The following is a 69371-nucleotide window of genomic DNA, read 5'->3' as shown; positions in this document are numbered from 1 at the left end:
TGTCCTCAGGTTCTTCCCCAGACAGACTGGTGCAGTCTGACCGAATGCCTGCGAAACTGCATACGTTTAAAAAATAAATAAATAAAGGAGCCACATTTCCAGAATGTTCCGCAGAATTATTTTTTTTCATGCTTGTGAATGAAGCGTGTTTTTTTGAAGGGGTACAGCAGCGCTCGTTCAAAGCCAGTTTTTTTTTTTTTTAAACAATGAGCCGTCTGTCTAGACAGGGTGGTGTGAAATATTTTTGGATGTGGCACTGGGTCTGTTTTGTGCTGCCGCTTTTTTTTTTTTTTATTTGTTTTTTTTACGTTAGCCGTCGTCCTCGTTTTCGGGCGAGCTCCGTTCTCGAGGCGACAGCGTCTGCGCTTCTCTCGTTACGACCCCGTTAACCCCGTCCAGCCCCCCCACCCCGACGCTTTAAGGGCGCCAATTTTATCGAAAATGTCAAAATAAATTGTGCGCCCAAAATAAATTTTAAAATGCTAATAACGGAAGGACGCAGTGTGTCGTCGTAGCCGAACGGACTCGTGCCGAAACGTCTCCGTTTTTACCCAGCTGCGACCGGATCGTTCTGCACTCGATGACTTCTGCGGAGGTTCTGCAAGTGACGCCGTTAAAAAAAAAAAATTTTTTAAATCCGGCACGATGCTGATTGGCTGCCGATCGCCCGAGGGGGATAAATGACACGCCCCTCTCTTTTTTTTTCTCTTTTTCCCATGATTCCCAGGTGTCTCTGCAGAGGAGGAGGAGGAGGAGGAGGAGGAGGAGGGAGCGGGGGGGGGGGACCCTGTCGCATTTCCCCGGCAACAGGGAACATTCCGGAGAGCCTCAGGTGATGCGACTCGCCACTCACGTCACACACACAGCCTTCCGGAATCCTCTGTCCCCAGGGGCGGGCGGCTCGGGCTCTCTCCCGCTTTATTTAAGGCTCTGATTGGGCGAGGAGTTCAAACGCACCTCCTTATTGGCTGCAGATTTAGAGGAAACCGTGTAGACAGTGCAGCCCTCCAGCACTTACACACACTCACACACACACATGCACACAGGACGCACACACCCATACACACACACTCACAGGATGCACACACACACACACACACAGGACACACACACTCTCTCTCTCTCTCTCACACACACACACACACACACACAGGACACACACACACACACACACACACACACACAGGACACACACACACTCACACACACACACACGCTCACACACACACACACACTCACGCGCACACACACACTTACACACACACACACACACACACACACACATACGGAGGTAACACATACATTGTGGGGTCACATGGTCAGGATGCCCAAAGGGCAGTCTGTCCTAGCTGAGCAGGCAGGGGAGGTGGGCAGTGAGGCCCAGGCAGCAGAGCACAGCAGCAGCAGGCTGAGTTCTCCCTGTTTCCTCTCAGGAAAGGGGCGGGAGCTGGACCTCTGCTAGAGACCCTGTCAGCCCCACATGTTCACTGGGGTTTGCTTTCCTTTTTTATCACTTTTCTGTCTTTTTTTTTTTAAATGCATGATGTTTACTGGCCTCCATGAGGGCATGGATGTGTTCAAAAACACTGCCAGTGTGAGTAGCTGAGTGTTCTGAGTACTTCCTGCTCTCTCTCTCTCTCTGTCTCTCTCTTTCTCTTTCCTCTCTCTCTCCCTCTCTCTCGCTCTCTTTCTCTCTCTGTCTGTCTGTCTGTCTCTCTCTCTGTCTCTCACTCTCTCTCTCTCTCGCTCTCTCTCTGTCTCTCTTTCTCTTTATGTCTGTCTGTCTGTCTGTCTGTCTCTCTCTCTCTCTCTCACTCTCTCTCTCTTGCTCTCTCTGTCTCACACAAACATAGACACACACACCCACACTCACAGGACACACACTCACTCACACACACTTTCACACACTCTCATACACACAGTTTCGCACACACTCTCACACACTCATGCGCATATACACACACACTCTTGTACACAAGCACACACATGCACTCTCACATTCACACATGCGTACACACACACACACTTTCGCTCACACTCACATTCTCTCTCACACACTCTCATACACTCTCTCTCACACACACTCATGCGTACACACACACACTCTCTCACACACACACTCTCACACACTCTCATGCACACTCACACATACTCACACACTCTCACAAGCACTCACACACACTCATGCGTACATACACTCTCACACACACACACACACTCTGTCTCAGTAAAAACAACATCTGCCTCCCCCCTGTTTTAGTCATGTTGCCATGGAGACGTGCCCATATTAAATTACGGAGTTTGATCCTGGCGCGGAGGATGGCAGAGATAGCGGGAACATGCTCCGCCCCTTTTCATTTTGCTTTATTACTGTTGTTTTTCCCTTCAGTCTTTTCGGGTTACAGCGTGCAGGACGCATCTGGGACTGTTTTGGAAACCTGTCCCCAGACGCACCCCCACCAGCCCCAACCCTAACCCCCCCCCCCCCCCCCCCAAACCAGAATTGTTGTGTTCCTGTCCCCCTTGCTTAAGGGACACACTTTCCAGGAAGCACGCGATGAATCCCGTTCATTCACTTCCCTTTCTCTCAAATTCAAATTAAAATGAGCTTTATTGGCATGACGTATATAGGTAAATATTACCAAAGCATGAGTACAGCAAACAGAATAAACATATAAGCAGAATACAACTTGTGTGTGTGTATATGTGTGGGTGTGTGTGTGTGGTATTTCTCTCTCTCTCTCTCTCTCTATCAATATCTGTCTCTTTCTCTCTCTCATACACACACAGTTACACACACCATCATACACAGGCTCGCTGCTCTGTATCTGTGTCATGTTGTCTCATATGCACACACAGTTACACACACACACGCACACATGCACACGCAGCTCTCTCTGTCTCCCTGTCTAACTCTGACTTTATGAATTAACGTTTTATGATAATAGGCTGGCATTGTTTAACTTACACTTAGTGCCTTGTTGATGTTGCACTTCACTAAAGCAATAATATTGAAGAGTTGACTGCAAGGTCTAGTGAACATTGCTGTATGTATTTATGTATTTATGTTCTCTTTCATTGTTTATGATCAGACTGCCTGCTTCATGATTGGAACCATTTTCCTTTTGTGACATCACCCAACCTTCCAAGGATATTTTCCCTTTATGACATCACTGAACCTTGCTAGGGTATTTTCCCTTTATGACATCACTGAACCTTGCTAGGATATTTTCCCTTTATGACATCACTGAACCTTGCTAGGGTATTTTCCCTTTATGACATCACTGAACCTTGCTAGGATATTTTCCCTTTATGACATCACTGAACCTTGCGAGGATATTTTTCCCTTTATGACATCACACAACCTTTCTAAGCACATGAAAGGTGCAGAGCCTCGTCAGCCAGTTGCCAGGTGGGGTTCAAATCCAGGTGGAAAGAGGATTAGTGGTGTTGGTATTAGTATCAGATGTACTCTGGCACCGGGCACGTCCACCCAAACAGTGTTCGGGGAGGGCAGCCGAAGATGCCCTCTCCAAGCAGATTAGCGAGGCTCCGGGAATCGTGGGTAAACAGGCTGTGCTTCTCGGAACGGCTTCGTAGCGAATGCTCACGCCGGTCTAAAGTCATGCGTATTTAAATCGTGTTTGCGGCGTTCGAGATGCGGTCACCAATGACATCTGGCCTCACCGGTGAACAAAACAGGACCTCAAACTCACTGCCCAACTTTACGCATCGGTCCTGATGCCATCTCTTCCACCAGTACCCCCCCACCGCCTCACCCCCCTCCCCCCCACACACAGAAATATAACCCTCATCTACTTCCTCAATGAAAAAAAAAACACATTTTCAATTAGCTGGCAGTTGATACCCGGTTGTTTTTGCAGAAAGGTTTTCTTAGTTTTTTTTTTCAATGACATGACATGACACACGATATCTCGTTCTCTCGCCTACGTTTGCGTTCAGCGAGCGCAGCGGTGTCAAACTTCACAGCGCGTTTTAGCAAATAAAGCTCTTAATATGCCTCACTGAGATTGAAAGGAAGCCATAGAAACCAGCAGACGGGCCTGGAGATGACAGATCTCCACTTTAGAGCATACATTTAAACTCTGCGTTTAACATCCTGACGACTAAGGTAGAGTATTAATATCGATATTTCAGACAACGTGTGCGAGAGAGGAAACTTATGACAGAATGCTAGACGGCTGGTAAAAATGAGAAGGCTTAAAATCGATACGAAAGATTGTTTCTGTTTCTGTCGAAATTTCGACCCTCAGTACCGTGCTTGTCCACAAGATGGTGCTGCACACAGAGGCAGAAACTCAACTGGACCTGGGTCCTTAGTAAAAAAAAGTAGGTTGTAGCTGATTTACAACGAGTTTTGGCTCATATTGCGTGATCTGTGCATGTGGGCGCTGCAGTCTTCGTTCCAGAACAGTACTGAGAGACGCGTTGTGATATGCAGCTGGTCTGGGATCAGTTGTGTCCCTTCGGCTGATAATGGACATGGCTGGGACACGGACGGAGGAAGGCTGATCTGAGATCAGTGCTCTTCCTCTCTCAGGGAGGGGCCCTGAGGTGCGGCAGGTCCCCCCTGAAAGAGGCGGGTAGGCGTGGCTCTCGGGCCGGAGTGACATCACTGCTCCTGTCATTCACAGGTTCCGGTGAGGGGGGGGGGGGGGGGGCGGAGCTCTCCAGAGAGCGCCGGAACACTGAAGGTCAGTAAGGACTGTCCTGTGTGTGTGTGTGTGTGTGTGTGTGTGCGTGTGCGTGTGTGAGTGTGAATGTGTGTGTGTGCGTGTGTGTTTGTGTGTCTGTGTGTGTGTGTGTGTGCGTGTGTGTGTGTGAGTGTGAATGTGTGTGTGTGCGTGTGTGTTTGTGTGTCTGTGTGTGTGTGCGTGTGTGTGTGTGTGTGTGTGTGCGTGTGCATGTGCGCGTGTGTGTGCATGTCTTTGTTTTATGAGAGGTGGGGGGTGGATAAAGGTGGGCTGTGGGTTTGTAAATAGGGGGCTGGGATAGGTTTTAAGGTAGTTGTGGAAAATTCAGCGTTTCAATAAAGGAACATCAAAAGTCAAAGTCTCTCTCTTCTTTCTCTGTCTCTCTCTCTCTCTCTCTCTCTCTGTAGGTGTGCTGGGGTGAGTGGAGGATATGAGGATGAAGACTGAGCCCTGAGGTGTGGCAGTATGTCAGGTAAGGAAGCTCCGTTTCTCCGTCTGCCTGCCTGTCTGTCTGTCTGTCTGTCTGTCTCTCTGTCTGTCTGTCTGTCCATCAGTCTGCCTGCCTCCCTGCCTGTCTGCCTGTCTGTCGCCCTATCTGTCTGTCTGTCTGCCTCACACAGATGCCCTAGGCGCAGGGTAGTTGGATGCCGTACAGTAACGGGGCTGTAGGTGGGTGCAGTGGCCCTAGCAGGGCCCTGTACAGTTCTGTGTGTCTGTGACCACACACCACATCATCTGCTTGTTGCTTTGCCAGTTCCCAGTCTAATCTTCCTTATTCCTGTCTTCAGTTTGAAAAATAAACAAATTACGTTTTATTTTTGCACATCTGCATCCCTGCTATTCTGAAATTGCAAAAAATTTCAGAAATGTACAAGGTGCCAGAGAAGCATCCCTCTCCCATCTCTTTTCTACGCAAACGCTGAAGGAGAAAAATTGGGCTCCGTCTTTCTTACCAAAAAAGGACTTTGCCCTCTCAGTGTTTGTGAAAGCGGTACTGGAGTAGCTGGCTGCGGTCTGTCTCTTCATCGGAATGAAATGATCATTCCGACCGCGCGATTTGGATCGCCGTACGAGGAATAACAGAGGACCCCGTTTGCTTTAAAGTCTGGGATCAAAGCGGGGCTGGCGGTTCTGGAGTGTAATCCGTCTCTCGCCGACTGAGCCACGGGCGCGGCGTCTGGTCTCCGGGGAGACGAGCGGCGTCTCCGATCCGGCGAGATTCGGGCCGGACCGCTGCGCGTTCTTCCTCCTTCTGAAGGTCCCGGAACCGTGAGCTGTGACCTTTCACCCTGTCACAGCTCTGAACATGGGGTCATTCAGGGGTCAGGCGGGGGTCATATGGGGGGCGGAGCACAATGTGAGCACACATCACCACGATTCTGCTCTGATTACTGCTCCACACTGCTGATCTGACCACTGCTCCACACTGCTGCTCTGACCACTGCTCCACTGCTGCTCTGACCACTGCTCCACACTGCTGCTCTGACCACTGCTCCACACTGCTGCTCTGACCGCTGCTCTACACTGCTGCTCTGATCACTGCTCCACACTGCTGCAATCTGGGCTGAACACTCAGTGAGCTCAGCTGCCCCCCCCCCCACCCCCCCACCCCCCAAAAAAGGACATATTTAGATCAGAATCCAAAGGTAAATTTGTGGCAAGATGCCTAGCGACAGCAGGTGGTCTCCATAGCAACGCCGGACTGCGGAGGTTGTTATTTTTTTGTGACTAAATTTAAATGCTGTTACCAAGCTGTCCTTTCGGTCCAGGTCCCTGGTCCTAACCCCCCCCCCCCCTCATAATGAGGGTGCTGTGGCAGAGGGGCTGTAGTACAGAGGCTCCCAAACTTTCCTAGCCCAACCCCCCCCCCCCCCCTTCAATTTACCAACCATACACTTGGCCCACTACCCCCCCCTCCTTATTAAATGCTAACTAACCCGTGCCAAACCAGTTCCCTGAGCACTGTGCATGCCCCTGATGCAGTGTTCAGTGTGACGGTTGTGGGTCCTGAGTGCTGTGCAGGCCCCTGATGCAGTGTTCAGTGTGACGGTTGTGGGTCCTGAGTGCTGTGCGTGCCCCTGATGCAGTGTTCAGTGTGACGGTTGTGGGTCCTGAGTGCTGTGCAGGCCCCTGATGCAGTGTTCAGTGTGACGGTTGTGGGTCCTGAGTGCTGTGCAGGCCCCTGATGCAGTGTTCAGTGTGACGGTTGTGGGTCCTGAGCACTGTGCATGCCCCTGATGCAGTGTTCAGTGTGACGGTTGTGGGTCCTGAGCACTGTGCGTGCCCCTGATGCAGTGTTCAGTGTGACGGTTGTGGGTCCTGAGCGCTGTGCAGGCCCCTGATGCAGTGTTCAGTGTGACGGTTGTGGGTCCTGAGCGCTGTGCGTGCCCCTGATGCAGTGCTCAGTGTGACGGTTGTGGGTCCTGAGCACTGTGCATGCCCCTGATGCAGTGTTCAGTGTGACGGTTGTGGGTCCTGAGCACTGTGCGTGCCCCTGATGCAGTGTTCAGTGTGACGGTTGTGGGTCCTGAGCACTGTGCGTGCCCCTGATGCAGTGTTCAGTGTGACGGTTGTGGGTCCTGAGCGCTGTGCGTGCCCCTGATGCAGTGTTCAGTGTGACGGTTGTGGGTCCTGAGCACTGTGCGTGCCCCTGATGCAGTGTTCAGTGTGACGGTTGTGGGTCCTGAGCGCTGTGCGTGCCCCTGATGCGGTGTTCAGTGTGACGGTTGTGGGTCCTGAGCACTGTGCATGCCCCTGATGCAGTGTTCAGTGTGACGGTTGTGGGTCCTGAGCACTGTGCGTGCCCCTGATGCAGTGTTCAGTGTGACGGTTGTGGGTCCTGAGCGCTGTGCGTGCCCCTGATGCAGTGTTCAGTGTGACGGTTGTGGGTCCTGAGCACTGTGCGTGCCCCTGATGCAGTGTTCAGTGTGACGGTTGTGGGTCCTGAGCACTGTGCGTGCCCCTGATGCAGTGTTCAGTGTGACGGTTGTGGGTCCTGAGTGCTGTGCAGGCCCCTGATGCAGTGTTCAGTGTGACGGTTGTGGGTCCTGAGCGCTGTGCGTGCCCCTGATGCAGTGTTCAGTGTGACGGTTGTGGGTCCTGAGTGCTGTGCTGAGCGCTGTGCATGCCCCTGATGCAGTGTTCAGTGTGACGGTTGTGGGTCCTGAGTGCTGTGCGTGCCCCTGATGCAGTGTTCAGTGTGACGGTTGTGGGTCCTGAGCGCTGTGTCTGGTGTGCGTAATGCACAGGAAGCTCGTTTCTCACACCTGTCTCAGGGCCTGCAGTTTGACCCCGGCCCCCTGGTTCAGTCAGCAGAGAGCTGGGCGTGGTCACACGGTCACCTGTTAGGGCGCCGGGGGTTTGGCTTTTAATGAGGGACCCCACCTGTGATATCCACCTGTGATATCCACCTGCGTACCTGGGGGCTGTGCTGACTGCAGGCCTTGGGTGTGGTCGCTCTCAGAGTAGAGTGGGGTACACCTGGGTGTCCTGTTCTGCCCCCCAGCGGCACTTTGTAAGACTGACCTCAAATGGATTCTCAGTATCAGTGCAACACGAGTGTATTATATTGCCTTCTGCCATTTGGGTTGTTGCGTTTCTGTTTTTAATGGATGTTGGTTGTTGGTACGAAGAGAGTTGCCGTGAAAAACCGAGCAAGGTGCAAATTTGACTTTTACTCGCTACTGGTTGGACGGAAGGCCCAGCTCTTCAGCCTGTGTCTAGATGCCTGCCGTTGCCGTCTCTTCTGAAAGCTCCCGGTCGTGATCTTGGTCTCCTCCTGCAGAGCGTGTTTCTTAACTCCGGTGTGTCTGAACAAGCAGAGCAGCGCACGGGCGAACGAGCAGCGATGACGGGGTACCTCGTTATTATGATTATTGATTTGGGGGGCTTATGATATTGATTCGGGGGTCAGGGCTTGCCGAGCCGTGGGGTCAGGTGACAGAAGGGAGGCGGGGGCTCGATTCGTTTGGGGTCAGGGAAAAGGTCAGAGATTTTGGGGGTGGGGGGTGGGGACCGTCTGCAACGTTCTCAAACACCCCCCCCCCCCCCCCACATGTGTGCAGGTACCCCCTCAGCGATGTACTGTGTCACCCTTCAGTCCATTAGATTGGCCCTTAGTGGACGGGCTTGAGCCGAACCAGTACAAATTAAATTAATCCTCCCCCCTCCCCCCCCACTCCACATGTTGAGTAGCGTAGCTAATAGCTTTGAGTAACCCCCTCCACGAGTCGGTGCAGTGGTGACTGATGGGGGTCTGTCTGGGCACCTCCCAGCTGGGATTGGGGGGGGGGGATCTCTGCAGATCTGATTAGAAATAGGCGCTAATTTGATGGATTAATGGGTTGTGGCGGGAAGTGTGTGTGGGGGTGGGGGGGGGGGGGGGGGCGGTGATGCCGACTTTAGGCTGGGGGGGGGTCACACTTGCTGAGGCATCGGGACGGGGTGTGATTGTGGTGTAACAGGTGGCTGTGAGCGGGGGGGGGGAAGGATCTGGAGCTTACAGACAGATGACTCCCTGAGCAGCAGTTGCCCCCCCCCCCCCCCCATCCTCAGTGATTTTCACAAAGACACTTGCTACCCCCCCTCACCCCCCCACCCCTATTCCCACTGCAGGAGGTGCTAATTAGGTAACCCCCCATCCCCAAACTGCCCCCCCCCCCCAAACTGTGGTACAACAGCAGACCAAAGCAGTCAGACCATTAAAGGGCTAAAACCTGGAGCTGTTCTTCAACAAATAATAATAATTAAGACATTTTAAAAACTTTTAAATGATTAAAATGAATGTTACGAGAAATGCAGGTCTCATTAGAGGACTGGAATTTTCCTGGAATTGACTTTTTCGACTTTCGATTTAAATTCATGTGTATTAAATAATAGCGCAGTAAGGTACATTAGGGGCGCATTTATGTTTGACTTTAAATTACTCTTACTTTTAATTGTTATTTAAATCGCCATCAGGTGATTCATTTGTTGTTAACTAACCACCATCACAAATCAACTACTGAGTATTCTGGTAATTAAGCTCAGCTCTAAGGTTATTATGATTATGATTATTATTGTTGTTGTTGTTGTGGTTGTTATTGTTGTGGTTGTTATTATTATCATCATCATTATGGCCAAGATCTCTTATATTTTGAGAAACTTTAAAAAACGTGTTTTTTTATTTTTAAAACTTTTCTTTTTATTATTTATTTATTTTTTAAAAATGCATTTTTTTTTAACGTTTTCGGATCCTCAAAAAAAATGTCTGCCGGTCCCAGTCCTTCTAGGTGCCGCAGTGCAGCACAGAGCCCTGGAGCAATCGGCAATGATCACACCTCGATTAGCAGCCCAACCGATCCCAGCCAATTAGGCGCTCGTTAGCGAGGACCCACAATGCACGCGGGGCCGGAGGAAGGAGCGGGAACCGGAGCAGGGAACGATTCGCTCTTAATCGTAAAAAGCTAACGGCGCTAACTGACGCTAACGATCGATTCGCTTCATTAGCGCTCGGGGCTCGGACGAAACCGGCGTGCGGACGCAAACCTCCTCGTGCCGCAGAGTGAGACCAAACCCCCTCGTGCCGCAGAGTGAGACCAAACCTCCTCGTGCCGCAGAGTGAGACCAAACCTCCCCGTGCCGCAGAGTGAGACCAGTGATGCCGCACGTTCAGTTCCAGCAGACTGGGCTGGTTTTGACGAAAAGGCAGGGAGCGTGTGCGTCTTCAGGTACAGTGAACGTTGTGAGGACCAAGGTGGCGGGGACGTCCGGGGGCGAGGTACCAGATTTCGGGATGGGAAGGGATGGAGTGAGGAAAGGAGGGGTGGCGTGAGCGTTTGGGAGCCTCCGAAGAGTTAGGATGGGAGAGAGAGGGAAGGGGGGTGGGGCACACACAGATGAGTCCTAGAGGAGAGTGTCACCCTGAGGAATGCTGGGAAATGAAGTAAAAGTCATACAGGTCGAAGGGAGGGGTTGCCATGTTATTTTCGGAGTCCCGTCTAAAGTGATTTATTGCATGGACATAACCCTGCAGGTAAAATTTACAGCTTGTGACTTTACTTTGGTTGTGGATGGATGCTGCATCTCATATTTGAATGATAAAATCCAAGTAATGTTTATTTTTTCATTTAATCTTTTTTTTTTTTTTTTTTAAAGTAGCATGTTTGTATTTGCAGTATTTATATAAGTCAATATTTTACTTTCTCATTTGTGTTTTACCAATATGTTTTCATACCATAACAGAGAATGAATACAGTAACTATTAATACTGTTATTAAATTATTTGTTTTCACTATGAAGTATTCACTATGAGTGTCTGTGGGAATTTTTAGGAAATTCCGGAATATGCTGGTATGGTTAGGGTTAGGGTTAGACCCTGGGTAGGCCCTGGTGACTCTCTCATCTCTATTTACAAACAAAAAGCCACAGGAGGCCGGTTGCCTAGCGATGGCCAGTGACATGCTCTACGGCCTCATGTTCTGCAACGGGACCGTAAGTTCGTTCTGAATGTGAGTCTCAGGTCCTAAGCCAGCCCCCCTAACACCAGAACCAGGGGGATGTGAGCACCCCTAACACCAGAACCAGGGGGATGTGAACACCCCTAACATTCAGATGGGGGGACAGCAGAGAGGGATTTGGGCGGAGATGAGATCACAGTACAGAAAGGGTCACGGCAGGCCCCCCCCAGCTGCATTGGGGACCGGGGGGGTCGAATAGAAGCTTTAGAGAAGCTCTGAGAAGACTGTACAAACAATATATGATGCAAGAGCCATGTAACAGGGCAGTGAGGGGATGCTATAGACCGTTGTATTTGGGGCGATGTGGGGGGGGGGGGGGGGGGCGATGGGGGGCGCGGGGAGTCATGACTAATCCCCCTTTACCCTGGACTCACCCCGGTGTCGGAGCCTGTGAGGAAGGCGTCGCCACGGTGATCTCAGGTGAAGCTCCTGCGGTGTGGGGGGGGGGGGGGGGGGGGGGGCTGGTGCCCCCGCCGTGCCCCGGGTCAAACCGGGCCCTGTCCCGGAATCCCCCGGCTGACCGGCACTGAACCCCCCCCGACTGAGGAGCGGGGGCGTGGGGGGTGTGGGGGCGGAGGCTCAGCCGTCGCTGCGAGAGAGCTGGTGAGGCAGCTGGGGAGACGGGTTCGAGGACACGGGCGCGGAGAGATCGGTTTGGGGAGACGGGTTCGAGGACATGGGTTCGGAGAGATCGGTTTGGGGAGACGGGTTCGGGGTACAGAAATGTGTTTTAGCGCTGCTTCGAGATTTTGGTGTATGAGCGGAGGGTGCGTTTTTTGGGAGTTTTGGGGTATGGTTGAGGGTTTTTCGACAGAAAGGGATGACGGAGCATTGTGTAAAGATGCCCTCTCCCCCAAACTGTTACCCACAGGATTGAAATTTTGGGAATGTTCCGGAATTCTGCTGGATTTTGCTGGACATCGTAATTTTGGGAATGTGCTGGTGGGAAACCTCTCTGGGCCTGATGGTTTTCCACTGGAACAAGAAGTAAGGGACTCATCCCCTCCCCCCGCCCCCCTCCCCCAGGAGCCATCGCTCCCCCCCCCCCCAAACCCCCCCCCCCCGCCCCGCCACTCCCAGCTCACCATGTTTGGGTACTTTCGAACCCGTGAGGGGTAAATCCGGCTGGATGAGAAGAACTGTGGAGGGTACGGTCAGGCTCAAAGTGTGGCTCTGTGTCTGTGAGGAGAAGCAAGGGTGAGCCAAACTGCAGTCCAGCCTCTTTCAAAAAATAAATAATAACAATAATAATAATAATAATAATAATAATAATAATATCACCTAATCATATAAACGGTTTCTGTAGTGTAAGTGAATGGAGGCGACACGCGCGATACTTGGCATCATAGCAGTTTGCCGTCGGCAGTGAGCTGGAGGGCAGAGGAAGAGGATTTGCTCTTCGGGAAATGGCAGGAGGAACGGTCCCAGTTACGCCAAGCTTCTCTGAAGCCTGCGCACGGGGTTACAGGGGTTCAGGTGCACAGGCGCCATCCCAGGAAGTCCTGTCTCTAAACGCCGTCATTTACACGCGCGCACGTTCGTGTGTGTGTGTGTCGCCATGGAGACTCCGTCGTAACGACCCATTAAGCTATTAATCGACCGGCCGCCGTTCGTCTGGAACCCTTCCCGGTCTTTAACGAGGCCGTCTGTCTGCTTCCTGGTTCGTCATCTCTCTGCTTTTGTTTTCTGAAACGGACTTATTTCAAGAAAAATGTTTCTGGAGATTTTAAAAAGAACTTTTGAAAAAAAAGTCGGAAAGTGAGATGAAGTCATTTTCGTTTTTGTTTGTTTTTTGCTTATTCGTTTGTTTACATTCCTGTTTTGTTTGTTTATGTTTCGGTTGCTAACTAGCGATACGGACAAACACACAACAGATTGACGGCCTCCGCGCGTGAGAACGGATTCCCTCCGTTTGGGTTAAAGTCCCTTTAACATGGGGCGGAGATTAAGCCGGGGGGGGGGGGGGCGGGGGTGGTGCGGGGGGGGGGGGGGGGGCCATCACCTCAGGAAAAAGTTAAACTGGTCTCAGACTGGAAGGCGGGAGCAGATTGCCCTCGGAAGGCCCGTGATTAGCAGCTGTTCGGTGTGGATCAGGCCTGATCCACGACTCACCGAAGCCTAACGTTTTTCTGGGTCGGGTTCGGGGTCGAGTGAGTTAAATAACACACTGTCACATACGTGCAACATTATGTACGTGTTACAGTATATACGTGTTACAGTATATACGTGTTACAGTATGTACGTGTTACAGTATATACATTTTACGATATGGACAGAAGGTTCTCTAACGGATATTTATTATCTTCATTTTTGTAGTCGTATTTGCCAGTTTCTCCATTAAAATAAACTGCATGGTCACTGCGGCCAAGTTCAAGGTCCCAGCCATTGCTATGCTTTAATGGCACCAGCTCTGTACTGTGATCTAGGCTTGTAATTTCTTATTTTTGTGTGTTTTTATTAATTTTTTTCTAAGGAAGTCTAGACATTGAAAGCACCTTGTCCTGGTTTCGGGGTCCGTGCGAGCCCAATCGAGGCGTTCCCTTTGTTAACGACGGCCCTGGAGGAATTCGCTGGGTCGCGAGACGACGTCTTCCTGAAGTCGCTCAGACGCCGTGTCTGTAATCTGCTCCGACAGGAGGACAAACAGCCCGAGGGAGCCCAAGAGCCTTTTAGCAGCATCTAAGAGCACAGACTGCCCACTCTAACACACACACACACACACACTCACATATTGCCCACTGTAACACACACACACACACACACACACACACACACACACACACTGCCCACTCTAACACACACACACACATACAGCCCACTCTGACACACACACACACACACAGCCCACTCTAACACACACACACACACACACACAGCCCACTCTAACACACACACACACACACACAGCCCACGCTAACACACACACACACACACACACACACACATACTGCCCACTCTAACACACACACACACACACACACATACTGCCCACTCTAACACACACACACACACACACACACACACACACATACACACACACACACACACACACACACACACAGCCCACTCTAACACACACACACACACACACACACACACACAGCCCACTCTGACACACACACACACACACACACACACACACACTCACACACAGCCCACTCTAACACACACACACACACACACACACACAGCCCACTCTGACACACACACACACACACACACACACACACACACACACACACACATACACACACACACACACACACACACACACACACACACACACACATTTAGCTGTAAATGCATTTGTTCTGAGACGTACACCGAAGTTAGGTCATTTGATGTAAGCTTGGGGTCCCTAACCCTGGACACAAGGTCTGGTGGTCTGTGTTCACCTTAAATTACACGACCAACTCAGACTCTCAAAAGCAGATTAGGTGAGTTAACTGTGTAATTAACTCTTTGAAGGGATCAATTAAGAGCCGAGTAACAGTGAAAATCAGCAGATCCAGGAGCAACGCTGGAAACAGAATCGATGGTCTGTTATTCGACTGCAGATTTCTCTCTGTTGTAAATCTGTAAATCACTGATCGTTGTGTCTGGCCGTAGAGAAAGTCTGGCAGTTGGGGAAGTGGCTAAGGACTTGTTAAAATGTATTTTAAGTTAATTTTATGTATTAATTTTATCTCTTGGAACCTTTAGCTTTTGTCTGTTAGTCTGTTCTGTATTCTTTTCTTGTAATCGGGGCTTCACTGAGAAGGAGGCTCACGGTGTCTCAGTGTGATGCCCCCGTATTAATAAAAGTTATAACTGAGTTTATCAACTGGAAGGTTGTTGGTTTTCACATTCGGGTTTTGGACGGTGAAGACGTGAGCCTGCACCGTGTGGCCCGGCGATAAGACTAATGAGATTTACGTTACAGTACCACCATTTAGCAGAGCGACTCACACAACATTTTACACAGCATTTATACACTGCATCCATTTATACAGCTGGATTTATACTGAAGCAGTGCAGGTTACAGCCTGTAGGATACAAGGCCAGCACCTTACCCCCTTATACGACACGGCCGTCCAAACTTTACTGATTCCTTCAGAGAAGCAAGCAGAAGGTGACTGGAGAAAGAGCGGGGTGCGGCTGTTAAATAAACCAGCCCTCGATCCACCTTTGGAGTGCTTGTTTCTTCTCTCCGTCGCTTTCGTTGAAGACGGGGAGTTTCGTGCTTGGCTGGCGATATTACGGGGTACGCCTCGTTCCCCGTTCCTTTCCCAGGTACTGTTTGATTCATGAGCCGTGCATTTTTAACGGTGCGTTATGAACGCCTGACCCGTTTTGTGACAGAAAGGTTTTTGACGTTTTGACGGCCGAGTGGCTGAATCTCCGAAGCTTGCTCTTTTTGCCTCCGGAAAAGACAGTTTTAGGGGGTAATGCCCTGGCCCGTCAGGGATGCTCTACGCGGTCAAATGTGGGACACTTCTCCTCTCCTTTTAACCCCGCATAGCTAATCAGAAATTTAAAAAAAATACTCAGGGTTCAGCACGGTCGAAAATATAAAAGCTGCGCATGTTCAAGTGCTGGTGGCATTTGGTCAGCAGAAGCAGAAACTCTGGGGAGTTTCGGGTCTGAGCCCTGATATGGTGTTAGATACTATGTAGTCTGTAGGCAATCAGAGCATTCATTTAGTCAGGAAAATGGCAAGCATTGTTGGGCTGAATGGCCCTGTTCTCGTCATTATGTTATGCTGTGTTATGGTCTAAATTTAGATGCACCTTAACAGAGTGTATGTACAAATAGAAGTACGTACAGACAGTACACAAGCACTTAAAAAAGCATAGCCTTTTGCTATGATTGTAAATATATTGTAAATGTAATTACATAAAGCACATCGCTTTCGATATATATCATATTTTCTGTTGTAAGTGTGCATAGCTGATTATAATATGTCACATATCGCAGCGTGTGCTGTGCATATTGTAGGGTACGCGTATTCTTTGCGATAGTTGTATATAGCTAATTACAAGATGTCACATATTGTAGGGTACTCCAGGCCATATGTCTGATTACTCGGTTCTGTAATCTCGTCCTCGTTTCCCTCCCGTGGCCCATATGCGCTCGTATGTGCTTTCATCGCCACGGTAACACCGACGGCTTCGTTGCCCCCACCTCCTGCGCTGTAAGGCCAGCCGGCCAATTAATGCCCGCGGTTATGTGCCTGCTTACCATTATCATGCATAACCAAAACACAGTAAATATAACTATTATATTCTTCTTCTTTACTGATTGTGTACATTATCTGTCATTGGTATATGATCTATTTTTATCAGTGCTGTGTATTAGTTATTACAGTATAACAGAATATACTTTTATCAGTGCTGTGTATTAGTTGTTGGAGTATAACATAATATACTTTTATCAGTGCTGTGTATTAGTTATTACAGTATAACATAATATACTTTTATCAGTGCTGTGTATTAGTTATTAGAATATAACAGAACTTACTTTTGTCCGCACTGCTTCGTAGTTCATTTTTTCTTTCGTGTACCCATAGTCATAACTGGCCATATTTACTTTTCCCCTAACCCTAATCAGGGTTTCTACATGATTTATGCATTGATTTTGTCATCTAAAATATATATTTAGCATCATACTCTGTGTATTTTTTATTTTTCCCGTGGCCATATTTGGATGTTTCCGGACGATTCTGATAATCCTGGACGACGCGATCAATCCCTTTGTTGTTCAGTGTTGAGTGTTTTTGGCGGGAAAAGTGTAGGGGGGGACATATGTTCCCCTCGTCCCGCGCGGGGCGCCAGGCCTAAATCCCGCGAGATATAATCAATACTGCACGGGGGAGATTAATGAAGCGAGCGAGGCGATTGGTCGAGGCGTATCGGAGATCGATGGCGGAGTCAGGGAGGCGGCTTTGTGAAGTCTAAAGCAGATTTTGCCGATCGGATTTCTCCCCTAATCTCGCTCCAGCAGGACGTTGTTAGGTGTCAACAACGGGATAAGGCCAAACTCTCGGGTGATCCCAACACCCACGGGGGCGCGGGGGGGGTGGTGGTGTTGGGGACGGGGCTCCCTATAATTAATATTTTTAAAACATTTTTTGTTTATTTTGTGAAGCAGGGGGAGGGAGGCTAGTCGTGCTGTGGGACCTTCAGTATTGTTTTCTTGGTTGTGTTTTGTTTGGGGCAAGAGGGGCGCGTAATCAGTGAGAAGGCGACGCCTCCATCTGCCCCGCCTCCTAGATTTGCCCAGCGTCAGATTAACGTCCCGGGTTCTCGTAAATCCCACCCCCTCCATGGGAGGGGGGACGGGGGGGGGGGGGACGTGTCCGAGCTGATGACGGGGCGGTATATAAGGTCCTCTCGCCCGCGCCTCTGGCCATGCCTGAGCAGTGCGCCAGCTCCCCGGAGGGTCTATGAGTTCGGATGGCGGCCGTCTGCGTCCCCGCTACAGGCCCATCCCGGACACATCGCGGGACGGTCCCGCCCCACGCTTAAGAAGGGCTTCGTTACCGGGCCTGCTTTTTTAAAAACGTGCTCTTATTTTGAAATTTTTCTTTTATCGCTATTTTTTTAAAACTTTATTTTTTCGAGGCGGAGGGCTTCTGTGCCGGAGGCCGGGATGAACTACCTCATCTCGGAAATGTACGACATGTCCAGCTCGGGGGGCGCGGGGTACCCCCAGACCATGGGCGGCGAGTACTGCATGTTTGGGGGTGACGGTCCTGGGTTTGAGCCCCTCCCCTCGATGCCGATGCCCCTGCACCACCATCCCCAATACCCCCACCACCCCCCGTCCTGCATGGAGCAGGCCTGGCCTTCGGCCACGCCCTACGCCTGCGGTTACCCCGGCGACCACCCGCCGTTCAAGAGCGAGTTCTGCTCCATGGAGGTGCCCCTGGCGCCGTACGGGTCACCCGATTGCTACGGCGACGGCAAGCCCGACTTCTCCTACTTGCAGTGGATGGAGATTCCCGGCAAGAAAGGTAGGGAGAGCGACCGGAATACGACCGGAATGTTTCCGGAACGCGACCGGAATGTTTCCGGAATTTGACCGGAATTTGACCGGAATACGACCGGAGCACATCCACAAAGCGGCTAAATTGTGACCGTTACGCGAGCAGATCATAACCGAAATCGCCAGATGAATGCAGTACCGGCTGCGGATGTTATTCTGGGGGGTTTGGGGGCCGGTGGACGGGTTAGGGCTCAGGACATGGTCCGGGTCGAAGGAGGTCACGGATGTGTGAACTCTTGAGCGCTAATTTGAGGATGTCGGTTTGAGATTTGGTGATTCGGCGGGTGCGGTTTTGGTCGCTCTGAAACGCGATATGCTGGAGCGGGTCGTCGCGTTTTGTGATGGTGTCGTGGTCTCCCCCCTCCCGGCTGCAGGGTGAACATTAAAACCATGTTTGTGCAAAAATGCATTTAGAGTCCAGGACAGACGGGTGCAGCTTAAGGAATAGCACCAAGTCCCACTGTACCTTTCAGCTGTGCTATTATGCTATTAGTATCATTAGCTTGGCTAACCCTGTCCATACAGGGTGAATTTTGCTATCAATATCATTAGCTAGGCTAACGCCGGCCATACAGGGTGAATTATGCTTACGGTATCATTAGCTAGGCTAACGTTGGCCATACAGGGTGAATTATGCTTACGATATCATTAGCTAGGCTAATGCTGGCCGTACAATGTGAATTATGCTAACAGTACCATTAGCTAGACTAATCCTGTCCATAGAGTGTGAATTAGCTAGGCTAACCCTATCCATACAGGGTTAATTATGCTTACAGTACCATTAGCTAAGCTATTGCAGGCTGTACATGATGAATTGTGCTTACTAGCTCATTAGGCCATAGTTTTTTCAGTAAGGAAAAGATCCCTCCCTCTCCCTCAAAGATCAATTCAATTAAAATATCATAGACAAATAATGCATATTAATGTGCATATTAATGCCTGTACTGCACGAGTGTGTGTGAATGAATTCAGTAGAAGTTACGGGATTAACTTTAATTAAATTCTGGGCTGTATAGACCCTTGAGATTCATGATGTTTTTTCAGTCCTTTCTGTTTTTTTGTGTAAAATATTTTGTGAAGATGCTGGTGCTCATTATTTCCTGAATTCCAGACAGTGCATTTAAAAATGAATTTATTTATTTATTATTATATTTTGTTATTTTCTTTTAAAATGCACCTTCAATTGTGAAGTATGAGGCAGCTTCTGTGTCCAGGAATAAATCCCTGTTTGTTCTTTGTTTTTGTTTGGGTTGTAATTGTACAGTTGGGTGGCATGTATGTAAATATGTAAAGATGCTGGTGCTGCTTGTTTGGGTTGTAATTGTACAGTTGGGCGGTATGTATGTAAATGTGTAAAGATGCTGGTGCTGCTTGTTTGGGTTGTAATTGTACAGTTGGGCGGTATGTATATATAAATATGCAGAGATGCTGATGTTCACTGTTTGACCTGTCAGGGTACATACCAAGTTACCTGGACAAGGACGAGTTGTGCGTGGTGTGTGGGGACAGAGCGACAGGCTACCATTACCGCTGCATTACCTGCGAAGGCTGCAAGGTAACTGCAGCTCAGCTGAGCGACACCTGAGTCACACCTGTCTTCACCTGCGCTACACCTGTACCCACCTGAGTCACACCTGTCTTCACCTGTGGTACACCTGTACCCACCTGAGTCACACCTGTCTTCACCTGTGCTACATCTGTACTTACCTGAGTCACACCTGTCTTCACCTGTGCTACACCTGTACTCACCTGAGTCACACCTGTCCTCACCTGTGCTACACCTGAGTCACACCTGTCTTCACCTGTGCTACACCTGTACTCACCTGAGTCACACCTGTCTTCACCTGTGCTGCACATGTACTCACCTGAGTCACATCTGAGTCACACCTGTCCTCACATAAGCTGCACCTGATCGTCACCTTATCCATATTAAAGTCATAAGTCATGCTGTCAGTTATCCTGATGTAAACGATAAATAAATAACTTTGCAGGTAAATTAAACTCAGTAAACGATATATTACCAAACAAAATGATCTTGGTGCGAATCCCCCGAAACTCTGGTAAGAAAGTGAAGGCACCAAGGCAAAAATGCTTTTCTCTTCTTTTTAATGTTCTCTTTGTTCTTTAGTCTTTCTAAACAGAGCCTTACAATAAAACAATGTTAAATTGTAAAGCGCTTTGGATAAAAGCGCTATATAAATGCAGTCCATTTACCATTTACCATTTAGCCGAAGCCTTTTTCAGGGATATTTTATCGTACTGCTCCGTTTAGATCGACTAAAGAACATAAACTAATAGACTAACATCTCCAGGCAAGAGCTGATAAATAATTAGGTGAGCAGATAAAATGGACGCACGTTTGGAAAAGCTGCTGATCTCCTTCTGTTTGCTTTTCCTCTCCGCCTCGAGGGTTTTTTCCGACGGACGATTCAGAAGAACCTGAACCCGACGTACGCTTGCAAGTACGAGGCCAAGTGCGTCATCGACAAGGTCACCAGGAACCAATGCCAGGAATGCCGCTTCAAGAAGTGCATCGCCGTCGGCATGGCGACGGACTGTGAGTCAACCAACCGCCCCCCCCCACTACGACTACTACTATAAATGCTACTACTCTTATTATTATTGTTATTATTGTTATTATTGTTGTTATCATCATCATCAGGGATGGGGTCAGTTGCATTTCAGCTAATTCAATTTGTCTGCGAGGATCTTTCTTCAGTTAAATTACATTTCCGTTGATTTGCTGAACTGGCTGAACTGAAATTCAGCTCTGTAAATGACCACAGCACTGGGGTATTGTTAGTGCTGTTGTGAAGACGTGATCACATGACAAACGTTTCAGCAAACATGGGTTTTAAGATTAGTGACCCCCGCACCCCCCCCCCCCTTCCCCCCAAAGTGCAGCAGTGTAAATATTCCAAAAATGATTCATAGTCAGCTTGTCGTCTGCACCATCATATAACGTCCTTCCTGTAATTTTACCACTAATTTGGCAATGGCTAATTTTTTGTACTGCAACTCCAAAATAATCCAGTGTTTTTGAGTTTGTTTCCGTTTCCCTTGGGAACCAGTAATATCGCTCAATGACCACTGAAAAAATAACATTTTGGGTTTTTTTTACTTTGTTTTTAAAGTTAAAAAGGTGAGCGTTGCAGAACACGCTGAACAGAAACTTACAGTATTACCTTGATGTTTTTTTGTTTTGCTGTTACTGTGTTTTCACCGTGAGGACTGAATTAAGAGCACTGTCCATTTGTGTTTCAAAAGAGCATTTCGTCCTCAGTTTGTGTTTTTTGGCCCCAATCCCGCATTACAAAACTGCATTTTAAAAGCTCAGTTGCCGACTGTTAGTTGTGCGTGATTGTTACACATTAGCTACACGGTAGTAACGCAGCTATGAAGCCGCTGCTCCTCGTGAGTGGGATCACGGAGACGAGTGCTGGTTTCCTGTCTGAGCAGGAACGTGTCTTCATCTCTTTTAAGCGGACTGAACCGTTTACCGTTGTCATTCAAGGTTCCCGTGGTCCTTTGAAAATCTTAAAAAAGAGGAGCTGCTTGAATTTCGAATGTCTGAAATCCGAGGTTCTCAGAGTGGATTGGACTTCTCCTTGAATTTGTTCCCTGTTGGGTTACGTGTTTTTTTTTTTTTTTTTTTGTTTTAACTCCGAAGAAAAGTTCCAGATTGCTGAGAATTCAGTGCTGACCTATTACTAAACCTCGTTAGAACATTACGTGCGTTCGATTGCAATTGTTCCCCTGCTGGAGAAAGGCTTTGAGAGCAGAGATTATGAAACCAGTCGAGTGTAGGACGGATAATGGCTCAGTTCAGCTGAGTGGTCCAGTGACCATGAAAGTTCCTTGTCACAGAACCACTAGGCTCTGCATATGGGGGCTAAGTGAGTGCAGGTGTACCGAGCGTGCATCGCTGCTGGGTCCACAGCCGGTTCGCAGGGTTCGTGTGTGCTGGGTTTGTGCTAGCATCGTGCTAGATTTGGGTTAGCGCTGTGTTGGGTTTGTGTTAGCATTGGGTAAGGTTTGGGTTAGCATTGTGCTGAGACTGGGTTCCCTGTCTGTTTTGTTTGGGTTAGCATTGGAATAGGTTTGGATTACCAGAGTGCTGGGTTTGGGTTAGCACTGAGCTAGATTTAGGTTAGCATAGTGCTAGGTTTGGGTTAACTGTGTGTTTTGTTTGGGTTAGCGGTGTGCTAGGTTTGGGTTAGCATAGTGCTAAGTTTGGGATAGCAGCATGCTAAGTTTGGGTTAGCACTGAGCTAGATTTAGGTTAGCATTGTGCTAGGTTTGGGTTAGCAGTATGCTAAGTTTGGGTTAGCACTGAGCTAGATTTAGGTTAGCATTGTGCTAGATTTAGGTTAGCATTGTGCTAGGTTTGCTTGATTTTAAAAGGAACCCCTTTTTGCGCGGTTCCTCGCTCGTCTCCCTCCGCCTCGCAGTGGTGCTGGATGACAGCAAGAGGCTGGCCAAGCGCCGGCTGATCGAGGAGAACCGGGAGCGGCGGCGGAGGGTGGAGCTGCAGAGGAGCGTCTGGGACAGGCCGGAGCCCACGCCCGAGGAGTGGGAGCTCATCCACCTGGTCACCGAGGCCCACATGGCAACAAACGCCCAGGGCAACCACTGGAAGCAGAAACGCAAGTTCCTGGTGAGGCTTCCTGCGCCAAGGGGCTCAGGGTCGCCTCTGATTCGCTGTTGCATTGACCACCCCCCCCCCCCCCCCCCGCCTCTCCCTGGCTCCACCCCCTTTCATGCCTACTTCCACCAAACCCTGCCCCAAACCCCGCCCTAGCCCCGCCCCTGCCACGCCCGTTCTCATGCCGCTGTCCTGACGTTAACCTCTCCCTGTGTTTTTGTATTTTTGTAGAGCTGGGGGGATGTAGAGGACTATTGGATGCTGTTTCTCCCACAGAACAGCAATAACTAACGGAACCTCTCTCTCCTTTTATTATTTGTATTTTTTTTTTATCTTGTTTTGGTCTGGTTTTTTTGTCATTTGTGAATTCACTACATTTTTTGTTTTTTCCCTCCCCCTTCCTTCCTTCCTCCTCGTCTTCCTCCTCATTTCCCTCCTCCTCCTCATTCTCCTCCCTCTCCCAGCGCTGTTCTAAAGCTAATAAACGAAATATGTGTTAATATTCTTTGTGATTCTCTTGTTTTTCCCCTCTCTCTGTTTCCCTTTATCTGTCTGTCTGTCTGCCTCTGTTGTACAATGTTCTCACCTGTACCTGTCCAGGTGCTAACACCTTTCTGTCTATGTGTCTGTATGTGTGTATAATCTGTAATTGTATCCTGCCGATCTGGGGACACTGTTGACACAGAGGTGGGGTTTCCGTGGTGAAATTTCAAAAGGCGCGACCAAGCGAATCGCAAACAAGCCGCAAGTTTTGATTTCCATTGTGGAGAATTGGCCTACCACATCAAAACTCTCTTACACAAGCCTGGAATCGGCCAAAGCTGACGGGGTTACTGTGAGAAATATAATACCCGTGAATGCGCTTTTTCTTCGTTTTATTTTTGCTTTATAGCTTGAGCCTAAATCCTTCCTATGGAACCTCCACCACTTAAAATACTGACATGTTTTTAACCACCCCCCCCCCTTCTCTTTTTCTGTCTCTGTCTCCCTCTCTCAAAATTCAAAATGCTTTATTGGCATGAAATACATTTGTGAATAAGTGTACACATAGAAATACAAAAAGACATTAAAGCATGAACATTAATTGAACCGAACAATTTTTATATCTGTTTAACAACAGACACTATGATAAAACATTTAAAAAATTAAAAATAATAATAATAGCAATGCAAAAGCGAAAATAAGTTCATACTAATAATAATAATTAATACATTTATAAATTATATTAATACATTTGGTGGTCAATCATTTTTCCTCAAATTATGGCTGTCTCTCTCTCCCAATCTCTCCCTCTTTCTCTCTCTCTCCCCGTCTCCCTGTCTCCCTCTCTCTATCTTTCTCTCTCCCTGTCTCTGTCCCTGTCTCCCAGTGTCTCTCCCTGTCTCCCTGTTTCTCTCTCTCTGTCTCTCCCTCTCTCTCTCCCCCTCTCCCTGTCCCTGTCTCTGTCCCGAGTGCTGTCTTGTTGAGATTAACGCTGTCTTGTCTCTAGTTTGGCTTGACGCTGGGCTGTGCACTGATGGTTCACCATGCCTGTTGATTGCTCAACAGGAGGAAGAGACAATGCTACTTAATGAAATAACATGTAATTTATTCTGTGCTTCTGACCAGAGCGACGTTCGAGTGGCCGAATGCAAGGTAAGCGGCCCAAGTAGCTCCGCGTTATTTTTTATTATTTTTTATTATTTTTAAAAAGCAGAAACACTGTTCTTCTCTCCACACCTCTCTCCCACACACTCGCTCTCTCTCTCTCTCCCACACACTCGCTCTCTTGCTCTCTCATGCTCTCTCTCTCGCCCACACTCTCCCCCTCCCTCTCTCTCTTGCTGTTTCTCTCTCGCCTACACTCTCCCTCTCCCTCCCTCTCTCTCTCCCTCTCTCGTGGGCACAGAAGAGATTCTGAGAGCTTCGATGAGAGCGCCCTGTGTGTGCTGTCTGCAGGTGTCTGTTAGAGCATTTGGGAGTAGTGCGGTATTTTGGGGTTTTGAGTTTGAGGGGTTTCGGGGGGGTTATGACGTGAGATGTAACATTTGCTTTCTGTATCGTGAACGCAATTATCAAAAATGTTTTTTTTAAATGTGAAAAAATTGTTCTAAATTTAAATTAAAAAAACTTTAGCCAGGGCCATCGTTCACTTCCTGACACCACCTAACCTCTCTCACTGCTTTGCACGTGTGACAAGGAAAAGCTTTTGTGACATCACCGCCATCGCCTCGGTGACCGTCGGAACCTTGCGCTCCCTCGGGTTCTGAGCCCCGCCTCTCCCTGTTGTTGCAGGCGGAGGACATTGGTCAAGCCCCCATCCTCAGTGCCCCAGAGGGGAACAAGGTGGACATAGAGGCCTTCAGTCAGTTCACTAAAATCATCACCCCGGCCATCACCCGGGTGGTGGACTTTGCCAAAAAGCTCCCCATGTTCTGTGAGGTAAGAGGGTCTGGGTGGCGATACGCACGCGTCTCTCCGTCTCTCCCTCTCTCTCTCTCCCCCCCCCCCCTCTCTCTTTCTCTCTGTCTCCCATCTCCCTCTCCCCCCCCCCCCCCAGATCGTCCTGCTGAAGGGGTGCTGTATGGAGATCATGTCACTCAGCCGCCCCCCCCCTCCGTCTCTCTCTCTCTCTCTCTCCCCCTCTCTCTCTCTCTCTCTCCAGCTCCCCTGTGAGGACCAGATCGTCCTGCTGAAGGGCTGCTGCATGGAGATCATGTCCCTGAGTCTCTCTCTCTCTCTCTCCCCCTCTCTAGCTCCCCTGTGAGGACCAGATCGTCCTGCTGAAGGGGTGCTGCATGGAGATCATGTCGCTGAGTCTCTCCCTCTCTCTCTCTCTCTCTCTCCCCCTCTCTCTCTCTCTCTAGCTCCCCTGTGAGGACCAGATCGTCCTGCTGAAGGGGTGCTGCATGGAGATCATGTCACTGAGTCTCTCTCTCTCTCTCTCTCTCTCTCTCTCTCTCTCCCCCTCTCTCTCTCTCTCTCCCCCCCCCTCTCTCTCTCTCTCTCCCTCTCCCTCCCTCTCTCTCTCTCCCCCCCTCTCTCCAGCTCCCCTGTGAGGACCAGATCGTCCTGCTGAAGGGCTGCTGCATGGAGATCATGTCACTGAGTCTCTCTCTCTCCCTCTCTCTCTCTCTCTCTCCCCCCCCTCTCTCTCTCTCTCTCTCCCCCCCTCTCTAGCTCCCCTGTGAGGACCAGATCGTCCTGCTGAAGGGGTGCTGTAAGGAGATCATGTCACTGAGTCTCTCCCCCCCTCTCTCTCTCTCTCTCTCTCTCTGTAGCTCCCCTGTGAGGACCAGATCGTCCTGCTGAAGGGGTGCTGCATGGAGATCATGTCACTGAGTCTCTCTCTCTCTCTCTCTCTCTCTCTCCCCCTCTCTCTCTCTCTCTCCCCCTCTCTCTCTCTCTCTCTCTAGCTCCCCTGTGAGGACCAGATCGTCCTGCTGAAGGGCTGCTGCATGGAGATCATGTCTCTGAGTCTCTCTCTCTCTCTCTCTCTCTCTCTCTCTCTCCCCCTCTCCCTCTCTCTAGCTCCCCTGTGAGGACCAGATCGTCCTGCTGAAGGGGTGCTGCATGGAGATCATGTCTCTGAGTCTCTCTCTCTCTCTCTCCCCCCTCCCCCTCTCTCTAGCTCCCCTGTGAGGACCAGATCGTCCTGCTGAAGGGGTGCTGCATGGAGATCATGTCTCTGAGTCTCTCTCTCTCTCTCTCTCTCTCTCTCTCTCTCCCCCTCTCCCTCTCTCTCTCTCTCTCTCTCTCTCCAGCTCCCCTGTGAGGACCAGATCGTCCTGCTGAAGGGCTGCTGCATGGAGATCATGTCGCTGCGGGCGGCGGTGCGCTACGACCCGGAGAGCGAGACGCTAACGCTGAACGGCGAGATGGCGGTCACGCGCGGCCAGCTGAAGAACGGCGGCCTGGGCGTGGTCTCCGACGCCATCTTCGACCTGGGCGTGTCCCTGTCCGCCTTCAACCTGGACGACTCGGAGGTGGCGCTCCTGCAAGCCGTCATTCTCCTGAGCTCGGGTGAGGCTCCGCCCCCCTGTGCGCGCGCGCGGGACTGTGTGTGTGTGTCTGAATGTGAGCAACTGTGTATGTGTGTGTGTGTGTGTGAGTGTGTGAGTGTACGTGTGAGTGTGTGAGTGCGTGTGTGAGTGAGTGTATGTGAGTGTGTGAACAGGTGTGTGTGTATGTGTAATGTGTGTGTGTGCATGTATGTGTGCTTTGTGTGTGTGTGTGTGTGTGTGTGTGCTTATCACATACTCTAGTCTTTTCCTTCTGCTTCAGACATTGAGGGTCTGGAACATAGTTCCCTGATAAATTCTGGAAAACTTGGCAAAAGCGGGAAAAGCGTGATCGGACTTCCGGGAATTCCCAGCGGGGGAGAAACGCTGGTTCCTGTGCTGCCCCCCCCAGGGCCGCCCGCTCAGAACCGCCAGCCTCGCTCGTCCTTCCGAGGCACGGATTAAAATCCGAAAAAGGCCCACGCGGGGCGACTACGAGCCTGGGGGGGGGGGGGGGCGGGGGGGCGCACCACAGCTGTTCTTCTCCTCTTCCGGTAAACGAGTCCGGGGAGCGATGCTGCAGTGGGGGGGGGCGCGCGGGGGGGGCGGGGGGCTTTAATCCTCTGGCCCCTTCTGTGTGGAGATTATCGGGGATTTCACCGGCCGCGCCGAAGGAAAACCTTCTAATGATATGATTGTGCAGAGATTACGCCGCTGGCCCCGATCAATAACCAAACACTAAATTACACGTCTCCTAACCTCTTAAAAGATTAGGCGTTTGTGCTTGCCTGCTGTTGCCTATTTCCGTTGTTTTTTTTTTTTTGGGGGGGGGGGGTGTTTCTGGGTCGTGGCGACTCTGGGGCGTGCTGCTCTTCTTCGGAGCGGCTGCTGTACGAGCGCTTGCCCCACGCCTCCCCCCCCCCCCACCGCATCATGCGTTAGCTTCATGAGCCTGGCGACACCCCCGGGAGGGAGGCACCGTCGGTTGCCGTGCGGAGAAGGAGAGAGAGAGAGAGAGAGAGCACACCCACACCGAAACGAAAACGAACCCCTCACGGGGTTCCGGGGGAACAAACAAAATATAAAAACTAAAACAACAAACTAAAACAACAAAGACGAAAGAAAGTACAGCGGCAGCTTTTCAGCTGGCCAGCTCCTCCCACTTTTCAGTGGCAGGTCCCTTTTGTGCGCTGACAGATAAAACTCAAACTCGCTCTCTCTCTCAGTGTGTACTCCCGGTCTCGGCCCCAAACTGTGGAGAGGAGCACACCTTTAAAGACCTGGGCTGATTGGTTAACCCAACCCAGGTGTGTGTGCTCTCTCCACCAGCCGCCGTTGCCAAGACCAATCCAGTTCACCGCCAGACCAGAATGTTATGAGTTATGAGTGCTAGCATTGGTAGCTCTGTGTTTTCTGTGATATCACAGTGCATTAGCACTACAAATTGGTGCTGTAAGTTAGCGCTATGAGTGCTAGCATTGGTAGCTCTGTGTTTTCTCTCTGAGTTAGCATTATGAGTGCTAGCATTGGTAGCTCTTGTGTTTTCTCTCTGAGTTAGCATTATGAGTGCTAGCATTGGTAGCTCTGTGTTTTCTCTCTGAGTTAGCGCTATGAGTGCTAGCATTGGTAGCTCTGTGTTTTCTCTCTGAGTTAGCACTATGAGTGCTAGCATTGGTAGCTCTGTGTTCTCTCTGAGTTAGCGCTATGAGTGCTAGCATTGGTAGCTCTTGTGTTTTCTCTCTGAGTTAGCGCTATTAGTGCTAGCATTGGTAGCTCTGTGTTTTCTCTGTGGGTTAGCATTATGAGTGCTAGCATTGGTAGCTCTGTGTTTCCTCTCTGAGTTAGCGCTATGAGTGCTAGCATTGGGAGCTCTGTGTTTTCTCTGTGGGTTAGCACTATGAGTGCTAGCATTGGTAGCTCTGTGTTTTCTCTGTGAGTTAGCATTATGAGTGCTAGCATTGGTAGCTCTTGTGTTTTCTCTCTGAGTTAGCATTATGAGTGCTAGTATTGGTAGCTCTGTGTTTCCTCTCTGAGTTAGCGCTATTAGTGCTAGCATTGGTAGCTCTTGTGTTTTCTCTGTGGGTTAGCGCTATGAGTGCTAGCATTGGTAGCTCTTGTGTTTTCTCTGTGGGTTAGCGCTATGAGTGCTAGCATTGGTAGCTCGTGTTTTCTCTGTGGGTTAGCGCTATGAGTGCTAGCATTGGTAGCTCGTGTTTTCTCTGTGGGTTAGCGCTATTAGTGCTAGCATTGGTAGCTCATGTTTTCTCCATGTTATCACAGTGCAGTAGGCCTACAGGTTGGCGCTGTGAGTTAGCGGGCAGCGCCCTCACCTCCTCCGTCTTTCTCCCGCCGTGTGCAGACCGGCCGGGCCTGAGCAGCGTGGACCGGATCGAGCGCTGCCAGGAGGACTTCCTCCTGGCCTTCGAGCACTACATCAACTACCGCAAACACAAGGTGCCGCACTTCTGGCCCAAGCTCCTGATGAAGGTGACGGACCTGCGCATGATCGGGGCCTGCCACGCCAGCCGCTTCCTGCACATGAAGGTGGAGTGCCCCACCGAACTCTTCCCCCCCCTCTTCCTGGAGGTGTTTGAGGACTGACGGTACGGGACACGACCCCCCACCCCCCTCCAAAAAAAACTCTGAAGCACTACTGTCGATTCATTCCATACCGTAGGAGTAGCGTCAGGCCTAGTCTTGGATGGAACCATTCCTACAAATGCGGGTACATGTGAATAGCAATTTTATTTTATTTTTTTTGTGTTGTTTTTTTTTTTGGGGTATTTGATTTAGTGTTTTTTTGTGTAAATTTATCTTCTTTGTATCCTTGTTGTTTTTTATTTTTTATTTTTATTTTGTCTGTGCTTACGTGATTGTTTTAGAACTTGGTCGTTCGCTAGCCAATGTCATGCCAGTGACTTTTCAGTTTTCAGTTGCACCTGAAAAAAAAACAAAAGTACCGTTTCCAAAAAGAGCGAGAAAAAGATAAAAGAGAGAAAAAAAAAACAGAAGGCATGTTTCCCGCCCTCCCACTGCTCTTGGTCGCCTCTTCAACCGAAAACAAACAGAAAACAGGTACTACTCCTCAGTTGTTGTCAATGTTTTACAGTGAAGCTAGCTTTGTAATGTTGAATTTAGGGATTTTTTTTAAGGTTTGTTATTGGCTGGAAAACAGTGGAATCCTCTTGGATGCTGCCATTCTGGACTTCAGGTGAACACACACAAACACACACTCACACACACACAAACACATACAGACACAGACATACATACACAGACACACAAACACACACACAGACACAAACACACACATACATAGACACACATACACAGACACACACGTGCACGCACACACACGCACGCACGCACACACACACACACACAAACACACACAGACAGACACACACACATGCACACACACACACATGCATCATGACTGCACCCACATCGATGGCACATTTTTTTATTCTGTTTGTTTCCACGGTCAGGCACACGTACGTTTTTTTTCCGGTCTTTTCCAGATAAAAGCGCATTCTCTGTTCCACTCACCACCAGTCAAGGAACAGACAGCATCAGCGAAGGAGCCGGCCAACTCACTTAAAATTCACTTCTGTTGAAAGATTTCTCTTGTTTGGTGCCAAAAAAATAATGTAAAAAATGTGTTTTTCTTTTTTTTTTTAATAGACAGAATAATGGATCATATTCTGTTCTGGGGTCCAGGAAGTTTGACTCGACTGGACCCGGTTTGTAAAGGGACATTTTAGGATGTGGGTTCCACGGTCCCCACACACGGTACCGTCGGAACCCTGCTCTGTTTGTCCCTCTTTGTGTGCCGTAGCTGTGCAGCAGTGTGGCCCCCTCAGGCAGCCGGCTGGGGGTCCCCCCAACTTTTGATGTCCCCTTAAATGAACACGGCGACTGAGGACCGCCCCCCCCCCACTCCCCCCCCCACCCCCCCCACCTCAGTAAAAAGGGGCGGGGCAGTTTTGGGACGCTTTTTATCGCGCCCACTCACGGAAACCTGTCTAACATGTGACTTCACAGCGTGCAGCTATTCAGTGCAATATGAACACCACACAATTTACATTTCAAGTCTTAAGTTCAAAACTTAAGTTTAAGAAAAATACTTTTTTTCAGGAGATTTCGTAAAGTAGATATTTTAGAGCGCCCCCCCCCCCACCCCACCCCACTCCACTCCAGGAAGCTCCTAAGCAGGCCAATCACCAGTTGGCTGCACAGTTTCGTCTGCGTCTTACAGGAATTCACATTTCACGTTAACTTAAGCAGTACGCACGGAGGTGGTGCTTCTCCTAGCACTGGCTGCTGCTTGTAAATGTTGATGAAAGAGGAAGAGAGATCCTCACTCTAGATTTTGAGCGGATGTGACATCGGACCGGACGCAGACTGACGTGCACGAATAGTGTTGTTTTTTTGTTTGTTTGTTTTTTTCTATATTCATTCGAGTCTCGGTTGTTTTGTTCTTAAACCGTTTGTACCTGTCCTTCTCCAGAACCGTTACAAAAAAAAAAAAAAGAACCAAGAAACGTCCGATCGTTACGACGACGTGTACTTTAATCATTCACGCAAACACACTCCCTCACACACACACACACACACACACACACACATACGCACAGAGAAAACGGTCAAGCTTTTTTTCGGCGAAAGGATGTTTTCGGGACGTTTATTCCCCGTGAGTTAGCGCTGGGCTAGCCGCAGCATCAGCGGCAGCGGCGGCACATTTTCGGGGGTGTTTGAAAGGGTCTGGCCTTCGCCACTCACAGTTAACCCTCTCTGTCTCATGGACATTGCACAGACAATCAGCTTTAGGCCAGAGAGAGCCCCAAGCCCTGAGTCACCATGGCAGCAAAGGGGGAGGGGGGGGTCCTTGGCCATGCCCCCACAGTCTGACAAGGGGGTGGGGGGGGGGGAATTAATGTTGATGAAAGAATGTTATAGTCTGTATACGTATTTTTTTTTAACAATGCGCCATTGTGGATATTTGCTCTTACAAACTGTGGGTGTGCTACTCGGTGTTTAAAAAAAAAAACAAACAAAAAAAAAAGAATACATTTAAAAAGCATTAAAAAGCTATAAGTATATTTATATATTATTATATATATAAATATACAAGGCTTCTAAATATTTTACAGTATAAAGGAAAAGTCGTATATTTTCAGAATGGTGATATTTTTACAGATGTTATATGCCTACAATGAAACATTTTGCGGTTTCACGGACGTGACAAAAACAAGTTTTCTCAGAGGCGCAAATGGTGTACCGATGAGAGAAAATAACAGAAATTGTAATTACGAATTATGATATTCATATGCAGCCCTGTTTTCAGCGTAACTTCCACCATTCCAAGAGCGAGACTTTAGAAGCACTGTGCTTTCTCTGGTCCGGAGGGAATCCCACAGGCCACGCTCTAGACTGACCTTGCAGTTTGACAGAAGAGCAGCCCTGATCTCAAACATTCAGTCCCTCAAATTAGGCAGTTCTCCTCTCCGTCTCCCTCCTCCTCTCCCTCTCTGTCTCTCTCTCTCCATCTCCCTCTGCCTGTCCCTCTCCTGCTCTGTCTCTCTCCCTCTGTCTCCCTCCCTCTCCTGCTCTCCATCTCTCCCCCTCTCTGTCTCTCTCTCATCTCCCTCCCTCTCTCCGTCTCTCTCCCCCCTCTCTCTCTCTCCATCTCCCTCCCTCCCTCTCCTGCTCTTCGTCTCTCTCCTACACTCCCTCTCTCTCCTGCTCTCCGTCTCTCTCTCCCTCTCCCCCTCGCACTCCGTCTGCTCGAACCCAAGCCACCGAATCGTTTCTCTGTGCGTCCTGCTTCTTGCCATCCAGCAGGCCAGGCGATGCCGTGCGTTACTGCTGAACGGTGAAGCCCGGGCAGGGAGGGGCGAGAGGGGGCGCGACCGGGTCCGTTTTCAAAATGGCCGAAAGACGTTGCGTCCCAAATTTAACACGCGGCACCCCGGTGGCCCTCAGACAGCCGTCCCGGGGCGGATTTGCACAGGTTCGAATGTTGTTGCTGTGAAGTGCATTAACCAAGCTGGGAAGACAATGTTTAAAGTTGCACTAATGATGATGATGATGATGATGATGATGAAAATGATGTTTTGGTTCTGAAAATAAAATGGTTTTGGAGAACTTCCTGCAGCATAGCGTCTTTTTAAAAAAATGTATTTTATTTATTGACTTTGTTCCGTTATAAACTGTATTCTTAAAAATTGAAACTGCTGTACCTTCTGATTTTAACAGTAAGTAATGTTGCTGTGTGTGTGTATCTATGTGCATGTGTGTGTGTGTGTGTGTGTGTGTATGTATGCATGCATGTCTGCGTGTGTGCTTGCATGAATGTGTGGGGAATGTGCGTGCGTGTGTTTGTGTGTGTGTGTGTGTTTGTGGAATGTGCACTACTCTGAGTGTAATAAGGTCAGAGACACAGACAAATACACACGCCTGTGCTTTATAGCAAATGAAGGCTCTTAATGTGGTGGGACAGGCGGGGGGGGAAGGGGGTCATTATTTAAAAAGCCTCTCCACATGATTAAAATACTCCCAAATGAATAAAGAGCTTGCTGGCTCTAAATATCTGGTACCAGGTGAGCACCTGTTCTCTTCCTGTTGTGTGCCGGTTTAAAAAAAATTCTACTGAACATCATGGAGCCATTAATATTGGCATAGACAACTTGTTACATTACATTACAGGCATTTAGCAGACGCTCTTATCCAGAGTGACTTACACAACATTTTACACAGCATTCATATTGCATCCTTTTATACAGCTGGATATATACTGAAGCAATGTTGGTTAAGTACCTTGCTCAAGGGTACAACGGCAGTGTCCCACCGGTGAATCGAACCTGTGACCTCACAGGACCAGCTCCTTATCCATTATACTGCACTGCCGCCCCACTTTGTCTGATAATATAGGATAAAACCATGACACAATCTGTGATCACAATTCTGAATTCTCAGAAACTCTGAATCACTTCTGTGTTGACTCACTTGAACCCCTAATTCATGGCAAGGGTGTGGGTGTGTGTGTGTGTGTGTGTGTGTGTGTGTGTGTGTGTGTGTGTGTGATTAAAGTTCAGGAAAGCAGTGTGTTCAGTGTGTTTTAAAGCTCAATGTTTTAGGCTCAATCACCAGTTCTGGAGAGGCACAGCTAGGCTCACAACTAGAACAGCTACACTCACCTGGGATTTGAACCTGCAGCCCTGTCTGATTCATTAATGCAGCACTAGCACCGCGCCAGGGAAAGCAAGCTGTTTTTCTCCTCCAGGTCTTCGTGTGCATGCGTATTTCGCTGTGTGCAGTTTCTCTGGGCTTGGACAGCTCAATACTCCGAACACGTATTTAAGGGAAGTAAACCTCGGTCCAGAGAGCTTAGTTTTGCGTTTCGCCACAGGCAGAGGTTCTGGCGGTGTAGGCCAGGGGTGTCAAAACTTCTGAACGACGCCAAACACCAGCAGCCCTACAGCCAACCCGGAGCTGGACCTCCATCACGTGTTCACGTGGAAAAAAACAACCTCCCTTTCCCCGAGTACTTTTCCTCAGACAAGTAAAAACGAGATTCTGGCTCGTTAAATTTTTCCGTATTCTGTTTATATGTGCCCGTGGGGTCTGTGGTGTTTGCTGGTTAGCAACAAGAAGCTCCGTTTATTCGTTGGCGTTTAGGTCTAACTTGTGGGCGAATACTGCCCTCTGCTGGTAACCGACCGTGCGAAGAGTTGGGATTTTGAAGATGACGCCAGTGACGTGAAACCGGGTCAATCGAGGATACAATGATATCAGATGAACGTGTTAACCGTTTCACGTACAGGATGTCCCCTATTTAGTACTTTAATACAGGATCTTATAAATGGAACCGTTTACAGGAGAGATTATCTGACAATGTGACAAGGTGTATTAGTGACTGACTTTACACGGCCATTTTAGTCCTAGTTGAATTTATATTAACAAAGCAAATTTTCAAAGCATTAGGCTATACTCAAAATGGCATACTCTTTTCTTACCCATCGAAGATATGAGCAACGTCCACTGATACATAATATGTCCGCCGTGACCTCGCTGGTCGATGCCTGAGTCACGCGCACAGTAGGGAACAGACGTCCCCGTTCGTGAATCGGGTATCTTGCAATCGGCACCGAGGACGCCGTCAGCGAGTGCCGAGGACGGGCGTTTCCATGGAGACCGCAAGGCGACTGGCACACCATCCTGAACGGTTCCGCCTGCCAGCTCCTCCTGGGGCGAGCCAGAGTTTATTTCGAGACGTGCTTAGCTCGCGAATCGGCCTACTTGACTGGACTTGGCACGAACGCAAAAAAAAAGAAAAAAATTAATTGTTCTGTTGGTAGAGTGAAACCAGATTAATCCGATAAAGTGACGCTGTTGCGATGCTAGCATTCTATTTTTACCCTTTAAAAAAATACACTTGAGTAGATTTAAAAAAAAATGTATCTTCCCAATTCTAACATTCAATTTAGATTTTGTTTCTGCAGTTTAAAAATAACTTTGCATTTTAATCAGTCCGTAGGCTACTCATAAGCTGTTGCATAACTTATACCCCATACTCTTTCAGTTATTTCATGAATATCGCAATGATATGCCGGGAATGTTTCTTTTCTCTTCTGCAACAATTCATTCATCCACAACTGAAAAAATGTCAGGCTTTCAGGTTTAGACTTCTGTGAAATTAGCGTCTTCGCCGATTGTTTAATAGCATGAGGTTGGCATCAATTTGACACACATTTGCATAAAACAGTAGGCCTACTGTACATACAGACATCAGCATGTTACATGCAATACACACGACCGAAACATTTGTTGGTCTGAACATGCATGAGCATTTTATTCCGTAGATTCTAACTTCAACTGGATCGATACTCTATTACCAACACTTCCGCTTCACGTATATTTTGCATTTGATGGCGAGGCTTGGAAGTTAGGATAAATACAGTAATGCTTTGTTGCCCTGGCAAAAGCGGGCCTTCGAAGCAGTTTATCGCCATGCAGAACTACGCGATAGCTCGGCAATATTCCACAACATTTACGAGAATTGCCGTTACACTCCTTCAAGTAATATATTGCTAGAAAATGAAAGCTAGGCCTATCGGCCCGTAGTTATAAGATATTGAAAGGGGGTGTCACTCACCGTGGTACCATACGCGGTTTAATCGGGCTTGGACCTCATCAAGTGAAAGCTACGTTGTGCGCGGGCCAGGGGTGTCCTGTCTTATCAAAAAAGGGTCGGTGTGGGTGCAAGTTTTTTGGTTAGTCCAGCACAAAAGCACCGCATTCTGCTTACCAAGGTCTTGATTGAAGACCATATTTAGTTAATTAGGTTCATCAGGTGTCGTTGGGCTGGGCTAAAACCAAAACCTGCTCCAGAATTGGCCCCACGCTGGTGTAGCCTAAACTACTCCAGGTAGTTTGTATTAGCTCGTATATTCTTTGTGGAAATGTTGCTTTGCCTAAGGCTAACTACGATACGAAGCCTATTTGTTCAGTTAATCGTCTTCACGCATTCATGAATCAGTGAAGTTACTCTGCCAATTGATGCATACCAGTTTGGGTCAAATGTAATTACGAAGCACTCGAGAATCACCGATAGCAGGTCAAAACGATCTCTTTTTGTAACCAAACAAGACCAAATTGACCTGAAACTGTGAATTTTGCGGTCGAAGCGCCGCTCCTATCCGGTAGAGGGCGCTATTGCGGTTTGTGCTTGGGTTTGGAACTCGTTCCCGAGAAATGTGATTTTAAACAGAGGTACTTTGCTAAAACTGTCTGTTTTAAATCGCCATCTCATCAAAGAGTGTTACGCAAGCGAGCGCTAACATCAACCGTGAAGACTTACGATAGATGCTGTCTGAATGTAGCTGTTAAATATTGATCGTCAGAACGTCATAAAACGTGGTGTATTTTTTTAAGAAGCAGATGTAAACATCGACGTTCAAGTAGGCGTTACCCTCATAAAGTCAAGAATGTCAGCAGGCTAATACCAAATGTACAAATCTAGATCTTCAGAAAAGAATTACAAACATTGATGTTTGTACTCACCGCAGTTTTTGACACTTCTTAAACACTTTGTGAAGAAAATTACATCCTCGTACAAAGTTCTTCATATATACACGTTTATTCATATTGGTATATTTGTATTTTATATATTTATATATTTATATGCCGTTTATATATAGAGAGAGAGAAATTTATATAAGTCTAACTTATGTCACGATGCGTTTACAGGAGAAAACGAGGACAGACCACAAAACAGCACTGCAGGATTCACAACGGAGATTGAAACAGCTGTTCTGAAGGACGTCCATACCACGTCCACACACCCTCTGTCCTCCGCGTCACTTTGTTCACTGCTTCTGGTAACAACGCGGTCGCGCTTCATTCGCGACGGGCTCGGGAACGGGATTCGGGTGCGATTAAAATGCTCGTTGTCTGGACCACGTCATAAAATGCATTGGACCAGCTTCCCACACCTTCAAGCAAAAGTGTGGGAGTACATTTTTCATAATTCATAAATACAGTACATAAGATTTGTTACGCGTTAACAGGCAGGCTGTGAGCATGTTGCATGCAACACAGCGCTTTTCCGCCAAGAGCATTATAAATAATCACAAAACCGAACAGCTTTGTTGTGTAGCTTGTGTTAGTTGTGTTAACACGCCCAGTAAGCAGTGAGTTACAGGTAAACTGGAATTCAGACAGGGTGCGTGAAATGGATGCTCCAAAACTCGGGGGTTATAGACACCCCCCCCCCCCTCCCTCCCTCCCTCCCTCCCTCCCTCCCTCCCTCCAGATCAAAAGACATGTGCCAGACACCCCACAATTCCACAATTCCCTGTCATCTCGGCCACGCCCCTCTCGCAAGCTCTGAATGTGTGACTTTACAATCATGCCGAGAACACAATACAATCATGTCAGTCGACTTATGAAACTACAATCTGTTCAGATAAAAATAGTACAACTATGACAGAACGATCGAGGGGGATTATGGATTATATGTAGTTTACACATGGTAGGTTGGAGGTGCCTGGTCGACATGGCTGTTTCTCTGTTTAAGTGTTCTGAGTGCCTTAGACACAGTACAGCACACATCACATTTCTCTCATTTTGCACATGATCAGAACTAAAATTCTACCAGGACTTTAAAAAATAAAATAAAATTCACAATATCATGACCATAACCAGGCAGCAGTGACAAGCTCTGTCTATGGAAATTGAGTGTCACAAAAAAAAAAAACCCCAGTACATCTTAAATGTACTTTCATCCCACCTCCCATTGCGATCCTCGACCCCCCCACCCCCCCCCCACCCCCCACCCCCAGTCCGTCTGAGAAGAACCGCTGGGAGTCCGCTGCGCGTGGTCCGCGTGTGGCACGCGTGTGTTTCGCGTGTCGCACATTTTCTTCAGTCCCGGTAGCTCAGACAGGAAGTAGCGCGCGGTAGCCGCAGTAGAGGCAGCCTCGAGGGGGAAATGCACTCGCTTGTAGTTTTTGTACAGTCCCAGCAGGTGGCAGTCTTGAGTTCGGTTCAAACAACTCTGTACCCCCAGTTTAAAAACAAAAAAAACTGAAATACTAAAATACTTTGTCATTACTTCTTCCAAGAAAAAAAAATTAAAATTAAAGAACAACGAAAACATTTACAAAAATCACTGACCACGATAACGTCTTTAACACAGATATACAAATGGACCATCAGTTAAAATGTAAAATAAAAGTCTTTTTTTTCTTTCACCTTCCCAGAATCCACCCCATATTTACATCCCTGGGTACGTCTCACCTGTGCAGGTACCTCAGACAGGAAGGGGAGGAGCCACCTTGCGCTAAGCTGTGACAGCCACATCCTGTTCCTGTTTCTGGCAGGGAATTCATATTGGGGGAGGGACGAGGGACGGGGGAGGGGGGCTGGGGGCGGGCTTAGCATATCAAAGCCCGAATCCCCCCCCCCCCCCCCAGAACTCAAACTGAACAGGAAACCCGTACCTCCTTTGAATTTCAAAATGGGACCTCAAACCCAATGCTGTTACTTAAGCTCCGCCCCTCTATAAAATGTGACGGTATCAGTAACAGCTCTTAAAACTCGGACCCCAACAGGAAATAAACGACTAAAAAAAAAAAAATTAAAATAAAGACACAAACAGAGTCACACATTGCACTCACTATGCAACGACACAACTGTACGCGTTTTACACTGTAAAAAAAAAAAGCTTTTCAAGAAACAAAACAAAAAGCTATATACACAGGCCGTTCAGCGCAAGCTCACACACGCACACGCATTTCACGTGGGTTTTTTTAAGGGTTTGTGCGTACTCACATGCGTGTGTGTGTGCATAACCACAATTTACAGGCCTCTTACAAAAAGGGCTTTTTTTTCTAGTTTTTTTTTTATACAGTACAATGATTTAACTGCCTTCCTTTAAACACAAAAACACATTTTATGTTAGCTTTTTCTGTCTGTCCACTAATCCATCCTCCTGATCACTAACAAGACGCAGAACCTTCTGATCCGAGCGTAGAACACCACGACCAGGAGAGAGGAGTCCACTGAGTGTTTACGAGGGCAGTGGGCGTGGTCCGCGGGAAGTGTCCCCCGCCTCCCATTGGTGGAGGAGCCCTGGCGGGCGGAGTCAGGGGTGCACCTTGAAGGCCAGCAGCTGCTCGGAGTGCATGTTGTTGAGGGAGCGGAGGTCGGGCAGTTTGAGGAGCAGCTTGGTGAAGATGGCCGCCTCGTTGGGGTGGTTCTTCATGATCAGACTCCGCAGGGCCCGAATCAGCGTCTCCTGCAGGGCCTCCACAGAGTTCACATTCTCTATCCCAGAACGATCTGCGGGGCGAGGAACGCACAGACTGAGGACAGGAAGTGTGCTGCCTGGGAACAGGAAGTGGACTATCTGGGAACAGGAAGTGGTCTATCTGTGAAGAGTCTTGTATGTAGACAGGCAACTAATAATCAGTATCCTGTTTGTGGACAAGATATGGACAGGAAGCAGCCTATCTGGGAACAGGAAGTGGACAGTCAGGGAACAGGAAGTGGTCTATCTCGAAACAGGAAGTAGACTATCTGGGAACAGGAAGTGGACTTTCGGGGAACAGGAAGTGGGCTATCTGTGAATAGGAAGCACCCTATCTGGCAAGAGGAAGTGGGCTGTGTGAGGACAGGAAGTGGGCTGTGTGAGGACAGGAAGTGGGCTGCGCGAGGACAGGAAGTGGGCTGCGTGAGGACAGGAAGTGGGCTGTATGAGGACAGAAAATGTGGGGCTCACCGGCAGAGACGAGCACGACGGCAGTGAAGAGGCTCATCTCCTCCTCGCTCAGGCCCAGGGCCGTCAGCTTCTGGGTGAAGTCCAGCATGGAGGTGAGCAGGTGTCCGGCGCCCATGGAGCGCAGGGCCTCCACACCGTACTTCTTACCGCTCAGGAAGGTGACCGTGCGGTCCTGCGCGTCGAACAGCGAGGCGAAGCGCACCACCAGCACCTGCGCAGAGGAAAGGGGCGGGGCGTTAGAGCAGGGGGCGGGGCATACATTTGGGGCCCGAGAGCCATAGCAGGGGCGAGGCATACATTTTGGGGCGGGGCATAAGACGGGATAGGGTGTAAGAGACAGAGGTTCAGCCGAGCGGCGTTTCTGGACCGTACCTCGAACGTCCCCGCCTTCAGCAGGCTGACCTGGTCGGCCTGCGACAGGTCCCGGAACCCCGGGACGCGTTTGGCGAACTCCACCACCTCGCGCACCGCCGGGGTGAAGCTGAGCGAGAACTCCTCCCACACGTCCCGGCCAGACGTGTGGGGGTCCACGTGCGGGGAGACGTTCATGGGGCACACCTGCAGGCAGAGGGGGGGGACACTGAAGGACTCAGTTTATACAGACAGAGTGCATCTATATTACAGAACATTCACATCTAAATATACACCCACACTCTACACTACACTACACTACACACATACACACACACTTAACTCACACACACACACTCACACCCCACACACACACATACACTCACACACACTTAACTCACACACACACCCTACGCACTCACACACACTTTCTCACACCCCACACACACACTACACACACACTCACACCCCACACACCCCACACACACACACACCCTACGCACTCACACACACTTTCTCACACCCCCCACACACACTCACCAGGTGCATCCTGTTGCCTCCGCTCCAGAGAGGGCCCCTGAAAGCCCCATGGGCGGCCATGTTGTGCTGGAGACCGTGGGCTCTGTGAAAGCTGTGCGCGTAGGCGGGGCAGTGGCCAGAGGGGGCGCTGTCGGCCAGCCGGGCGGGGCAGTAGCTGTGGGCGGGGTCTTCGCGGTAGTGGCCCATGGCGGGTGGGAGTGGGCGAGGCCCCAGCGCCATGCTGGCGATGTTGTTCCGCTGGTTCCAGCCCTCCCGGTTCTCCTGGGCCACGCCTCCTGACTCTCCATGGCCACGCCCCTGAGGGGGCGGGGCACTGGGGGCCGGGCTCTCCTCCTGCTCCTGGTTGTACATGAAGGTCTCCTGGTGAGCCCTGGTCACCGTGCCGACGACCTCTTCCTCCCCGCTCTCCGACCCGCTGGAGGAGGAGGCGGAGCTCGAGGAGGTGTCCATGGCGACCGGGGGTTCTGGGTCGGGGCGGGGCTCCTGCTGGCCACGCCCAGGCGAGGGGGCGGGCAGGCAGCGGGAGCGGGCGGGGCTGGAGCCGCCAGGGGCGGGGTCTGAGACGGACACCGGGGACTGGCCACCGAGGGGCGGGGTCAGGTGGGCGAGGGGCGGGGCCAGGTCGGCGAGGGGCGGGGCCTGGTCTCCGATGGGCGGGGCCTGGTTGGCGTGCAGCTGGCTGTTGTTCATCATGTCGTTCATGGCGCTCTGCATCTCCAGGAGCATCCGCTGCTTCTCCCGCTTGGGTATGCGCCCGAAACGCACCGCTGCAGGGAGAGAGAGGGAGGAAGAGAGACATCACAGACAGCTCAGCTGCAGGGACAGAGAGGGAGGAAGAGAGACATTACAGACAGCTCAGCTGCAGGGAGAGAGAGGGAGGAAGAGAGACATTACAAACAGCTCAGCTGCAGGGAGAGAGAGGGAGGAAGAGAGACATTACAGACAGCTCAGCTGCAGGGAGAGAGAGGGAGGAAGAGAGACATTACAGACAGTTCAGCTGCAGGGAGAGAGAGGGAGGAAGAGAGACATCACAGACAGCTCAGCTGCAGGGACAGAGAGAGAGGAAGAGAGACATTACAGACAGCTCAGCTGCAGGGAGAGAGAGGGAGGAAGAGACATCACAGACAGTTCAGCTGCAGGGACAGAGAGAGAGGAAGAGAGACATCACAGACAGTTCAGCTGCAGGGAGAGAGAGGGAGGAAGAGAGACATCACAGACAGCTCAGCTGCAGGGAGAGAGAGGGAGGAAGAGAGACATTGCAGACAGCTCAGCTGCAGGGAGAGAGAGGGAGGAAGAGAGACATTACAGACAGCTCAGCTGCAGGGAGAGAGAGGGAGGAAGAGAGACATTACAGACAGCTCAGCTGCAGGGACAGAGAGGGAGGAAGAGAGACATTACAGACAGCTCAGCTGCAGGGAGAGAGAGGGAGGAAGAGAGACATTACAGACAGCTCAGCTGCAGGGAGAGAGAGGGAGGAAGAGAGACATTACAGACAGTTCAGCTGCAGGGACAGAGAGGGAGGAAGAGAGACATCACAGACAGCTCAGCTGCAGGGAGAGAGAGGGAGGAAGAGAGACATCACAGACAGTTCAGCTGCAGGGAGAGAGAGGGAGGAAGAGAGACATCACAGACAGTTCAGCTGCAGGGACAGAGAGGGAGGAAGAGAGACATTACAGACAGCTCAGCTGCAGGGAGAGAGAGGGAGGAAGAGAGACATTACAGACAGCTCAGCTGCAGGGACAGAGAGGGAGGAAGAGAGACATTACAGACAGCTCAGCTGCAGGGAGAGAGAGGGAGGAAGAGAGACATTACAGACAGTTCAGCTGCAGGGACAGAGAGGGAGGAAGAGAGACATCACAGACAGTTCAGCTGCAGGGAAAGTACAGATGTAGGCACTGGTGAATGCATATGTAGGGAAAGGTAAGTACAGGTGTAGGTACAGGTAAAGGGGTGAGGTAAAGGGGATGGGGCATGCAGAGGAGATGTGCAGGTAAAGGGGAGGGGCAGGTAAATGGGGAGGGGCAGGTGAAGGGGGCGGGGCATGCAGAGGGGACGTGCAGGTAAAGGGGAGGGGCAGGTGAAGGGGGCGGGGCATGCAGAGGGGACGTGCAGGTAATGGGGGAGTAGCAGGTAAATTGGGATGTGGATGTAAAGAAGGCGTGACATGTAAAGGGGGCGGGGCCGCGCAGAGGGGCGGGGGCGGGGCTTACCGTCCCGGGACATGCCCACCAGCAGACACTTCTTGAAGCGGCACTGCTGGCAGCGGTTGCGGTTCACCCTGACGATGGGGCAGTTCTCGCTCTTAAGGCACTTCTTGTACTGGATGTTCTGCTGGATGCTCCTCCGGAAGAATCCCTGCCCGGGGGAGGGGGGGTCAAAGGTCAGGGGTCAAAGTCTGGGTCGCACAGCTGGACTCGGAGGTCGCGCGTGTATTTTCAGCTCCTCGGGAAGCTCCTAAAATCTCTCGCGACTGCGTCCCGCAGGAGCAGCAGACATTTTCCTGGCATATTTGACGTGACTCCCGTGAGAAACGTGAGGGCAGCAGGAAGTGGGGCCACTGGCCTAAGGCCGTCTGGCTGCATTAAAACATAAAACAAAACGCTCACAAAAGAGAAGGCGGAACTACTTTTTGAGAGAACCCGTGTTTCCCTAGGGGGAATGATTTGGAGCGTACATGCAGGGGCTTCGATGCACTGAAACTGAAGAAACCGGCACTACTGCTGGGCTGCAGGCTTAGTTCTCCCGGATGGCGGTCATGCTCATTAATGGCCAGCAGAGGGCCTCGTTTCTTTCTTTGTTTGTTTTATTTTTAAATGGAGGTTTTGGCTCACCTTGCAGCCCTCGCAGGCGTGGACGCCGTAGTGGAACCCCGAGGCCACGTCGCCGCACACCTTGCACAGCAACACCAGGCCGCTGATCTCTGCAACGTGACAAACGCACCGAGTCACACACACACGGGACGACGCGCCACGAAACAAACACAGCGTAAGACTCCCGCGGCGAAACGGGCCCTGGGCCCCCGACCCAATCGGTCGCCTCTCCTGTCACTCACTCGTAATGCCGCCCTTGGCGGACGAGGCGGAGCGCCCGGCCTTGGCTGCGGCGGGGGTCCGGGGTTGGGCGTGCGGGTGGGCGGAGTCGGCCGTCGGGCCCCGCCCACTGCCCGAGGAGGAGGAGGAGGAGGAAGAGGAGGAGCTATGGGTCGGTGAGGAGGACTGGTAGCTGCCGTTGGAGCTGTCGCTGTGGCAGGACTCCGGGCTGGAGGCGGAGCTTGAGGAGCTTATGTATGCTATTACACCTCCTGGCAGAAAGGTGGCGACAAACGAACATGAATGTCAGTTTAATCCAGAGATCACCGTACATGAAGGGACAAGGGAAGAATACAATAACCCATATATCTAAACTGCACAATTTTTCACTAGACTGTCACCATTTGGCTCTCCCTAGAATGAATTACTCTGGTTAACTGCAAACACATCAAGCACAGTGTGACTTTTGCACCTTAAAAGTACATATTCAGTATATATGCGGCTGTATAAAAGGATGCAATGTAAATGCTATGCAAAAAAAACGTGTAAGTCGCTCCGGAAAAGAGTGTCTGCTAAATGCCTGTAACGTAAAATGTGCATTAAAAAAAACATATACCACTGCATACGGTGTTTGGACAGATCTTGCGATAGTGGACGTGGGTTAAGGATACCACGGCAAAGACCAGGGCTAACGGCTAACAGGCCGAGCTGTGCTCAATTTTTTAAAACCTGGAAACAACGCCTAAATTAGTGCAAAGGGTAAGTTTGTAATTATAGTACTTACCCATAAGGCACTGCGTTTTGCTTAGCCAGGGAAAGTGGACCAGACAAGCTAATGTTGCCCCCCCCCCCCCCTCCCTGCCTGACCTGGATTGCCGTTCTCCGTGGTTAGATAACACCGTTACATAATGCCGGCTTTAAACGTATGTAGGCGGTCTTGAACGTACACTGCCCTCGAGACAGAAAGGGTACTTTAAATAGTTAAATTTCACCAAGTACGTAAATAAAAAAATTACCAGGCTGACTTTTTAATCTTGAGCTGGGTGCTCAAGAATAAAAATATTTAAACAGCTTGAAAGTGCTATTGTCTTCCTTTGTGTGAGGGGGAAAATATAATTAGTGTAACTCCTATGCACAGATAAGGACAGCCTACCGTAATAAATACAGCTAGAGAAAATTAAAAGAGCTCTGTTTTGGAAGAAGAGAGAGGAGCGACTGGCCAAGTCGCAGTGTGCACTTGAAAGCAAAATTTCATTCATTAATAGTTTACTGGGGAGTTGCACGCAAGCAAAAATAGAAATAACATAAATCCACGGCTCTATTACTTTACGCGTAAATGGTGAAGTATATAACCAATGCGATTACAATATGCAAGGACAATTAAAATGCACGCTAAATTCAACAGGTATAGGGTGACATGGGTCTGCACACGTGACTCGGACATGTGTCTTTGGCGAAACCCACCCGTAGTATCAACCACTGGCGACCTACAGAGACGGAGAAAGTAAGCAAGGCCGGCGGTTCTCCTTAATTTAACGAGCATCTATGATTACTTCAGAAGCTCTCCCTTTTTTAATAACAGTCTTCTAGCGATATAACCCTCTTTCGAATAAAACTGGCGTTTTTTACTGACGTTCAGATATTACAGTCGAGGGATCTGTTTGAAGCACGACAATGGAGCAGGCTTTAAATTATTTCTGAATATTTCGCAGAACTTTCAAAGGCAGACTGGTCCACATACTACGTAACCAGTAGGCTGTGCAATAATAATACGACACACTTCTTAAAACGCACGGAGAATCGCGGATGGACAGGACGATCGGTGATGCTCCTAAAACACGCCCCCACGTGGACCCGACATGTTTCTTGCGCGCCAGGGGCTGCGGAAAGTGGGTCACTGCGCGCACAGCCTGCGCCGTCCTCACGTGTATCCGCAGCTAATCGCCGCACCAGCACGCCGCACAGAATTATGCAATGGCTGCGTCACAGCCCCGTCGACCAATCAGAGAGGACGCACGGGGAGCGTAAACACAGGTGCACATGGCTACGATGACCGCTCCATGTGAGCCCTGGAACTGCATTGCCGTTCCAGGCAGCTACTGCCGTAATAACAACACAGTGGACCTCCTAACCTAGATATTTTGGAGGTTCAAACTGGCTGGGTAAAACAGTCAACATTTTGTGAAGCATTGTTACACGACATATATGCCTGTCAAATGGTAAAGAGGAAACATTTCGAGAGTTTTTATAAAAACCGCTTGTCGGTTAACATTCAAAATGAAAGTAGCAACCTAACGTTAGCTCCCCGATTCATTCTTACTGGAGCAACCTAGATGCCCATCTGGCAGCAAACTAACTCACGCATCGAAAACATTCATTATCGATTGTTTTCTCAGCAAATGTGCAAATCGGAGCTGACAATTGCCCACATAAAAGCAAGTTAACGTGACGGGATTCTCACCTGCTTTTGTCGACTCCATGCTCCCCGTCTTCAGCAGACTCTTTTATCGACCTTAAAATCGAAGCCGTTTTATTTTCGTTCTTAGCAACTTTTTTGAAAAGTCGCCGTCCGACAGTGCACAGCGTAGGCTATCTGCCCCCGGCAACAGCTAGCTATTAGAAACCAGGCATCTAACAGCAAGAGCTGGAGGCGAGCGGTAGCCTTCCGAATGAATGGATAAATCCAGATTTGCTTCTGTCTACAGCAACAGAAACGTAAAGCGATATCTTGGTAGTTGGCTAAACGAATTCACCAAGTACCTTTAAGTTAACTCTAGATTCTTGTCGTTTGACCGTTCTATTTATTTACTATCTGTGCCAAGTCGCCTGTCGTTCTTGTCTCTCCCTCCCTCGAACGAAGAATGACTTTTCTGTAATTAAACTGGGTGGTTAAGTAAGAGACGGGCAGTTGTAAGAACTCACTGTACTCAGCACTGGATACGCTACTGACTGCACCGACCAGTGGGTTTGGCAGTCACGACCCACTTCGTTAGCTCCGCCCCCTCAGAGCCGCAGCGCGAGCCAATGTAACCCAGTGACACAGTTTCGCGAGTTCGGACGAGCATTTAGGGGCGTGTCGTTGGGCACTCCCCCAAACCACCCCCTAAAAAGTGGGGTCCCCACTTTTGGGAGAAACTAAGGGCGCTGGTAGTTTGCTCAAAACTCACAGTTCAGCAAGGAAGAGGATCACCGGCTGTGAACAATATTACAGTAGAGCAGTGGAAACAAACCCTCTTCCTGGATCTACCATCCTGTAGGCTTTCATTTCAACCCTAATTTGGGACACCCGATTCTACTAATTAGCAGCCCAACAAGACCTCTAGCTGTTGAACGAGGTGTGTTGTGTTATGGTTGCAGTGCAAACCTACAGGACGGTAGATCTGCAGGAACAAGGGTTGGGCAGCCCTGCCCTAGCTGTGGAATGAGGTGCACTTTGTTAAGGTGTGTGAGTGAAAACCTGCAGGACAGTAGATCTCCAGGAACAGCGCTGGGTCACCACCGCAGTATAGCAAGATTTGCAATGGGAATTAAACGCTGGCTTGCATTCTTTCCCCTCTGTTAGCCTACCTGTTTTACCTGAATTGGCCCAAGAATAGGTGTGTGTGTGTGTGTGTGTTATAGCGGTGTCAGCAGCTATTCCAAGGGCCCTGACTGACAGGCACCCTTAAAAAAATATTTGAATATAGGATTTTCTGGGGTGGTGGAGCCCAATGTGAGATCTTTTCATGGGGACCCAAATTCCTTGATTCCCCCTGATGGTTGGTACAGTATTGAACATGGCAGGGGGTGTCAAATGCAACATTTTTACCAACGTTCAACAAAATTTTTTCATTTTTTTTCCCCCCATGGATGACGTTTGAAACATATGTGAATAGGCTGCAGTCCCACAGACAAAAAAATGGATTTTTAAAAAAAAGGAACAGGCTCGGCCACAAGCTTTCTTTCAGGAGTGGAGGCATTGAATCTGATCTGATCTGATCTGATCCGTTCGGTATGCATAGAACGGGGCAGGCTGGTGACTCACATACATGGCAAGAGGAGGGCAGAGGCTAATTAAACACCATAAAGGATAAAATTCTGCATATGCGAGCAATAAAAACTACGAAAGGCGGGATCGGTTTATGGATGCCATGCTAAATTGGAGCGTTATAAATGAGGTACAAACGCTGACCCAGATCTGGGCCGGGACATCGCGCCGAAGCAGTGCCAGTTATGGGCATGGGCGGCGTTGGCGTTCACCTTGGGCACCATCCATCTCAAGGGGGGGGGTGGGGTTGGGGGTTGGGGGGGGGGGTGCAATTGGGAAGTGAGCCGACTCGAAGGAGAGGTCACAGCCGGTACCTGTGTCCAGTACAGTAAACAGGGAAGCCCCAGGGGATCGGGAACGTAATGTCCCGAACCAAAGGTTATATTTAATTAATACTAAACCTCCCTGACACAATCACAGCACGTACAGTACGGGCCGGAACTTTGACCAGCTCTCTCAGTGTTCTCTAAGTGCAGAGAGAGGACCAACGGTGTCTCTGGTGATGTCATTGGCTGACTAGGATGTTACAGGCTAGCACGAGTTTAAATGCACTCCTGTCTGTGTTAGATCCTCCCACTGATGAGCAAGGCAGCCTCTCTCCTGTAGTACTGCGTGTCAGTCTATGGTGTGTAAAATAGTCACTGGCTCTCCTGTAGTACTGTGTCTGAAAATCATGAATATTTTGTCTGTGTGTACGTTTATAATATTTGAATCATACTTTCAGTTGCTCTAATGTCATACAGTTATAAGAGTGGCGATCATTTTTAAACTGAGTTGGCAGAAATGCATTTTTCTCACTCACCATTTATCATCTTGGATCTAAACAATATCTGAAACTGCACCAGCTAAAAGCTTAAAAGTGTTCAGCATTTTGTGTGCAGGCAACACTAAAACGTAATTAATCATTTGTGGCTGCATTTAAAATATATATATATTTTGATCAAGTTTACACATCTACTTAGTGTCTGGGTTCTGGGTAGAGGCCAGTCAATTTATATAAAATTGTGTAGGTTTATATACATTTTTGCTGCCACAAGTCCGAAACTTTAAGCATTTTTTCCTTATGTACTGAATACTTAAATATTCTGACATAAAATAGTTGAACTTAAATAGTTGCATTTCTCCATAATTAACTTGGAGACCTGTTCTGATATTTTATAGTTGTCTACTTTATATAGAGTGAACGATCTAAAGATAATTTTTCACATATTTATTTACAATGATGTGTGTATTTGAAATTTAAGGCGCAGGTTTATTTTCCTGACTGCATGATCTAAAAGCAAAGCTGGAAGTTACTCGTATTTTTCTATTGTGATGTCACAGTGGAGCGCCGCAAAGTATCGCCTTCTCTTCCTTGTAGGATCCCTGGACAGAGGGAACGAAGCAACAATGCTTTTGCCAAACACTAGGTGGTGCTAAATATACTCTTCACTTCCTCTGTATATAAAATTATAAAAGCTTTGGATAAAAGTGTCTGCGAGATAAATGTAATGTAATGTAATATACAAATGCCGTGAACAGTGATACACACTGAATATCGTATACAGTCTTCATGCTGAAAACAACACAAGATAAAGATGTCTAGTTTGCCAAAATGTCATTTCTAAGCACGAGGCAGTGGTCTGTGAGCGTGTCCATTGTCATAGATTCTTACTTAAAGGGTAGGCACCGCATAATGGCATCCCCCAAAGATATTAGACCAATTTTTTTTAGTCTAGACTAGAGGTTTATCGTTAAATTAAGCTGAAATTGTTTTTGAAATTATGGCTTCAAATTTGCAAACTGATTGCTTCCGACGGAAAGAACGACGTCCCGCTGGAAAATTACTTCTGTGATCTGTGACGTCATAAGGCGAACACGAACAGCTCAGCTATTATACCTTTCGGCTGAAAAGATGGCAGAAATGGACAGCATCGAAATATCTGATTCTGAATAAAAGGACATTATCGGTGGCTCGGATGACTCCGACTCTGATGAGCCTGTAGAAGACTTAACCGCTGATCCTGATACCGCAATACAGCCGTTCAGGTTTGAGCCAGAGGTGAGCAGAGCTTGAGGATTCTCCCCAAAGCCAACACCCACAGCACCTTCTGGGAAATTAGCTTCTTAGCCATCTTGCCCAAATACATAAAAGACTGACAACAGTGTGCATCCAGTACAAGGATATTGGACATGCTAAGGGGGTGGATGCTAACCGTGGGCCTTCACTGAAGGATCACTTCTGATTGGGAGCCCACTGATCGGACCTCTGATTGGTTAAAAGGTAAACTGGCATAATGCTAAGTGAATATTTTGGTTCGCCAGTCGGCTGTGGACGATATTAAGAACTTGCTGTCAGGATAAACAAAATATGAATAGGCTAAATATCCTATTCCTTTGGTTCTTTATATACAGCTCTTAAAAATGTGATTTTGAGTAATGGGTTTTGAATACTGGTTGTTACCCCTTTAACATCTCAACAGAAATGTAGGCATGGCAGTGCTAGGGTTCGACCTCACAAGTTGACGTCTTCTAAATGAACTGGATTTGGTTGACAACGCAGTTTAATAGTTTTTTTATCAGGACAGTAGCCTTCGCAAACAGAACTACTTTTTCAAAACACTTACTGGCTGTGTGCTAATTATCCTCCCCTTCAGCTCTTGCGAGCCTCTCGAATGCAGTAATGCACTCGGGTTTGCATGTGCCTCTGGGTAGGAGTGTCTGTGATGTGCCTCTGGGTAAGAGTGTCTGTGAACTAAACGGATGTAATTTAACCCAGGCGAAGCTCCGGTTAACCCCCCCCAGCTCTTCAGGGTACCAGCCTGCCCCCAGCTGTGTGGCGGGATGCACATGTATAAACACGTCACCATGGCAACAGCATCCAAGCACGTCACCATGGGCGACAGCCTCTGCGTGCACGTTGCCAAGGGCGACAGCATCCGCACACACGTGTCACCGCGGGCGACAGCATCTGCACACATCACCGCGGGCGACAGCATCCGGACACGCACGTCTCCACGGGCAACAACATCCGCACACACATCACCACGGGCGACAGCATCTGTACAGCTGACGCCGATAGCATTCAGTGATAATCTACTCCAATATGAAAAGTAATCGATACTCAAATATAATTAAGCATTAAAAGTAAAAATACATTCCAGAAACTTCCAGAAATGAATTAGTTCCCAGTAAAATGTAGCTGTTGAGTGTTAGCTGTGTGTTGCTGTCCTAGGATAACAGCAAGAACTTGATATGAATTTTTTTGTACATCGCTTTGGGTAAAAGTGTCTGCTAAATAATTGTAATGTAATATAATGTCCAGATGTAGATAATGTAAACTTGAAACTTGTGTGAAAAATGAGTCAAAGCCAAAACCCATTTTCAAGGCTAATAACACAAAGCCAGTAAACTGCTGAAACCTCCAGCGTGTGGACAAATTTCAGCCTTGGCTCCTGAGAGCTCAAACGCGCAAAACTGCGATATCCACAGAAATGCTTCACACCCCAGCTCGCTTTAGAAAAAAAGGACAGAACAAAGAGACTGACTGTTCCCCACAAAAAAAAGAGCGCTTTTTTTATTTGTTTGAATGTACAGACGTGGACGAGGGCGCCCCCTAGCGGTAGCGGTGGAGCTGCAGGGTGTTGCGCCTCCTCCAGGCGGCCCGGCGGGACCCGCCGATGGTCAGGTGGAACTTGTGGCCCTTGCCCAGGCCGCGGCTCTTCTTGCCGGCCGAGGTCAGGCCGCGCATCTCGCGGTGCTTGTGCACCGCCTTGGTGATCCATTGGGCGTCCGGGTCGCGGCGCACCGCCTTGTGGAACGGGTCGATCAGGATCACCTCGAAGAACTTGTAGGTGGAGTCCTCGCCCACCCAGTAGGAGTTCAGCACCCGCAGGGCGCCGCAGTGCCGTCCGGCACGCTCCTGTCGCCAAAAAGAAAAAAGAAAAAAAAAAAACGTGTGATGCTGCCGCTATCCGGTCGACAGGGTCTTATCCTGGCCAAACTGTACACCAGAGTTCTTAAAACTCCGGTCCTCAAGGGCCACAGCATCTGTGCGCTTTATGTTTCAGAACTTAAGTGCTTCATTTCTGCTTTTCCATTTTCCATATCCAATACATATATACTTTTCAGCCAATAATCTTTTCCCATTAATCTTACAGAAATCCACCACATTTGGCAACCGTGATATTACTGCACGGTGATACATGCACATCTGCAGGCAAGAAAACCAGAGATTTGCTACGGTAACCAGATTGTGCTCCTACAATTCACCCATCCGCTGCTTACTGTCAATAGGAAGCACTAATCCCCCCCCCCTCATCCTGGTACTACATTTATGAATATTAAGAAAGAGATGCTCAAGGGCAAAACAATATTACCCCCCCCCCCCCAAACACTCTCATTCTTGAATATTCACAAGCTACAACAAATGATAGTTTCATCATCAACAGCAGACAACATTTTCAGTGTGAACATGGAGCTGCTCATCTGGCCGGTCTGTTGGATCTTTGGCTGACATGTTCAGTGATGTCACAGGCGCAGGCGGTCTGCGCAGTCTGTCCTGGGCTGAATGTGGGGCCTTACGTTATGCTATGCTAAGTCTGCGCAGGCGGTCTGCGCAGTCTGTCCTGGGCAGAATGTTAAGCTAAGTCTGCGCAGGCGGTCTGCGCAGTCTGTCCTGGGCTGAATGTTATGCTACATCTGCGCAGTCTGTCCTGGGCTGAATGTTATGCTACGTCTGCGCAGGCAGTCTGTCCTGGGCAGAATGTTATGCTAAGTCTGCGCAGTCTGTCCTGGGCTGAATGTGGGGCATTACGCCATGCCGTGCTAAGTCTGCGCAGGCGGTCTGCGCAGTCTGTCCTGGGCAGAATGCGGGGCATTACGTCATGCCGTGCCAAGTCTGCGCAGACGGGCTCACCTCGGCTGTGGACTGCAGGCTGCGGGCGAACTTGATCTGGTTGACGCCGTGGTGAACGGGTTTGCCGTAGGTGGCGCCCTTGGGCACGGGACGCTTGCGGCCGCCGCGGCGCACGCGGATGCGGTAGATCACGTATCCTGCGAACGGCCAATCACAGACAGGGGGGATTCAACATCGCGCTCTACCATTGGTCAGCGCACAACGTACAACCAGGGCTGCCCAACCCTGTTCCTGGAGATCTAGCATCCTGCCAGTTTTCATGTCAGCCCTGAAGTGGCACACCTGATTCTACTAAAACAGCAGCTCAATGAGATCGCTAGCTGTTGAATGAAGTGTGCTTTGTCAGGGTTGGAGTGAAAGCCTACAGGACGGCAGATCTCCAGGAACAGGGTCAGGCAGCCCTGCCAACACACTGACAAACTGACGCCAGACACGTCCTTGATTTGACAACATTTCACAAGAAAAACACTTCAATTTTTTTTTTTTTTTTTAAAGATGGGAAAAGGAACTCATTGTGATTAGTTATGATCATTAATTTTATAACTGACAACATTACAAACACAGCTTAGGACATACGTGTTTCTTGGCACTGTTTGATAACGAGAACACCGGTCACGTTCTGAGCCTTAGTTCACGCAGCTCTTACTAACGAGCACTGTGTGTAAACCGGTCCTGTTAAATCTCTCAGGATCAGTGTCAAATAAAACGTGCTCCTTCTGCACGAGGCAGGTACTGAACCAAAACAAAGACCCATGCTGCCTCGCCTGGATGCTGGCTTTTGAAGCGTAGTACTGGCGTACCAGTTCCTGTACAGTTCATCATTACCAATACAGCCAATCCGAAAGCTTCCGTTGCCCATCACAGGTATAAACACATGAAGAACAATCCATAAAGGTAAGGACTGTTGAGGCATGCAAACTCAGTCAAAATTATAAACATCGGAGGCGCACCGTTACCCACAGCTTACCTATACAATCAAATATAGTGCCTTTAGTGACTTATGCACAGATACAGTGATATAGAACCGAAGTTATGTGTTCCTGGAGACCGGTTAGCTCGTATCTGACCGGAGGAGCCGTCATTACGGTACCTTGCTTGGCTTTGTACCCGAGCCTGCGGGCCTTGTCGGGTCTAGTGGGCCTGGGTGCCCGGTGAAGACCGGAGAGCTGTCGGTACTGCCAGCACCGGACGCGGAGCAGAAAACGCATCACGTCCGACTGCTTCTTCCTCCATAGCTCCTGCATGTACTTGTACGCACCCATGCTGTCTCAGCTACGACCGGGAGAGAAAGAGAGAGAGAAAGAAATGTAATGTTGTCATGCTACTAAAGCAAATTTAATTGAAAAAGAGGAATTAAGCAGGCTGCACGAGGTGCAACGTACAAACATCCCGTCAACATTCATGCTCATGCCATCGTAACTGGCAACCAAACTGTTCAGATACAGGGTCGCATTACCAAAACAATTAAAAGCAACTATTAGCCTGCCAATAGGCAAGCTAGCTGTCTTGTCATCATTCCACAGCAAGTATCAATCGTGGTGGTATTTTAGTTTTACACACAGCGAGTTTCCCTGAAAATAACAAGCCGCTTAATTTTACACTGTGGTCCTCTCAACCGGCCATGCCACCGTAACAAGGCCGCGGCGCTGCAAGCTAGCGCTAGTGCTAGTGCAAACCTACAACTTCTCAAACAGTGATTCAGTCAAACGCTACAAAACGTGACACATAGTCAGGATTCAAATGTACATTAAAAAAAGCATATAAATGAATTACTGCCTTAACGGTGCCACAGAACCAAATAATTATTTCATTCAGTTCTGTCGACTGTTTAAAATGGCCAGAGCCGTAGTTACATGCTCGTACACATTACCAGGAGCCCAATATCCACAAAAAGTCACTTTCGTTTACAACAAAATACTAAAATATCGACTACATCCACATTTTAAAATGCAAGTTATATGAACTGTAACAATTTGAGGCCCGATGACATTGTTTTTATGATAGATTTAAGTGGATTTTACAGTGAGAGTATTAGAAGAATTCTCACTTACATGATGGCGTACGAACCGGAAAGAGAGAGGAGAATTTCCCAGCATGCCTTAAGAGAAATGTTAAAACGACATTTCCTGCGAAACGCGCTGTCTTGGCTGGGAAATGAAGTTCGCCATAAATCTTACGTCAGCTGTTTCAGTTATTATTTCATTAGACAAAAATTATTTTGGCAAAAGTTCATTTCATGTCACTAATTTTCGTGGGGGGAGGGGTGTGTAAATGCAGCTGTATCTTCCCCGCAATACAAACCTGGATAATGAACAAACGTCTAATAATTCTAGTATCTACCGGACATAAATATTATTACATAAGAAAATTAAATAGTATCCAGCAGAAATCGCGTACGTATACATGGGCATCGATGCAAAATAAAGTAGCTAGACGTTGTTCGCCCGGTCTACCCTCTGTAGAGTTCGTTAGGAATTTTTACACATAATACTTGGGCCGAATATTTGGACTTGGCGTTCTGATTCATGGTCAATGTCTTAAAACAACTTTAGTAATGTATCCGGCTGACGAGCCGCTGTCCCCCAAAGCGAGAGTGGAATTCGGCGCATGCGTGCACATTGCATGGAGCTTCCTGGTGCGAATACGTCATCGCAGCCGCAGTAACAGCATGGGACCTCGGTAGTGCGGAGGAGATACATCAGACTTCGCGGTTCGGCGCACTCCAAAAAACCAAAAGGATCGGATCTTATTTCTTGTGATTGGCATTACCAGCACTGTTGCAAGGTAAACCCCCGCCCATTATGAGTTCTGTTTTTCCTTTTGCAATGATGTAAGGACGTGCGAGCGAACTTTATTGATTATTATTTTTTTGGAACGTCACACAACTTTCGGGTTAGCAAGCTGATTTACGCCCTCGGGTGTATTGCATTTTGCATTGCCTTCGTTGTGACAGATTTAATCCAATCTTTCGTGTGTTTTACACGTTCGTGTCCCTGGTGGTTTCCGATACCCAAGGTCACCGGGTCGCCATGGGGAAGGGGTGCAAGGTGGTGGTCTGCGGCTTGGCTTCGGTGGGGAAGACTGCGATCCTGGAGCAGCTACTTTACGGGAATCACACTGTCGGTTAGTAGCTCGCGCTTGTGAGCAGTATAATGGTTTATCTTTTATGACGTTGTTTATCTCAAGTCAAAACACACAAACACACACACACACACACACATTGTATGTAAGCGCTGTCAAGGAGTAAAGTATTCCTGCAATGCTGGGAAGCATCAACAGTATTCTAAATTTCACTCTCACCTGATGTAGCCACCTGACACACCCACCTGATGCACTTACCTGACACGCTTAGCTGATGCACTTAACTGACACACTTACCCAAGACACTCGCATGACGCACTTACCTGACACACTCACCTGATGCACTCACATGACGCACTCACCTGACACACTGAGCTGATGCACTCACCTGATGCACTCAGGTGGATTCACACACATTCCATGTCATTCCAACCTGAAAGCCTGAACTGGGAATCCTTGGTTTTCCCGCCCGTGGGGCGGCGGCAGGCTCGGAGTCCGGCGAAACGGTGGAGGACGTGTACGTGGCGTCCGTGGAGACGGACCGCGGCGTCAAGGAGCAGTTGCGCCTGTACGACACCAGGGGGCTCCACGACAGCCTGGAGCTGCCCAAGCACTACTACTCGGTGGCCGACGGCTTCGTGCTGGTCTACAGCGTGGACAGCCTGGAGTCCTTCAAGAAGGTGGACCTGCTCAAGAAGGAGATCGACAAGTCCAGGGACAAGAAGGAGGTACGGTACGGCTGCTGCGATGACGACTTACGCAAATCTTTTTTTTTTACACAGCGTTGTATCCATGTATACAGCTGGATATAGACTGAAGCAGTGCAGGTTAAGTACCTTTGCTCAAGGGTACAATGGCGGTGTCCTACTGAACCTGTGACCTTTAGGTTAAAAGACCAGCTCCTTATCCATTGCACTGCTAAACCCCGGCCCCTTCCCCAGGTGGCGGTCATCGTGCTGGGGAATAAGACGGACCTGCGGGACCGGCGGCAGGTGGAGGCAGAGACGGCGCAGGTGTGGGCGCGGGGGGAGAAGGTGAAGCTGTGGGAGGTGAGCGTGACGGAGCGCTCCTCCCTCATCGAGCCCTTCACCGTGCTCACCAGCCGCCTCACCCAGCCCCAGAGCAAGTCCGCCTTCCCCCTGCCCGGCCGCAAGAGCAAGGGCACGCCGTCCAACGACATCTGAGCCGCTGCCGCCGCCATTACGGCTCTGGAGGGAGGGGGATTAGCGCATCGCCGATGGAGGGTGGGCAGGGGAGGGCAGCCATTTTGGCTCAAGCACTTTGGAGAAGCAATGAGAAAGTGAAGCCATACACAATCAGTCAGTGACTCATTAATTAGCCAATCAAATTATTCCATTCCCCATAGCAACATGTTTTATGATTGGTTGATAATCAGCGAGTCAGTGATAGCGCTCCACCAATGCTGGGGTTTGTGAAGCCTCAGTCTCCCATTGCTACATTGGAGAGGAAAGAACAAACAGATTATGGGGAAGTAGATAGGGGAGCCGTTTTGGCTCAAAAACTAAGTACAAGCACATTATGAAGAGATCAGGCTAGAAAGTAGTAAAGGAAGAGCTGATGTCACATATTATGTAATAATATACTCTGCTTTGATTGGTCAGTTGCTCACTCTTCCTGCGACTGGTCATTGCGCTTTTCTTACAGTTGTGAGAGTCTGTGTGTTCTTTTTGTCTTTTTTTAAACGTTTCCTAGAAAAGAGTTTTATTTTTGGTAATTTACTTTTTGCACTTTACCGATGAAGAAGCACAGGAGGTGGTTTTGGTGGAGGGTACAATGTGTGATGATTTGAGGGGGGAAAAAACCCTTAGATATGTAGCTTGTCTTCATTAACACTGTGATACCCAACCTATTAAAAGAATGTGAATTCACTGGACAGTAGTGTTTATTTGCTCAGTGTGAATCAATTGATTTCTAAATTCATAATTTTATAAAGTTGTCATGGGTTTCCAATACCCCTTTCCCACTGTAGAGCTGGAACCAGGCTGACTCATTATAGCCCTTTCCCACTGTAGAGCTGGAACCAGGCTGACTCATTATAGCCCTTTCCCACTGTAGAGCTGGAACCAGGCTGGCTCATTATACCCCTTTCCCACTGTAGAGCTGGAACCAGGCTGGCTCATTATAGCCCTTTCCCACTGTAGAGCTGGAACCAGGCTGGCTCATTATAGCCCTTTCCCACCGTAGAGCTGGAACCAGGCTGGCTCATTATAGCCCTTTCCCACTGTAGAGTTGGAACCAGGCTGGCTCATTATAGCCCTTTCCCACTGTAGAGCTGGAACCAGGCTGGCTCATTATACCCCTTTCCCACTGTAGAGTTGGAACCAGTCTGGCTCATTATAGCCCTTTCCCACTGTAGAGCTGGAACCAGGCTGGCTCATTATAGCACTTTCCCACTGTAGAGTTGGAACCAGGCTGGCTCATTATACCCCTTTCCCACTGTAGAGCTGGAACCAGGCTGGCTCATTATAGCCCTTTCCCACTGTAGAGCTGAACCAGGCTGGCTCATTATACCCCTTTCCCACTGTAGAGCTGAACCAGGCTGGCTCATTATAGCCCTTTCCCACTGTAGAGCTGAACCAGGGTGGCTCATTATAGTCCTTTCCCACTGTAGAGCTGGAACCAGGCTGGCTCATTATAGCCCTTTCCCACTGTAGAGCTGGAACCAGGCTGGCTCATTATAGCCCTTTGTATGAATGAGACTTGGTCTGACAGCGCTGAATGCTTTTGTAATGGCTGGTGACTGAAATACAAAAAATGTGGCCAAAAGACGGAGTACATCAATTATAACTTTAATAAAACTGATAAATTCATCACTTGGAAGATTCACATTGAAAAGCTTGAGATTTGGCCCAGCTGGACGGACCTTGTTCGAACGACACTCCACAAGCAGTCAAAACAGAAAACAAAAGGTCAAATTTATCCACCGGGTCATAGCAGAAAATACCGAAAAACCCATCAACAACAGAACAAGGAAACATGGGAAAAAAGAAAAAAAAAAAACCTGAACCTGCCACACAGACAAGGACTTTATTGCTGGCTTGTATTTCTATTTGTGTTCAACAGGATGCAGAAACAGGAAAGTGATGCAATCTGGGAAAATAAGACTCAAAATATGCAACTGAAACAAACCCCGCCCCCTTCCTTCCGACTCACCCCGCCCCCCCTGCTCTGCAATGTTCCATCAGCTCCACCCACTGACCGGTAGCAGTACTTGTGGTGGTGTGTTGTGGGAGGGGACTCAGAAGGGGGTGTGGCAAAGGAGGCGGGGCTTGAAGGAGGGTGGGGCAGAGGCAGGGCTCATAGGACGGCGGGGCGGGGCTCAGTGGGTGGGGAAGGGCAGGGGGCGGGGCTGGGGGCGGGGCCTATGTGGCGTAGCGCTTGGTCCACTGTTTGGCTGTTCTGTCGTGTTCGGCTCTGTTCGTTGTGTACTGCGTGGCGATGCTCCCCACCAGTGGGTCCGCTGAGGGGGGGGGGGGGGGGAGAGAGAGAGAGAGGGAGGGTGGGAGAGAGAGAGAGAGAGATGGAGGATGGGAGAGAGAGAAAGAGACGGAGGGAGGGAGAGGGAGGGAGGCAGGGAGAGAGAGGGAGAGAGAGAGAGAGAGAGAGAGTGAGAGAGAGGGAGGGAGGGAGAGAGAGAGAGAGAGAGAGAGGTTAGGACACACTTACATGGTTAAAACATACCTGTGCTCTTAAACCGTGTGTAACCGGAGAACTCTGTGTAACCGGAGAACCAGATCTGCAGAAACCAGACCTGGGTCAAACATATATTTGCTTAGGATTCAAATATTTTTCTGTGCTCAGTTGATCTTGCCTGGTGCAGCGGACACTGCCAATAGGTCCAGAAGGAGTGGTTAGCACTTTCTGAGAGTATTCCCATTGGTTTCAGTGCACCGGACAAAATCAGCAGAGGCGTGTCCTGCGGCAGAGGGGCGTGGCTTACCCGGGTTGCAGTCTGTGAGGAGGGAGCAGATGGACAGCAGCACCTTGGAGATGGTGAGGGCGGGGCTCCAGTTGTCCTTCAGAATGTCCAGGCAGATCACGCCCTGGCTGTTGATGTTGCAGTGGTAGATTCTGGTGCGGAACGTCACCTAGGAAACGGAAGGGAGGAGTCAGACACAAGCGTGGACACGTGACCGCACACACGCACACACACACAAGCCTGAGGAAGTTCTACAAGCCATTAGACATCTTACGCCTCAAACTGAAGTATGCCTTTATTAAGACTTCACCATTTAAGTTTTGAACAGTGTTTTTCGGACTAAATCAGGGATGTGATTTTTCCTGTTTGATCTGGAAATACTGCTTTTGTTCAGGTCCCAAGTGCTTCAGGGATTAATGTTTGGCTTTATAACTGAACAGCCTCCGCTGCTGTCAGCCCTCTGTGTGTGTTTATGAAAAACCTCGTATTTCCAGCAGGGCTAGCTCCCTCAAATATTTACATAATTTTCCACCCCCGCAATGACAGCACTGAGATAAGCCTGCACTCGCTGTCAGTCCTGCCACTGATATTACTGGGCTGTAGCTGTAGCACCCTCTGGTGGCGGACATGCAGTACAGCAGTTAGGAGGGAGTAGGCGATTAGTCCGATTACAGTGTGCAGGTAGTTATGGGACGATACAGACAGGTCCTAAACTATCAGGATTTCTGCGTGCTGAACAATCCCTTTCTCATCCGTAACAAACCCACACAGCAACATTACACAGGAATGCAGGTTCTGCTCACCCAAAGCCCCTGGGGGTAAATTTGAGGGAGTGAAGGGGTATTTGGGTACGTATATCAGGTGTAGAGGTAACCTCTAGGGCAAACTGACATCGAGTGCACTCTGGGGCAGTTCAGAGGGGTAGTTTGCATAGTTGAAGCATTCCCTGGGGGTATATTGGGGGCAGGGCTTACCTTTGGGGGCTTGAAGGGGTAGTCGGGGGTGAAGGCGATGTCCAGGAAGAAGACCCCCCCCTCGTACACAGACCCGGGGGGGCCCAGGATGGTGGAGCGCCACTCGTAGATGTTATCTCCCTTCGGCCCAGCACTGCTCTCACACACACACACACACACACACAGGTTATTTACCTTAGGCCCAACATTACACACACATACAGACACACACACATACACATACACATACACACACAGACACACACACACACACACACACAGGTTATTTACCTTAGGCCCAACATTACACACACATACAGACACACACACATACACATACACACACATACACACAGGTTATTTACCTTAGGCCCAACATTACACACACATACAGACACACACACACACACACACACACACACACACACACACACACACACACACACACACACACACACACACACACACACACACACACACACACACACACACACACACACACACACACGCTAAACGCTAAACACAAGAACTACAGAAGGTATAAAAAGCGTAAACAGGAACAGGGACGCCCGCCCCCTGGGTTGCCATGGCGACCGGAGTAAAGGTTATTTCGGGGGAAGCCCGCGTCCTCGCTAAAGAGCCCAGAGTTACGGCCTTAATTTACCACAGGGTCGTTTAGCGTAGCCAGCCCGCCGCCCGCCCCCCCGCCCGCCCGCCCGCCCCCTCTCTCCCGCCCGCCCGGCCGCCCGCCAGCCCGCCCCTCTCTCCCGCCCGCCCGGCCGCCCGCCAGCCCGTCCCTCTCTCCCGCCTTCGCTGTCGCAGAAACCCGCCACCCCCCCGCGTCCGAGCCGCCGCGGCTCGCCACGCCCACCCCGGAGTCCAGCCATGCGCCACGCCCGCCCGCCCCCCCCCCCCCCCGCCCCCACAGACCAGACGCGGTAAATCGTCTTCGGTTTGTCTGCGCGACCACACGCGATTCTGGCGGTCTGTACAGTCATACATGAACACGCTGACTTACTGTGCCAAAGTCATGACCTCATTCACAAGCAGGACCAGCCACCTTCGGTCCTGCAGCTTTCTACACGAATGCATTTCTGTTTACCCAACTCCCCTGACTCATTTCACAGCTTCCAAAAGCCCTTCATTTTTACATATTCTACAGAAACGGGACACAGACAGCTGTAGCGAATGTTAGAGCATCCTGATGTTTTTAGTCGTGAGTCAGTTCAGAAAGCGAACTTACACAGCATTTTCATGAACTATAACAGTGATTCTTCAGGGCTGCAACAGCACAGCATATGGCACAGTGTACAGCACAGAGACCGTACAGCACAGCATACAGCATAGAGACCATACAGCACAGCATACAGCACAGAGACTATACAACACAGAGGCCATACAACAGAGACTGTATAGCACAGCATACAGCACAGAGACCGTACGGCACAGAGGCTGTACAGCACAGAGACCGTACAGCACAGAGGCGGTACAGCACAGTGGCCGTATGGCACAGAGACCGTACAGCACAGAGGCGGTACAGCACAGTGGCCGTATGGCACAGAGACCGTACAGCACAGAGGCGGTACAGCACAGTGGCCGTATGGCACAGAGACCGTACAACACAGAGTGTACAGCACAGCATACAGCACAGAGACCATACAGCACAGTGGCCGTATGGCACAGAGACCGTACAGCACAGAGGCGGTACAGCACAGTGGCCGTATGGCACAGAGGCTGTATGGCACAGAGACCGGACGGCACAGAGGCCGTATGGCACAGAGGCGGTACGGCACAGAGACCGTACGGCACAGAGGCTGTATGGCACAGAGACCATACAGCACAGAGGCTGTATGGCACAGTGGCCGTATGGCACAGAGGCAGTACGGCACAGAGGCCGTATGGCACAGAGACCATACAACACACAGGCTGTATGGCACAGAGGCGGTACAGAAGCCGTATGGGGCTGATATCAGCAGCCTAACAGGCCTCTGTCTGCCGTCTCCCACAGGGCTCACACAGCCCCCACAGACCCAGCAGAGCCTCAGCGCTCAGTCTGTGTTCATCAAGCAGCTGGGGGTGTGAGTCTCTGGCCTGTATATCACAGAGACTGTAACCAAACCAAACTGCACCAAACCTGGTCTTCCAGTCGCTCTTATTCTCTCAATCTCTGGCCTTTTATCTCTCTCTTCCTCACACACAACACTCTCCCTCTCTATGAGCTCTCTCTCCCTCTCTCTCTCTCTCTCTCTTTGGACCCTTTCTCTCTTGCTCTTTCCCTCTATGAGACCTCTCCCTCTCTCTCTCTCTCTCTACCAGTCCTCTCTCTCTCTCTGTAAGCTCAGCGTAGAACATAGTCCACAGTTGGGGTAACTTAGCAACAATACACCCCATTGTGGAAGCTGGCTAGGCACGTGGCAAACAGTAAACAGTGTCAAACACTAAAAAAAGACAGGCTTCACAAGTTTTAACGAGCACAAGGTGCTTCCCCACCCAAACAGGGAAACCTCACATTTCAAAATAAACACAGCCGTCAATACAAAAGAAACAAACACATAAGCAAGTTATTTATGATTTACATGCTTTTCGTACGGAATATAACAATCAGTAAGAGGGCTAACCATCCATCCATCCATTATCTATACCCACTTATCCTGAGCAAGGACGCAGGGGGTGCTGGAGCCTATCCCAGCGTGCATTGGACGAGAGGCAGGACTACACCACGGACAGGCCACCAACCTATGAAGAGTAACCACGCTGTCCAATCAGCTTTAAGTCCCGGCCTTCCGTGAAATCTCCCATTTGACTCCTGTGACGCTTTTCTCTCCCTGGTAAAAGCATGACCCTGGCTACGTAAGCCCGTCCGTCCGATGCTCGAGGAACGCAGACGAGGCCTGCAGAACTTCGCACGCACTCTGAAAGGCGAACAGCTTCCATCGCCGACACAATTCCGCGCCGAGCGTAGGAAACGGCGCACAGACGGCCTTCCCGGTAAAGACGGAACGGAATTCCATTTTCCCGCCGCCGTGGCTCAGCCAACACGTTGGAACGCCAGGTTTCGCGGAACCGTCCCGACTCTATATTTTCCTGAAACGTTCTTATCCGACAGCCCAAAACCACAAAGCAGGCCAACTTTAGCCAAACAGCACAGTGAGCCCTTTACCAAAAGGCAATTTTAAAAAAAAACGATGTAACTAAGAATTATGCATGTATAGGCCGCTAAATATTTTATGTATTAAACTGAAATTCAACCAGAAATGAATTCAAGCCAGAGGTTTCCTGGATCTACCACAGCACACCATAATGCTCCTCGTGTGCCTGGGTTTGCCATACAACATCCAACAGCCTACAGAAGCATTTTCAAGAGGCCTGGTGAAAAATAAACCCAGAAAGATTCAGTGAACCATACCTGCAGTTCGGTGGAGGATCCACGGTGATATCTGCCAGTTCCTTCTGAATCCTACAAAGCACGTGAAAAAATGTATACATTATATACACACACACACACACACACACAACACTTACATTTCAATTTAGTACCAGCGCCTGTCACCAGCTGGTCTCCAGGGCGCTCGTGCGCAGGCACGCACGACCAGCTGTGCACAACTGCACGAGAAAACAACATGGCCGCTCCCAGCGCCACCAATTTTGTGTGTTTTACCTCAAAGGCTGAAATGACCACTTAAACAGTAAGAAATTGCCCCGGAGTCGGCGTAGGGCCAAAGTCCACCGCCGTGAGAAACGGCAGTAGGTGAAAAATTGTAAATATTCCTTTCAGAATTTTCGCAACGAGCCGAATAAGTTAATATGCAAATGAGTTGATCCTAAGCAGAAACGGAAAAGCGGTGCTTGTTGCGTTATCTCTTAAAGGAGACGCGCGTCTGCAGCAGCCTCGAATGCACGCTGAGCCTTAACTGGGCTACCCGCCGGTAGTTGGTTTACAGCTACAACTGATAGAAACTCTTAAACGCCTTCCAAACTGAAGACATAATGTAAAACAAAAAACAGGCGAAACGGCGCTTGTAGCCTGGTTACTGTGCAATAACATAGCTACTCATCATGCATTGTAACCACCAAGTAAACATTCCACCGTCGTTTCCATGTGATGACACAATAATTCCGGATCACTTGCACGCCTGTCCCCGTGCACGGTCACAACGGGGCAATAATTCTCATGAGAGAATGTCCAGCTAACGACTCGATAAAAGTGACCCACGCCACTCTTCGGAATCGCGTGGTCGGTCGGTTACCTCTTCGCGCTGGTGGAAAGCAGTTTTGAGGTTTTGCTCATGCTTGTTTTGCTTTCTCGTTTCTTGCTAGGCGTGTCTTTCTGTTTCGGGTGAGTGGAAGATGAGGAAGAGGATGACGAAGAACTGGTGCTGGCACGCGAATCCTCATCCGACATACCGGCTTCTGTGAGGGAAGAAGGGGGGGAAAGCTGCAAGATAGTAGCCTCGTGACCCTGCAATTGGCGAGCTGCAAACCTGAAGGCAAATGCTCCATCACGGTCGCACTGGAAAGCAGTTAGGCTACGATCGGGATAAGACGTGTTGTTCGGGCAATAATGTCAGTTAAATCAGCAGCAAATTCGGGTCTGAAGCGCCACGGACGCTTTTGACTTGGAGACAAGCCACCAGAATACATCCGGAACGTTCCGAGCGCTCTGGTCCTAAATTTAGCCCAAATAAGACAAAACAAACACTGCTTTGTTCACGAGTGGAATTCTTACACAAACCCCGTGAGCCGGTCCCCTTCCAGTACGACGCGAAGGACTTGTTCCTGTAATTGCGCTCATTGACAAACCCTGCTAAATGTTTTTAAAGGGTTTTCAGGCTCCCGACAGGAATACTCAGATCAGGTAAAACTGGTAACAAATACAGCGAGGAGTGATTTATTCTAATTGGCTGCTACGAAGCAGAAATGAAATCCAAACGGAGCCGCGTCGCTTGCATTCGACACATTTCCGAAATGTCTCTCATCCACGTAGCCGAGGCCACTCAGTGAAACTCTGAAAAAAGAACCGACTAGTTAACTGTCACATTAAAAATCAGAGTGCCGTGTCGTGTTTAATCGGCAAGCCGCACGGGGACATTGAGCTAACCTTTGTTATTCTTCACGCGCCTCCGTTAGCCTACAAGCAGTCGACTGATCTCGGCTCAGCCTCGCGCTCCTCGGTTAGATCGGCTTCCTTTCTGCTTTTCCCGGACCCGCTAAACGTCTTCCTTCATATTAAGGACTTCGAAATCAAAAGCGCGGAGACGCGAGACACGACCAAGGAGGGACGTCTGCTCGTGATCCGCGGAAAAAAACGAGTGTTTTCGCCCGCTAAGCGGCAGCTACCTTCCTTTGTGTCTGCGCTCGGTACGCCGCCTGGACGCGTGTCTTTCGCCTGGCAGGGAGCGGAAGTGTCGGTGTAATGGAGGTAGAGGCGGATGGTAATGTCAAGCAAAACGGGAAAGAACCAATTTAAAGAGAGATAGAGTTTTCAACCGATAAAAGGTGACAGTATAACAAACAAATATTTCCGGTAAAGCGATATGCGCGGTTGAGGTGATAACGTTTTTTTCTCGTCAGCGTGGAAAATAAGTGTGAAAGAACTTGAGAACACTTTCCAGACGTGTTTCCAGATAGGATGGAGACGGAACGGTTTCACAAATATCGTCCTGTTTGAGTCTAGATGTATTCGTTTTGAGAAATTATTCTCGGTTAGAGGCTGGAAATTAGAATTTTCTCGAATTTCTCTTTGGAGAAGGGAGCGGGTGGGGGGCACTTCAAAGCAAAAGACAGAATGTTTATGACCCTCTCTCTCATTAGTCTGTAGATAAGTCTGTGTTTTACAATAGGGGGGTTACATCCTTTTCTGATGCAGCTATCATAAGTTAGAAAGGATTCCATTTAAAAAGTATTTTCCGTTATGTATAGTCATCTCATATCAAGTCTGGCTGGGCAACCCCCTAGAATACCTTTTAGGACTCCCAAGGGGTCCACAGACCTTGTGTTGAAAACCCAGATTTTACACACATTACTACAGTGCCAAAACCAGCTACAGCCAAGGAACATAAAGGCTCACACACACACACACTCTCTCACACATGGACACTCACACACAGACACACACACGCATGCCTTCACACCTTGTTCTAACAAGTTTCTGGGGTGTAGCGGAGGAACTTGTGGGAACACCCACACACAGAAACACACCCACAAAACTTGGAAGTTCTTTTTTTGTTGTTATATTCAAATTGTTGTGAAAATGTCCAATTTTTCTGCTCAAAACATTCAGCCCTCATTTAACACAAATAATTTCCCCCTACCTGTGGAAATATTACCTGTGCACCTGTCTTACAAATATTACCTGAGCACTTGTCTTAAAATATCACCTGTGCACCTGGCTTAAAAAAAGTCTTGAAACGTCACTCTGAAGGTAAATGGCAGATAAGGTTTTCAAATTTATTTTTATTTATTTTTTACTGAACTGCCTGAGGTGGTCTTCAAAGCAGACCTGCAGTGTGTTTGAGAGTGACGTGTGACCACAACCTGTTTTTCTCTCCGTCTTGACTGCGGCTGGTAGATCTGTTATCACGACCTGCCTCTGTCTCGGCAGGGCTGGGGGGGGGGCGTTGGGGGGTTGAGCAGTGAAATGCCGGGAGACACGGAAACAGGCGCTGACGGGAGAGTTTCAGAACCCGCACCAAAATAACTTTAATCAGACGAGGCTCACGCAAGGCCCTCCACATGTGCTGTCTTCCAAATGATCCGTTTAACGGACTGAAGAAACAGCCTGTGTGTGTGTGTGTGTGAGGGAGAGAGAGAGAGAGAGAGACCAAGGAACATATGTTCAGATTTTCCCGTTCTTGCGGAGCAGACAGTAGTTTTTATTATTATGTTAAAGGACCCAGTGGAGAGAGCTGGCATCTGAACACCTCTGTGCACTTTTAGGAGTGACTGCTTTCAGAAAACATCCACACATGTAGTTAAGGTGAGATTAAATGCTTTGAACATTGCATTGTTTTATGAGCTGGTTTTATGAATGAAGTTACTGATTTCCTTAGATCTGTTTGCCTATATTTTGGTAAATAGAATACAAGGCACATTGTCTCTCTCCAAATATGTGTTGCTATGTAGATTTCAGCTGCAATTCTCTTTTGTAATTGGTCAAGTGATGTCATAAAAGAGGGTTTTTAAAAGCCTCAGTGCCAGCTCAATGGCCTCTGATTGGTTGAGTGATGTCATAAAGGAAAAGTTTACAAACATCCACCATTGGTTCTGAGGCGCCGCTGTGTCCTTGCCCAGGGGAAAGAAGTATGATCGTGAGATCTGATTGGCTGGCACAGTTCCCAGTGTTTCAGGTAGCAGCGAGTGAACTGACAGCTCCAAGTACCCCAATTTGCGGACAAAAGCGTCTGATTTTCAGACGAGACGTTGAGCGGAAAAGTGCTGATTCACTGTGAGGCCGCTGCAGTGGTTACAGAGGGCAGCCCTGTTCACTGGGGTCCTGGGCAGGCTCCTAAACTGCCTTCCTCAGTCTACACACATACAGGCATACACTCACGCACGCACACACACACACACACACACACACACACGCACGCACTCACACACACAGTCACACACATACAGGCATACACTCACACACACACATACAGGCATACACTCACACACGCACCCACACCCACACAGTCACACACATACAGGCATACACTCACGCACACACACTCACACACATACAGGTATACACTCACGCAAATACGCATACACTCACACACAGTCACACACATACAGGCATATACTCACACACTCACGCACTCACACATACAGTCACACACATACAGGCATATACTCACACACATACAGGCATACACTCACACACGCACACACCCACACAGTCACACACATACAGGCATACACTCACGCATGCACACACACACACACCCACACAGTCACACACTCATACACACAGTCACACACATACAGGCATACACTCACGCACGCACACAGTCACACACATACAGGCATACACTCACGCACGCACACACACACATAGTCACACACATACAGGCATACACTCACACACCCACACACACACACACACATACAGGCATACACTCACGCACACACACACACTCACACACAGGCGTACACACACACATACAAGCATACACTCACGCACACACACCTACACACATACACTCACACACAGGCATACACTCATGCACACACACATACACTCACACACACACACACACAGTGACTTTCTGGCAGGCTTTCTCTCTCTCATCCCTTTTCTCCTGGCTGCATGTTTGTTCTCTTCATTGTAAACAAATGGAGGTTGAATGCAGCTCTGTGACCCGTGAGAAGGTGATGACATCATTAATTGGTTTCCCAGTGACATCATTAGTGGCTTTCAG

At 49.2% G+C, this 69371-nt stretch overlaps 5 protein-coding genes across 12 annotated transcripts; 2 read left to right on the top strand and 3 right to left on the bottom strand.

Annotated features, from left to right (window-relative positions):
- The first annotated feature begins 774 nt into the window (after window positions 1-774).
- Window positions 775-31928, top strand: thrb (thyroid hormone receptor beta). Of its 6 annotated transcripts, none has more exons than XM_035428729.1 (9): window positions 775-832; window positions 5123-5187; window positions 19693-19793; window positions 20648-20795; window positions 22690-22895; window positions 24432-24518; window positions 25158-25304; window positions 26627-26885; window positions 29223-31928. In XM_035428729.1, exons 2-9 carry the CDS (start codon window positions 5181-5183, stop codon window positions 29462-29464), a joined length of 1197 nt encoding a protein of 398 aa, XP_035284620.1. In that variant the 5' UTR covers window positions 775-832; window positions 5123-5180; the 3' UTR covers window positions 29465-31928. The 6 variants fall into 6 exon arrangements, with proteins under 6 accessions (XP_035284620.1, XP_035284621.1, XP_035284619.1 ...); XM_035428730.1 differs by lacking the exon at window positions 775-832 and adding an exon at window positions 3885-4715 and having other exon boundaries at window positions 20672-20795; XM_035428728.1 differs by lacking the exon at window positions 775-832 and adding an exon at window positions 3891-4715.
- Window positions 31929-39197: 7269 nt separating this feature from the next.
- nr1d2b (nuclear receptor subfamily 1, group D, member 2b) lies at window positions 39198-47047 on the bottom strand. The gene is made up of 8 exons (XM_035428727.1): window positions 46530-47047; window positions 44092-44340; window positions 43871-43959; window positions 43250-43394; window positions 41040-41806; window positions 40521-40706; window positions 40149-40359; window positions 39198-39709 (listed from the first exon to the last, which is right to left on the bottom strand). Exons 1-8 carry the CDS (start codon window positions 46546-46548, stop codon window positions 39513-39515), a joined length of 1863 nt encoding a protein of 620 aa, XP_035284618.1. The 5' UTR covers window positions 46549-47047; the 3' UTR covers window positions 39198-39512.
- Window positions 47048-51618: 4571 nt separating this feature from the next.
- Window positions 51619-55151, bottom strand: rpl15 (ribosomal protein L15). Its single transcript, XM_035430995.1, has 4 exons — window positions 55044-55151; window positions 54083-54264; window positions 52993-53129; window positions 51619-51996 (listed from the first exon to the last, which is right to left on the bottom strand). The coding sequence occupies exons 2-4, from the start codon at window positions 54252-54254 to the stop codon at window positions 51691-51693; spliced, it is 615 nt and encodes a 204-aa protein (XP_035286886.1). The 5' UTR covers window positions 54255-54264; window positions 55044-55151; the 3' UTR covers window positions 51619-51690.
- A 466-nt stretch (window positions 55152-55617) lies between these two features.
- On the top strand, window positions 55618-57967 carry nkiras1 (NFKB inhibitor interacting Ras-like 1). Of its 2 annotated transcripts, none has more exons than XM_035430996.1 (4): window positions 55618-55776; window positions 56008-56115; window positions 56560-56801; window positions 57015-57967. In XM_035430996.1, exons 2-4 carry the CDS (start codon window positions 56022-56024, stop codon window positions 57255-57257), a joined length of 579 nt encoding a protein of 192 aa, XP_035286887.1. In that variant the 5' UTR covers window positions 55618-55776; window positions 56008-56021; the 3' UTR covers window positions 57258-57967. The 2 variants fall into 2 exon arrangements, with proteins under 2 accessions (XP_035286887.1, XP_035286888.1); XM_035430997.1 differs by having other exon boundaries at window positions 55629-55776; window positions 55989-56115.
- A 900-nt stretch (window positions 57968-58867) lies between these two features.
- On the bottom strand, window positions 58868-66390 carry LOC118232788 (ubiquitin-conjugating enzyme E2 E1-like). Of its 2 annotated transcripts, none has more exons than XM_035427899.1 (6): window positions 66065-66390; window positions 65214-65376; window positions 64373-64423; window positions 60988-61120; window positions 60035-60182; window positions 58868-59554 (listed from the first exon to the last, which is right to left on the bottom strand). In XM_035427899.1, the coding sequence occupies exons 2-6, from the start codon at window positions 65366-65368 to the stop codon at window positions 59457-59459; spliced, it is 585 nt and encodes a 194-aa protein (XP_035283790.1). In that variant the 5' UTR covers window positions 65369-65376; window positions 66065-66390; the 3' UTR covers window positions 58868-59456. The 2 variants fall into 2 exon arrangements, with proteins under 2 accessions (XP_035283790.1, XP_035283791.1); XM_035427900.1 differs by lacking the exon at window positions 66065-66390 and adding an exon at window positions 65693-65965.
- Between the last annotated feature and the right edge of the window lie 2981 nt (window positions 66391-69371).

This window comes from Anguilla anguilla, chromosome 8, assembly GCF_013347855.1.
Source record: "Anguilla anguilla isolate fAngAng1 chromosome 8, fAngAng1.pri, whole genome shotgun sequence".
In the NCBI taxonomy this organism is placed as follows: Eukaryota; Metazoa; Chordata; class Actinopteri; order Anguilliformes; family Anguillidae; genus Anguilla; species Anguilla anguilla.
The sequence above is the reverse complement of the archived record's forward strand: the minus strand, read 5'-3'. Positions and strand labels throughout refer to the sequence as shown.

Bases quoted from the DNA above. Each gene is read 5' to 3' on its own strand.
- nkiras1 (XM_035430996.1), top strand. From the start codon at position 56,022: ATGGGGAAGGGGTGCAAGGTGGTGGTCTGCGGCTTGGCTTCGGTGGGG. The intron at 56,116-56,559 runs GTTAGTAGCTCG...GGGCGGCGGCAG, and splicing joins TTACGGGAATCACACTGTCG to GCTCGGAGTCCGGCGAAACG. The intron at 56,802-57,014 runs GTACGGTACGGC...CCCCTTCCCCAG, and splicing joins AGTCCAGGGACAAGAAGGAG to GTGGCGGTCATCGTGCTGGG.
- LOC118232788 (XM_035427899.1), bottom strand. From the start codon at position 65,368: ATGTCGGATGAGGATTCGCGTGCCAGCACCAGTTCTTCGTCATCCTCT. The intron at 64,424-65,213 runs GTAACCGACCGA...CGTGCTTTGTAG, and splicing joins CTTTCCACCAGCGCGAAGAG to GATTCAGAAGGAACTGGCAG. The intron at 60,183-60,987 runs GTAAGCCCTGCC...TCCGTTTCCTAG, and splicing joins ACCCCTTCAAGCCCCCAAAG to GTGACGTTCCGCACCAGAAT.
- nr1d2b (XM_035428727.1), bottom strand. The intron at 43,960-44,091 runs GTGAGTGACAGG...GTCACGTTGCAG, and splicing joins CGCCAAGGGCGGCATTACGA to AGATCAGCGGCCTGGTGTTG. The intron at 40,707-41,039 runs GTGAGTGTGTGT...CTCTGCCTGCAG, and splicing joins GAGGCAACAGGATGCACCTG to GTGTGCCCCATGAACGTCTC.
- thrb (XM_035428732.1), top strand. From the start codon at position 17,843: ATGAACTACCTCATCTCGGAAATGTACGACATGTCCAGCTCGGGGGGC. The intron at 18,207-19,692 runs GTAGGGAGAGCG...TTGACCTGTCAG, and splicing joins GGAGATTCCCGGCAAGAAAG to GGTACATACCAAGTTACCTG. The intron at 26,886-29,222 runs GTGAGGCTCCGC...CGCCGTGTGCAG, and splicing joins CGTCATTCTCCTGAGCTCGG to ACCGGCCGGGCCTGAGCAGC.
- rpl15 (XM_035430995.1), bottom strand. From the start codon at position 54,254: ATGGGTGCGTACAAGTACATGCAGGAGCTATGGAGGAAGAAGCAGTCG. The intron at 53,130-54,082 runs GTACCGTAATGA...GGCCGTTCGCAG, and splicing joins CGGGTACAAAGCCAAGCAAG to GATACGTGATCTACCGCATC. The intron at 51,997-52,992 runs GTGAGCCCGTCT...TTTTGGCGACAG, and splicing joins GCCTGCAGTCCACAGCCGAG to GAGCGTGCCGGACGGCACTG.